At 48.0% G+C, this 72,089-nt stretch overlaps 1 protein-coding gene across 4 annotated transcripts; it reads right to left on the reverse strand.

Annotated features, from left to right (window-relative positions):
* Positions 1 to 20,723: 20,723 nt before the first annotated feature.
* Positions 20,724 to 45,332, reverse strand: TENT5D (terminal nucleotidyltransferase 5D). 4 transcript variants are annotated; one of them, XM_073561168.1, is made up of 3 exons: positions 45,066 to 45,307; positions 31,502 to 31,605; positions 20,724 to 25,953 (listed from the first exon to the last, which is right to left on the reverse strand). In XM_073561168.1, the coding sequence occupies exon 3, from the start codon at positions 25,930 to 25,932 to the stop codon at positions 24,757 to 24,759; it is 1,176 nt and encodes a 391-aa protein (XP_073417269.1). In that variant the 5' UTR covers positions 25,933 to 25,953; positions 31,502 to 31,605; positions 45,066 to 45,307; the 3' UTR covers positions 20,724 to 24,756. The 4 variants fall into 4 exon arrangements, 3 of the variants coding, with proteins under 3 accessions (XP_073417269.1, XP_073417271.1, XP_073417270.1); XM_073561170.1 differs by having other exon boundaries at positions 45,033 to 45,307; XM_073561169.1 differs by lacking the exon at positions 45,066 to 45,307 and adding an exon at positions 31,869 to 31,903.
* Positions 45,333 to 72,089: the final 26,757 nt, after the last annotated feature.

Here is a 72,089-nt window from a genome sequence, read left to right on the forward strand (position 1 = left end):
GCTGCGGGTGGAACTGACACCTCCACACTCTGGACCTTCCCTGTCGAGGCTGCTGTCCCGTTCTTATCGTGTGCACACGCTTCTGCCCAGATTTCCAAAAAAGACATGCGTGGATTGACCCGCAAGCGCTCCCGCAAAGCCTGTTGAAGCAGGCCATCCCTGAGGCCAGATACTAGTTGGTCTCTCAAAATTACATCAGGAGGACCCGCGCCCACGTCATCCCGCTTAGCGATCGCGGCGTGGATCTCCTGCAGCGTGTTCATATATTGGGTCACAGATTCCCCCTCCCTTTGGACGCAGCTAAACAAGCGCATCCGAAATTCACCGACATCTGTGGGGTCCCCATGCATCTCTTCCAAGATCTGTAACACCTTGGTGAAAGTGTTCCGCTCATGTGGGGGCCGGAACATGACAGAGCACCTAGTTTCTCTGTCCAGGGCCAACACAACAATCTCTGCCTGCATAGCGGAAGTCATGGGGTGCATCCTTAGCATATCTTTATTCCACTTGGACCAGTCCCATAATAGTGAACTGCTCCCTGTAAACTTTGGGAAATTGCTGAGCATGGCCCCAGCGGCAGGCAGGCCCTTGGGACACCCACGGCCGCTTGGTTTGCAACCTCTGCGCTTGTGGACTGCATCCTGCCGACTACGCCAAGTGTAAGCAGATAGCGGGATGCAGTGACAAACAAGAGGCAACGGTTAACAAATTTAACAGTTTTATCCAACAGGATACTTGCAGGGATGTGGCGCCCCTGAGGGTTCAGTCACCACAGAGGTACTGCACCTCCTCCTGAGGTGTGGTACCCCACCATCGAGGTAAGGTGGAGACACCTGACCATGCTCCAACACCTGCATCCCACACAACACAGTAGTGTAGCAAAGCACCCTTTGGTGGCTCCCTGCTTGGAACACGAAGCGTGCTGGGAGGCGGGTGGAGTTTAGTTGACACCAAAAGAGCGGGAAGAGTTTAGGATTTAGTCAGTCTGACAGAGTCAGTGGAAGAGGGAAGATCCCCTGAGTGGGATGGATGAAGGAAGTTCTGCAGCCGACCTCAGTGACCTGGGTCCTCTGGCACAGGAAAGGAACATTGATGGAAAGTCTGACTCTCTCCATAAGAAGGAAGGATTAGTAAGGAACATAAGAAGAGGAGGACTAAGGATTAGGGTTAGAGCAGAACCCTTCCCAAGTTCACAGTGCAAGGCCGGGGTCCGGTCCCCGAGGTTGTATGGATACTAATGGTCCTGCGACAGACACCGGAGGAATAGAAGTTGTCACCACTTTATTCCCACACAAGACTTGGGGGCACAACAGCAACGAGAGTGAGCCGGGACTCAGTAGCAAGGAGTCCCCGAAGCAGGCTACAGCTGTCTGCCATACAAGTAGAGTTCTAAGAACATCTGACAGGAGGAACTCCAGTGTAACTCAGTACTGTGAGTACTTCACAATAGGCGCTAAAAGGGAGACGTTCAGAAAAGGCACATATGTTGGCGGAGTGTTGGAACGGAGTACTTCATCTTACCTGGAGGTTGACTGAGCCCCTGACCCGGAGGACACGGCACGGATGCGGGCACCTGTATGCTCAACAGACTGTGAGTAAAGCTTTGGAACTACATGCCCTGGTGCCCTCCGCTTATTCCTGCGCCAACCCACTCAGCACTGCTACATCTCTGTGCTTAACACTGCACCATTACGCTCTCCTCACTAGCGCTTCATCTACACTGCCCTGGGACTACAGCCCTACCTGTGGAGGGCCACAACATCATTGCTGCACCACACCATCTGTCCCAGAGGATCTGTCTGCAGCATCGGCTTAACATCTACATTGCCGAACACCACAGGTGGCGTCACGAATCATTCACTAATAAACTTTAATCATCATCATCCACACGCTCAACATTCCCCTTTTACAATGGACCCCCAGGGCCACGGACCGGGTCACTGCCACTGTGACAACTCCCATTGAAACCAACGGGCCCGATACCGAGTACCCCGCCGCCCTGGGTGAGGGCGATCCATTTTTGGCATCACGAACAGGATGACGAAGCCCGGTGCCACCGGGTTCTGTGTGCCAGAGTTTTATTGGTCTTAAACATTGCTGAGAATGTGCAGAATAACCAAATTAATAGACTGTAAAATGGACTCTCAAAATGGCCGCCGGCGCGGTGAAGAAGGGCGTGACAACATGGGTGGTCCTAAGAAAAGACCGCGAACTGTCCTGGGCCTCCCCTGCCTGAACTTCTACTGCAACTGCAACATGGCCCACCCCCCGAGGGGTTCGGATACTGGCTTGGTATGGAGGAGTAGGAAGAAGATGCCGCCCCCAGAAGGAGGAGCGAGAGCCGGTGGTGGGAATAGAGGCCAGGAAGGAGGAAGAACGCCAGGAGAACGCCATGATGGAGGAAGGACGGAGGCCAGGAGAATGCAATGGAGAGAAACCACTGGCTCCCAAGCAGCCCCTGCGGGGCATACGGCCGCTGCGATACCATCTGCAACACCCACCTCCACCTCCAAGCCGATGCTGCCACTGGATGCGGCCTGCCAAGAGGAGGTATATGAGAGTCCCGGAGCAAGTGGTAGAGCAGGGGCTGGGGCCCCACTCGGACCTGGCGCAGCCACGCAGGTACATCCCGGAGGCTTTGGCAGGCGCCGATTCGGTAACAGCTTTGACCCAGATGCCGGCCGCTCATCAGGCAGCCCCGGAGGTTGTGGCTGCCATCATCCACCCTCCTGTGCCCGCGCAGGAGCCCGAACATCACCGGGAATCACCAGGTAGGATCACTGCCCCTGCTATGATCCTGGTATTGGGGACTGCTCCCATGGACAGAAATAGGCCCGTGGTTGCTCGGATATCGAGTGGCAGCACCCAGATTGCGCCGTGCCAGCAGCCACCGGCAACAAAACTGCTAACTGTGGTGTCACCTGAAACTGGGGAACAACATCCATTGGTACCAGCTGCAACCCCTGCAGAATCACTGGAAGCAGAGATATCACCAGCGGCAGCTGAAGTGCTACCCTCACAGGCAGCAGCTACTCCCGCTGCCATTCCATCTACACAGGCAGATACAAACCTCACTTCTTGGGAGAAGGAATACCTGCAATTTGTGGACAATCAGCAAGAAGAGGATGTCCTGCAGTTCTCCCCTGGAAGCAGACCAAGCGACCTGCTTCCACCACCCCAGGAGGGGACCATCACTAGGAATTGATAACTAACTGTTACCCAGGAGGGTATAGGCACTGTTATGCCTTTTTCATTTTTCGTTATTTTTGTTCATCATGTTGTTTCTCTTTTTGATTCCAGTTTGCCCAGTTTCCTTGGCAGCCTTTTATATTTGAACTGTGGAGATCATGGACAATGAATGATCCAGAACTGTCCTGTATATAGTTGCACCTCTTTAGGTGCCTTCTCTTGGTTTTACATAGGTCTTCTAAGAATAAAGACTACCTCACCTGGAGCATGGCTCCCACCTAAAGGACACTGCAAGAAATCCCAGCTGGGAACGGTGTCCAGCACTTACAAGAATTATTGAAGATTTGATGTGATATAATGTGCCTTGTGAAAGTATTAATAGTTATAGAACAGCTTTTATATAGAATTTAATTGATAGTAATAACTATTAGGAATGTTTTAACCCCTTAATCCCATATGACATACTATCCCATCCATGTGCCCTGGGACTTAATTCCCAGGGACGGGATAGTACATCAAAGCGATCAGCGGCGCCCACGTGGTGAGCGCCGCTGATTGCGGCCGGGTGTCAGCTGATTATCACAGCTGACACCCGGCACAATGTGTCAGGGGTGGTCGCGGACCGCCCCGACACGTTAACCCCTTGTACACCGCGATCAAACACGATCGCGGTGTACCGGGGGTTAAAGGGAAGCATCGGCAGGGAGGGGGCTCCCTCCGTGCTTCCCTGAGCCCCCCACGGCAGCGCAAAGTGCAGCGCTGCTGCGGGGGGCTCTTTCCCTACAGGCCCCCGGATCCAAGATGGCGACGGGGACCTTCGGGGGGGCCTGTAGGGAGCTGGCTTGCTCAGTGCCTGCAAAGCGCAGGCATTAGGAAGTCTGCAGCAGTGCCTGTGACAGATCGCTGATCTGTCACAGTGATCTGTGATGTGACAGATCAGCGATCTGTCACAGGACAGTGATGTCCCAACTGGGACAAGGTAATAAAAGTTAAAAAAAAAAAAAAGTGTAAAAATAATTTAAAAAAAATCGCCAAATAAATTAGTAAAAAAAAAAAAAATATTCCCCAATAAATTCATTTTTTGAAAATAAAAAAAAACAAACAATAAAAGTACACATATTTGGTATCGCCGCGTCCGTAACGACCCGCCCTATAAAACTGTCCCATTAGTTAACCCCTTTAGTGAACTCCTTAAAAAATAAAAAACGAAGCAAAAAATAATGATTTATCATACCACCGAACAAAAAGTGCAATAACGTGCGATCAAAAAGACGCATATAAATATCCATGGTACCGCTGAAAACGTCAGCTTGTCCCGCAAAAAACGAGCCACCATACAGCGTCATCCGCAAAAAAATAAAAAAGTTATAGCTCGCAGAATAAAGCGATGCAAAAATAATTATTTTTTATATAAAATAGTTTTCATTGCATAAAACCGACAAAACATAAAAAAGACCTAAATGAGGTATCGCTGTAACCGTACTGACCCGAAGAATAAAAGCGCTTTATCAATTCTACCGCACGCGGAACGGTGTAAACGCACGCCCCCAAAAGAAATTCATGAAACGCTGGTTTTTGTTCATTCTGCATCCCAAAAATCGGAATAAAAAGCGATCAAAAAATGTCACGTGCCCGAAAATGATACCAATAAAAACGTCAACTCGTCCCGCAAAGAATAAGACCTCACATGACTCGGTGGGTCAAAATACGGAAAAATTATAGCTCTCAATATGTGGTGATGCAAAAACTATTTTTACAATAAAAAGCGTCTTTTAGCGTGTGACAGCTGCCAAACATAAAAACCGCCATAAATAGTAAATCAAACCCCCCATTATCACCCCCTTAGTTAGGGAAAAATAATAAAATAAAAAAAATGTATTTATTTCCATTTTCCCATTAGGGTTAGAGTTAGGGCTAGGGTTAGGGCCAGGGCTAGGGTTAGGGCTAGGGCTGAGGTTAGGGTTAGGGGTGTGTTGGGTTAGAATTGGAGTTATAATTGGGGGGTTTCCACTGTTTGGGCACATCAGGGGCTCTCCAAATGCAACATGGCGTCTGATCTCAATTCCAGCCAATTCTGCGTTGAAAAAGTCAAATGGTGCTCCTTCCCTTCCAAGCTCTGCCATGCGCCCAAACAGTGTTTTACCCCCACATATAGGGTATCAGCATACTCAGGACAAATTGCAAAACAACTTTTGGGGTCCAATTTCTCCTGTGACTATAAGGAAAATAAAAAATTGGGGGCAAAAATATCATTTTTGTGGAAAAAAATGATTTTTTTATTTTCACGCCCAGGCGTTATAAACTTCTGTGAAGCACTTGGGGGTTCAAAGTGCTCACCACACATCTAGATAAGTTTCGTGGGGAATCTAGTTTCCAAAATGGGGTCACTTGTGGGGAGTTTCAATAGTTTAGGTACATCAGGGGCTCTCCAAACGCACATGACACCCGCAGACCAATCCATCAAAGTCTGCATTCCAAAATGTCACTACTTCCCTTCCGAGCCCCGACGTGTGCCCATACAGTAGTTTTCTCCCACATATGAGGTATCAGGGTACTCAGGACAAATTGGACAACTTTTGGGGTCCAATTTCTCCTGTTACCCTTGGGAAAATAAAAAAAATTGGAGACTAATTGATCATGTTTGTGGAAAAAATACGATTTTTTTATTTTCATGCCTGGGCATTATAAACTTCTGTGAAGCCCTTGGGCGTTCAAAGTGCTCACCACACATCTAGATAAGTTCCTTAGGGGGTCTAGTTTCCAAAATGGGGTCACTTGTGGGGGGTTTCTACTGTTTTGGTACATCAGGGGCTTTCCAAACGCGACATGGTGTCCGATCTCAATTCCAGCCAAAAACGTCAAATGGCGCTGCTTCCCTTCCGAGCTCTGCCATGCGCCCAAATAGTCATTTACACCCACATATGGGGTATCAGCGTACTCAGGACAAATTGCACAATAACTTTTAGGGTCCTGTTACCCTTGGAAAAATAAAAATTGGGGGTGAAAAGATCATTTTTGTGGAAAAAATATGATTTTTTTAATTGTACCGCTGTACGTTATAAACTTCTGTGAAGCCCTTGTGGGTTCAAAGTTCTCACCACATATCTAGATAAGTTCCTTGGGGGGTTTAGTTTCCAAAATGGGGTAACTTGTGGGAGGATTCCACTGTTTAGGTAAATCAGGGGCTCTCCAAACGCGACATGGCGTCCGATCTGAATTCCAGACAATTTTGCATTGAAAAAGTCAAACGGCGCTCCTTCCCTTCTGAGCACTGCCATGCGCCGAAACAGTGGTTCCCCCCCACATATCAGGTATCAGCGTACTCAGTACAAATTGCACAATAACTTTTGCAGTCCAATTTCTCCTGTTACCCTTGGTAAAATAAAAAAAATTGAACCTGAAGTATTTTTTTTGTGAAAAAAAGTTAAATGTTCATTTTTTTAAATATTCAAAAAATTCCTGTGACGCAACTAAAGGGTTAATAAACTTCTTGAATGTGGTTTTGAGCACCTTAAGGGGTGCAGTTTTTAGAATGGTATCGCTTTTGGGTATTTTCTATCATATAGACCCCTCAAAGTGGCTTCAAATGTGATGTGGTCCGTAAAAATAAAATGGTGTTGCAAAAATGAGAAATCGCTGGTCAATTTTTAACCCTTATAACTTCCTAATAATAAAAATTTTGGTTCCAAAATTGTGCTGATGTAAAGTAAACATGTGGAAAATGTTATTTATTTAGTTTTTTGTGTGCCGTATCTCTGTGATTTAAGGGCATAAAAATTCAAATTTGGAAAATTGCGAAATTTTCAAAATTTTTGCCAAATTTCCGTTTTTTTCACAAATAAACGCAAGTTATATGAATGAAGTTTTACCACTACCATGAAGTACAATATGTCATGAGAAAACAGTGTCAGAATCAACGGGATCCATGAAAGTGTTTCAGAGTTATAACCTCATAAAGGGACAGTGGTCAGAATTGTAAAAATTGGCCCGGTCATGAACGTGCAAACCACTCTTGGGGCTTAAGGGGTTAATAAAGAGATGAAGGATTTGAATAAAGATAAAGATTTGAAAATGCAGGTAATGAACCAGGGATCGTCGGTTGTCACCTAGGGTCTAGAAGTAATAGTAAAAAGGTGAAAGAAATGTGTTAATGATAATACTTGAACTGGTAGTGAGTTTATTGCCAATAGCACTTTAAATTAGGTACTATATTTCAACATAGATTAAATTGTTTGCAACGTTCAAGAGTCAGTGCCTCCCATATTGGGAAGTTTAGATAAGTATTGTTCATTAAGCATTCAAAATTTTTTGCATGTTCTTGATTTTTGTCTGTCTTTGTTTCACTTGCAGCCCGCGGACGTGCTGTGTTTAACGGGGGGGTATGTGGCACCCTGAGGGTTCAGTCGCTACAGAGGTACTGCACCTCCTCCAGGTAAGGTGGAGACACCTGACCAAGCTCCAACACCTGCATCCCACACAACACAGTAGTGTAGCAAAGCACCCTTTGGTGGCTTCCTGCTTGGAACACGAAGCGTGCTGGGAGGCGGGTGGAGTTTAGTTGACACCAAAAGAGCGGGAAGAGTTTAGGATTTAGTCAGTCTGACAGAGTCAGTGGAAGAGGGAAGATCCCCTGAGTGGGATGGATGAAGGAAGTGCTGCAGCCGACCTCAGTGACCTGGGTCCTCTGGCACAGGAAAGGAACATTGATGGAAAGCCTGACTCTCTCCATAAGAAGGAAGGATTAGTAAGGAACGTAAGGAGAGGAGGACTAAAGATTAGGGTTAGAGCAGAACCCTTCCCAAGTTCACAGCGCAAGGCCGGGGTCCAGTCCCCGAGGTTGTAAGGATACTAATGGACCTGCGACAGACACCGGAGGAATAGAAGTTGTCACCACTTTATTCCCACACAAGACTTGGGGGCACAACAGCAACGAGAGTGAGCCGGGACTTAGTAGCAAGGAGTCCCCGAAGCAGGCTACAGCTGTCTGCCGTACAAGTGGAGTTCGTAGGAACATGTGACAGGAGGAACTCCAGTGTAACTCAGTACTGAGTACTTCACAATAGGCGCTAGAAGGGAGACGTTCAGAAAAGGCACATATGTTGGCGGAGTGTTGGAACGGAGTACTGCATCTTGCCTAGAGGATGACTGAGCCCCTGACCCGGAGGACACGGCACGGATGCGGGTACCTGTATGCACAACAGACTGTGAGTAAAGCTTTGGAACTACATGCCCTGGAGTCCTCCGCTTATTCCTGCGCCAACCCACTCAGCACTGCTACATCTCTGTGCTTAACACTGCACCATTACGCTCTCCTCACTAGCGCTTCATCTACACTGCCCTGGGACTACAGCCCTGCCTGTTGAGGGCCACAACATCATTGCTGCACCACACCATCTGTCCCAGAGGATCTGTCTGCAGCGTAGTCTTAACATCTACATTGCCGAACACCACAGGTGGCGTCACGAATCATTCACTAATAAACTTTAATCATCATCATCCACACGCTCAACATTCCCCTTTTACAATGGACGCCCAGGGCCACGGACCGGGTCACTGCCACTATGACAACTCCCATTGAAACCAACGGGCACGGTACCGAGTACCCCGCCGCCCTGGGTGAGGGCGATCCAGGGAGATAAATGGTTAAAGGGTAGATAACAAAAACAACAAGGGCAGAATAACAGCATTCCAGTTGTCAAACTTATCATGTCCTTTATGTTCCTCCTCCACAGATGATCCCATAGGGGTTGTAGCGTCGGCAATGGCCAGAAGGATGTCCACCGAGGGGGTCCTTTAAACGATGATCCGTGTTCTGTTGGCAGCGGTCGGTCTTCGGTACCTTCCACTGAGCCCCTAGTCAATGAAGTTGTGCAGCCAAAGCAAACCAGGCCGCAGCACTCTCTGAGTTAACCGTGGGCTGGCGTAGAGCAGATGACAGGGAAGGCCGCAAGTGAATGTACGGTACTCAGCCTTCTCTCCTCTGCACGTGTGCAGTACTCACAATCTCTGGGTGCTCAGTACCTCTCTATTATACTCCCGCTGGTGGTGACGGGAGTTGGCAATCACATTGCCGATGAGCAGGAGACGGAGCCCGCTGCTCACTCTGCTTCTCGCTGTCTCTTCGCGCCAAATACCCCACCGTTGAGCACGTTTATGTTTTTATAATGCCCCTCCTACCCGGGTCATGAGATTGGTCCTGTCTCTCATACCTTCTCCCGGGCAACATGGGAGGCAGCCTCAACAGTTTCGGACCCGGCTCAGCATAGGCACCCGCAGCCCGGTCTTCCTCCTTACATACAGACATTACCTTATCCTGTACTGATCCTGAGTTACATCCTGTATTATACTCCAGAGCTGCACTCACTATTCTGCTGCTGCAGTCACTGTGTACATACATGACATTACTGATCCTGTACTGATCCTGAGTTACATCCTGTATTATACCCCAGAGCTGCACTCACTATTCTGCTGCTGCAGTCACTGTATACATACAGCTCTGGCAAAAATTAAGAGACCACTTCTAAATGTTCAATTTGTCTGATTTTTCTCTTTATTGGTATATTTTTGAGTAAAATGCAAATTTTTCTCTTAGTCTACAAACTTCTGACATCATGTCTCCGAATTTCCAAGCAATAAATTTTGTTTTATTTTTTTCTGACAAAGAAAAATGGTCAAGATAAAAAAAACCCCAGTGCTTTCAGACCTCAAATAATGCAAAGAAAACAAGTTAATAATCATTTAGAAACAACAATACTAATGTTTTAACTCAGGAAGAGTTCAGAAATCAATATTTTGTGGAATAACCATGATTTTTAAATCACAGCTTTCATGCGTCTTGGCATGCTTTCCACCAGTCTGTCACACTGCTTCTGGCGCAAAAAATTAAGCAGTTCTTCTTTGTTTGATGGCTTGTGACTATCCATCATCCTCGTGATTACATTCCAGAGGTTTTCAATGGGGTTCAGGTCTGGAGAATAGGCTACCCAGGATATGGTTTTGATGAGGTGGTCTCTTAATTTTTGAAAGATCTGTACATTACATTACTGATCCTGAGTTACATTCTGTATTATACTCCAGAGGTGCACTCACTATTCTGCTGGTGCAGTCACTGTGTACATACATTACATTACGGATCCTGAGTTACTTCCTGTATTATACTAGAGCTGGACTCACTATTCAGCTGCCGCACTCACTGTGTACATACATTACGTTACTGATCCTGAGTTACATCCTGTATTATACTAGAGCCAGGGCCGGCGTTATGGGCAGGCAGACCAGGCAGCTGCCTAGGGCCCCCGCTCCTCCAGGGGCCCCCAGCCAGCGGCACATCACACAGCCACTATGGGGCCCCTGTGAGGCAGGAGGGCCCGCCTGCCCCCAGCGCCGACTCCCGCCGCCGCACTGAAGGAGGCAGTGATGGGGGAGAGAGCGTCAGCTGACGCTCCCTCTCCCATCATTCCCCGCTCTGCCTCTGACACAGTGGGGGCGCAATGACGTCATCGCGCTCTCACTGTGTGCAGGAGGAGACAGGAGCAGCCAGCAGCGCGGGCATGAGGAGAAGGTGAGGAGTGTTGTTTTTTGTTTGTTTTTTTTTTAAATCAGTGCGAGTACTAGACTGTGGGGCCACTTTGGGGGGACTATATACCATGCTTGGCTGTATACCATGCTGGGCTGTATTACACCACTCTGGGGGGACTATATGTATACCATGCTCGGCTGTATCATACCATGCTGGGGGGCTATATACCATGCTCGGCTGTATTATACCATGCTGGGGGGGCTATATACCATGCTGGGCTGTATTATACCATGCTGGGGGGGCTATATACCATGCTGGGCTGTATTATACCAGGCTGGGGGGGGTTATATACAATGCTGGGCTGTATTATACCGTGCTGGGGGCTATATACCATGCTGGGCTGTATTATACCATTCTGGGGGGGGCTATATACCATGCTGGGCTGTATTATACCGTGCTGGGCTGTATTATACCATTCTGGGGGGCTATATACCATGCTGGGCTGTATTATACCATTCTGGGGGGGTTATATACCATGCTGGGCTGTATTATACCATTTTGGGGGGGGGGCTAGATACCATGCTGGGCTGTATTACACCATTCTGGGGGGACTATATACCATGCTCGGCTGTATCATACCATGCTCGGCTGTATTATACCATGCTGGGGGGGGCTATATACCATACTGGGCTGTATTATACCAGGCTGGGGGGCTATATACAATGCTGGGCTATATTATACCATGCTGGGCTGTATTATACCATTCTGGGGGGCTATATACCATGCAGGGCTGTATTATACCATTCTGGGGGGGCTATATACCATGCTGGGCTGTATTATACTATGCTGGGGGGCTATATACCATGCTGGGCGGTATTATACCGTCCTGGGCTGTATTATACCATTTTGGGGGGGCTATATACCATGCTGGGCTGTATTATACCATTCTGTGGGGGGATATATACCATGCTAGGCTGTATTATACCATGCTGGCCTGTATTACACCATTCTGGGGGGTGCTATATACCGTGCTGGGCTGTATCATACCATGCTGGGGGGCTATATGCCATGCTGGGCTGTATTGTACCGTGCTGGGCTATATCATACCGTGCTGGGGGGCTATATGCCATGCCGGGCTGTATTATACCGTGCTGGGCTGTATCATACCGTGCTGAGGGGCTATATACCATGCTGGGCTGTATTATACCATTTTGGGGGGGGCTATATACCATGCTGGGCTGTATAATACCATTCTGGGGGGGCTATATACCATGCTGGGCTGTATTATACCATTTTGGGGGGGCTATATACCATGCAGGGCTGTATTATACCATACTGGGCTGTATTATTCCATTCTGGGGTGCTATATACCATGCTGGGCTGTATTATACCATTTTGGGCGGGGCTATATACCATGCTGGGCTGTATTATACCATTCTGGGGGGGCTATATACCATGCTGGGCTGTATTATACCATTCTGGGGGGGCTATATACCACGCTGGGCTGTATTATACCGTGCTGGGCTGTATTATACCATTCTGGGGGGGGGCTATATACCATGCTGGCCTGTATTACACCATTCTGGGGGGGCTATATACCATGCTGGGCTGCATTATACCATGCTGGGGGGATATATACCATGCTGGGCTGTATTATACCATTCTGGGGTGCTATATACCATGCTGGGCTGTATTATACCATGCTGGCCTGTATTACACCATTCTGGGGGGGGGGGGGCTATATACAGTACCATGCTGGGCTGTATTATACCATACTGGGCTGTATTATTCCATTCTGGGGTGCTATATATCATGCTGGGCTGTATTATACCATGCTGGGGGGATATATACCATGCTGGGCTGTATTATACCATACTGGGCTGTATTATTCCATTCTGGGGTGCTATATACCATGCTGGGCTGTATTATACCATGCTGGGCTGTATTATACCATGCTGGGCGGGCTATATTATACAATGCTGGGCTGTATTATACAGCCCAGCATGGTATACAGCCTGTATACCATGGTGGGCTGTATACCATGGTGGGCTGGGCTGTATACTATGCGGTGTGTTATATACCATGTAGGGTACCACTCTGGGGGGACTATATGTATACCATGCTCGGCTGTATCATACCATGCTGGGGGGCTATATACCATGCTCGGCTGTATTATACCATGCTGGGGGGGCTATATACCATGCTGGGCTGTATTATACCATGCTGGGGGGGCTATATACCATGCTGGGCTGTATTATACCAGGCTGGGGGGGGTTATATACAATGCTGGGCTGTATTATACCGTGCTGGGGGCTATATACCATGCTGGGCTGTATTATACCATTCTGGGGGGGGCTATATACCATGCTGGGCTGTATTATACCGTGCTGGGCTGTATTATACCATTCTGGGGGGCTATATACCATGCTGGGCTGTATTATACCATTCTGGGGGGGTTATATACCATGCTGGGCTGTATTATACCATTTTGGGGGGGGGGCTAGATACCATGCTGGGCTGTATTACACCATTCTGGGGGGACTATATACCATGCTCGGCTGTATCATACCATGCTCGGCTGTATTATACCATGCTGGGGGGGGCTATATACCATACTGGGCTGTATTATACCAGGCTGGGGGGCTATATACAATGCTGGGCTATATTATACCATGCTGGGCTGTATTATACCATTCTGGGGGGCTATATACCATGCAGGGCTGTATTATACCATTCTGGGGGGGCTATATACCATGCTGGGCTGTATTATACTATGCTGGGGGGCTATATACCATGCTGGGCGGTATTATACCGTCCTGGGCTGTATTATACCATTTTGGGGGGGCTATATACCATGCTGGGCTGTATTATACCATTCTGTGGGGGGATATATACCATGCTAGGCTGTATTATACCATGCTGGCCTGTATTACACCATTCTGGGGGGTGCTATATACCGTGCTGGGCTGTATCATACCATGCTGGGGGGCTATATGCCATGCTGGGCTGTATTGTACCGTGCTGGGCTATATCATACCGTGCTGGGGGGCTATATGCCATGCCGGGCTGTATTATACCGTGCTGGGCTGTATCATACCGTGCTGAGGGGCTATATACCATGCTGGGCTGTATTATACCATTTTGGGGGGGCTATATACCATGCTGGGCTGTATAATACCATTCTGGGGGGGCTATATACCATGCTGGGCTGTATTATACCATTTTGGGGGGGCTATATACCATGCAGGGCTGTATTATACCATACTGGGCTGTATTATTCCATTCTGGGGTGCTATATACCATGCTGGGCTGTATTATACCATTTTGGGCGGGGCTATATACCATGCTGGGCTGTATTATACCATTCTGGGGGGGCTATATACCATGCTGGGCTGTATTATACCATTCTGGGGGGGCTATATACCACGCTGGGCTGTATTATACCGTGCTGGGCTGTATTATACCATTCTGGGGGGGCTATATACCATGCTGGCCTGTATTACACCATTCTGGGGGGGCTATATACCATGCTGGGCTGCATTATACCATGCTGGGGGGATATATACCATGCTGGGCTGTATTATACCATTCTGGGGTGCTATATACCATGCTGGGCTGTATTATACCATGCTGGCCTGTATTACACCATTCTGGGGGGGGGGGGCTATATACAGTACCATGCTGGGCTGTATTATACCATACTGGGCTGTATTATTCCATTCTGGGGTGCTATATATCATGCTGGGCTGTATTATACCATGCTGGGGGGATATATACCATGCTGGGCTGTATTATACCATACTGGGCTGTATTATTCCATTCTGGGGTGCTATATACCATGCTGGGCTGTATTATACCATGCTGGGCTGTATTATACCATGCTGGGCGGGCTATATTATACAATGCTGGGCTGTATTATACAGCCCAGCATGGTATACAGCCTGTATACCATGGTGGGCTGTATACCATGGTGGGCTGGGCTGTATACTATGCGGTGTGTTATATACCATGTAGGGTACATTTTACACTATATTCTATAGGGGGAGGCTGTGTTAAATAATATGGGGGGCTACATTATATTCTATGGGGAGGTGGGCTGTATTATATTCTATTTGGGGCTACATTATATTCTATGGGGGACGCTGTATTATAGTTATTATATGAGGAGGGCTACATTGTATTCTATGGAGGGGCTACATTATACTATATAAGGGGCTTCATTATATCCCATGAGGGGGTTGCCATATATTCTATGGAGTGGCTGCATTATACTATATAGGGGGTGGGACTGCATTATATACTATGGGGAGTTACATTATATTCTGTGGAGTGGCTGCATTATATTCTATGGGGGTTACATTATATTGTATGGCGGGGCTGCATTATACTCTGTGGGGTGGCTGCATTATACTATATGTGGGCTGCATTATGCTGTATCGAGGACTATGGGGAATATATTATATGAAGAACTATGGGGTGCATTATGCTATGGGAAGTGATTTGTACTACATGGGTGACTATGGCGGTGCATTATACTATATGGAGTGTATTATACGGAGGACTGAGCAGTGTATTTTAATATATGGAGGGCTATGAGGAGTGTAGTATACTATATGGAGGACTGAGCAGTGTATTTTAATATATGGAGAGCTATAAGGAGTGTATTATACTATATGGAGGACTTTGGGGCAGATTATATTATATGGAGGACTATGGGGTGTAAACTGTAGATGTCCTGCTGATAACATGATACTGTATGGTGATCTGTTAGGGTGGTTTCACATTAGCGTTGCAGGCTGCTAAGCCCCCCGCTCTCTGCCGCACCTCCTTCGGTAGCTCCACCTACGGGCGCATGACGCTTTAGCACTGGGGACGCACACAGCCGCCGCTAAGCCCCGCCACCTGCCGCGCCTCCTCTGGTAGCTCCGCCTATGTGCGCATGACGCTGCATGCGTCCTGCATCCCCTATCTTTAGCAGTGGGGACGCAGGCTGTGCGCAGGTATGTGTTTGGCGGTGCATGCGTCCTTTTGATGGTGCGCCGAGCGCACCAAATTGCAACAGGTTGCGTTTGGCGCTGGTCGGCGCACCGTCAAAAGGACGCATGCGCCGCCAAACGCATATCTGCGCACGGCCTGCGTCCCCAGTGCTAAAGATAGGGGACGCAGGACGCATGCAGCGTCATGCGCCCGTAGGCGGAGCTACCGGAGGAGGCGCGGCAGATGGCGGGGCTTAGCGGCGGCCGTGTACAGGCCGATGCTGCGGCCTGAAACACTAATGTGAAACCACCCTTAGGGTGTGTGCACACGTTGCGGATTAGTCTGCGGCGAATCCATATCTCTTGGCAGAAACTGCAGGGTAAAACACATGCATTTTTTCTGCGGATTCCTAGCATGTGTACAGCGGATTTGATGCAGGTTCTAGTGCGGTTTGGCAGTGTGAATGAGAGAGAGAGAGAGATTGATTTGTATGTCCCGGAACATACACTGCAGCTGCGGTCCCGCAAAAAAGACGTAACATGCTGCGGAAAATAAACCGCAGCAAATCGGCGTGGAATTTTCCGCAGCATGTGTACGGCGGATTTGGTTTTCCATAGGTTTACATTGTACTGTAAACTGCATGGAAACTGCGGCGTAACCGCAGCAAAAACCGTAACGTGTGCACACACCCTTAGTGATCGTTCTATTCCCATCATTCTTTCTCAGATGGTGGAAAGAGGCCGGGAAACAAGCATTGAACAACTTCAATTTTGTCGATCATTTAGCGGCCCGAACTCAGTGCATGTAAATACAATCGAAATGCTTCTCTGTGATGTGCAGTATGTTAGCATTTGGGGCCCCATTTTAAACTTTGCCTAGGGCCCCACTTTGCCTAAAACCGGCCCTGACTAGAGCTGCACTCACTATTCTGCTGGTGCAGTCACTGTGTACAAACATTACAATACTGATCCTGAGTTACATCCTGTATTATACTCCAGAGCTGCACTCACTATTCTGCTGGTGCAGTCACTGTGTACATACATTACATTACTGATCCTGAGTTACATCCTGTATTATATTAGAGCTGCACTCACTATTCTGCTGGTGCGGTCACTGTGTACAAATATTACAATACTGATCCTGAGTTATATCCTGTATTATCCTCCAGAGCTGCACTCACTATTCTGCTGGTGCAGTCACTGTGTACATACATTACATTACTGATCCTGAGTTACATCCTGTATTATACTCCAGGGCTGCACTCACTATTCTGCTGGTGCAGTCACTGTGTACATACATTATGTTACTGATCCTGAGTTACATCCTGTATTATACTCCAGAGCTGCACTCACTATTCTGCTGACACACTGTGTACATACATTACAATATTGATCCTGAATTACATCCTATATTATACTCCAGAGCTGCATTCACTATTCTGATGGTGCAGTCACTGCATACGCTTCTCCTGTATATTACTGAATATAACTGTACAGCAGTTTCTGATAGGACAGAGGTCCTGATTTTATAACCCACCAATCTGACACCTGTGGTAGGACGACTCACTCAGCTTCATAAGGCTGTGTGCACACGCTGCGGATTTTGCTGCGGTTCCGCAGCGGTTTTGGCCGCTGCGGACCCGCAGCAGTTTCTGCTGCGTTGTACAGTACCATGATTCCCTATGGGAATCAAAAACCGCAGTGCAGACGGTGCGGAATTTTCCGCGCGGATTATCTGCGGTTTTCAATCCGCAGAAAGAATTGACATGTCAATTCTTTCTGCGGATTCTCCTGCGGTTTGCCATCTCCTCCATTGAGGAGATGAAAAACCGCAGGGCAAAACCGCAGAGCAATCCGCAGGTAAAACCGCAGGTATTTTGACCTGCGGTTTCACCTGCGGATTTTACAAAATCCGCGCGGATGAATCCACACCTAATCCGCAGCGTGTGCATACAGCCTAAAGAGACACAGGAACCGTTTCTATTGAAATGTCCGCTTGGTTTATTGCAATCCTCATAAACCACGTCACCAGAAAACATAAATCCATCCTTTGTCCGGCAGAAGGTAAAACATAAAGTATCAAGACCATACAATAGTGCTGGTTAGCATCCGGCTTAGATTCCAGTTTCCATGTTCTTTAGCAAAGGACATTAAATCCAGGAGACCAGCAATCTCGATACGCCAAGTTTTCCTCAATCCCTTAATGACAGACGATGCACCTTTTAACGGTGGCAGTTAAGGGTACTTATTCCTCAGCGGCGCTTTTTAACCACGCTGAGAAATAAGGGTATATTGCCCCCCAGCGTCAGAAAATATACGGGCTCTCGGCAACCAGGTGTAGCTGAGACCCTGGAGTACATGATCAGGGCAGGTTTTTAAGGTCCTCTGTTACGTGATCACTTTTATTCACCAAATAACGGCAATCACAATTACAATTAATTTCTCCCTCCTCCGATATTATCTAGCATATCAGAGGAAAGAGAAATGGGGTCCTGCAAGCCCCCAATACCTCCAGAAAATGGCGTTCGCATGCTCAGTGCACCCACCGAGATCTGGCGGCCTGTACCCGGCAACAACAAGAAATTTTTCCTATTGGGTTTATTTTGATCACTATGATAGACCCTACCGATCAAAAAAAAAAAATAAATCAAACCCCACTTTGTCACATAAAAATGATAATTTTTTCCATTCTATGTACTTAGGGTTAGGGCTATGGTTAGGGAAATATAGCTTTAAAGATCTGATATTCATCTACGTTGGTGTAGGTTGAGGTTGTGGTTAGGGTTCTGCTAGGGTTGGTGTTAGGGGTGAGGTTGTGGCTAGTGTTGGGGGGTTTCAAAGATATAAAAAAAAAGTGATGACGATATGACGGCTAGTGTTGAGGGCAAGTGCTTGTTACTCTAGTTTGCATTGGGTGCGCTGGTATGCGCAGAGTATCGCAGCTCCCTGCATTTTTTTGGGGGGTGTCTAACAGCCATGAAACATTCAGGGCAGGGACTCGAGCATGTTACTCGAGCACCCACGATATTTGGTGCATACCTGAGCACCCGATGCAAACTGGAGCAGTGAGCAATTGTGCTCAACAATAATGACGACATATTCAATATGACGACCTAATGTTATCAAATTCTATCTTGTACCTGTGGGTTCAAAATGCTCAATACACCCCTGGATAAAATCCTTGAGGGATGTGGTTTCCAAAATGGTGTCACTTGTTGGGGGTTTCCACTGTTTAGGCACATCAGGGCTCTCCAAAACGCGACATGGTGCACTCCCTCGATTCCAGACAATTTTTTCGTTCAAAAAGTGAAATGGCACTCCTTCTGTTCCAAGCCCTGCCATGTGCCCAAATAGTAGTATTCCTCCACATATGGGCTATCGGCATACTCAGGAGAAATTGCACAACAAATTTTGTGGTTAATATTCTTTTCTTTTTTGTGAAAAAAGTTAAATGTTAATTTTTTTCCTTCCACATTACTTCAGTTCTTGTGAAGCGCCTGAAGGGTTAATAAACTTCTTGAATGTGGTTTTGAGCATCTTGACGGTAAAGTTTTTAGAACTGTGTCACTTTTGGGTATTTTCTGTCATATAGGCCCCCTCAGTCACTTCAAATGTGAGGTGGTCCCTAAAAAATGGCTTTGTAAATTTTGGTGGAAAAATGAGAAATCGCTGGTCAACTTTTAACCCTTCTAACATGTAACATCCTAACAAAATATAATTATGTTTCCAAAATTGTGCTGATGTAAAGTAGACATGTGGGAAATGTTATTTATTAACTATTTTGTGTGACAGATCTCTCTGATTTAAATGCACAAAAATTTAAGTTTTGAAAATTGCAAAATTTTTCTAAATTTTTGCCAAATTTCCACTTTTTTAATTAATAAATGCAGGTCAGATCGAAGAAATTTTACCATTATTATGAAGTACAATATGTTATGAAGAAACATTCTCAGATTCAGTGGGATATGTTGAAGTGTTCCAGAGTTTTTACCACATAAAGTGACAGTGGTCAGAATTGCAAAATTGTCCTGGTCATTAAGGTCAAAATTGGCTTGTCACTAAGGGGTTTATACAAAAGCTCTTCTCCAGGACTTGCACCTCTAGACCCACCCACATGCACATGCTCTAGAAAACTGAGTATTCATCCTCTGGAATCCTCCCACTCTACAGCTGTTCAATCATCGTAGCACTAAACATGCCTGATTAACCCCTCTAACTTAGTGTGCTGGATGATTTTTCCTAGGTTTATATTACTGAAGCCAACAACCTCAGTGCTACATATCTCCCCTCCAGTACTTTGCCAATGACTTTGTCACACACCCCACAAGTTTCTCTTCTTTCTGGGAGTCATGTTAATGTGCCGCTCCTTTATTATCACATTATCGCTAATATTATTTCGATCTTGGCGTCTTACATACGATTCGTCTCGGTGGTGTGACATCCTCGGGGAGTTTGCGGTTATACCAGAGCTCTTCAAATCTTCTCCTTGGAATCTTCAGACATTTCTAGATATTATTGTAGTGGAACATGTAATCAGTGTCATGTCCTAAAACTGGGAGTCATAGAGAGGGGGGGGGTCAGCCGTATATTCTTCCAGCCACCACCTACATGCGGGCTGTTATCAAGGCACAGCCCGTTCTGTGGGCAGGCCAATATATAATTCCCATGATGTGCTGTCTCTCGAGTAATTTTGGGGCAGTCGGTGGTTATGGATAATTATCACGTAGTCTCCAGGGTTTCTGTGTTCAGCTTCTCCGCTCTCTGCTGAGTTCTCATGTACACAGTGCAGATATTCAGACAACACACAAGATCGTGGCCCCAGAGACTGGCACAAGCCCGAACCTGCCCACTGCTGTGCAATTAACGTGCCTATCCAACCTCTGCACACAGCCGCCGCTCTGTCCCTCCACATGGGCTATGACCAGATCCCAATTTCTCAAGGAGCGTGAAACCATGTCATGTCAGCGCAGACAGCTCATAAAATACACTTCATATTATGAAGGATACATGCAGAACAGCAAGAACCACAGGAGGCGACGCTCATCATAAAGCTTTATTGTCAGCTCCTGGTTAAATCAGATTTCATACATCTGATTATTCTCCACAGGTTTCTGTCCAGGATTCACATTCCCTAAACAGGGAGTTAAGGTGCAGATAAGTCGCGCTACAGCAAAGAAACAAATGCAAAACACAACAAGTATTGAGACAATGTGACTGAGTAAAGGAACACTGTAACCAGTCATGGACCCTCCGGAGACAGTGTAACCGAGCGCTGGACCACTGTAACCAGTCGTGGATCCGCCGGAGACAGTGTAACCGAGCACTGGACCACTGTAATCAGTCGTGGACCCTCCGGAGACAGTGTAACCGAGCACTGGACCACTGTAACCAGTCATGGACGCTCCGGAGACAGTGTAACCGAACAGTGGACTACTGTAAACAGTCATGGCTCCATCTGAGACGATGCAACCAAGCAGTGGACCACTGTAGCCAGGAGTCAATGTAACTGAGCTGTAGCCCCACTGGAAACAATATAACCGAATAGTGGACCATATAAGCAGCTGTAGACCCACTGGAAACAATGTAACCGAGCAGTGAACCATAAAACCAGCTGCTGATCCACCAGATATGACGTAATCGAGCAGCTTACCACTGTAAGCAGTCGTGGACCCACCGGTGACAATGTAAATGAGCAGTAGACCACTGTAAACAGCTGCTGACCCACCAGACATGACATAATTGAGCAGTTGACCACTGTAACCAGTCGTAGACCCATCGGAGACAATGTAACTGAGCAGTGGACCACTGTAACTAGCTGTAGATCCACCAGAGATGATTTAGCCAAGAAGTGGACCACTGTAACCAGTCATGGACTCAGCGGAGACAATGTAAATGAGCAGTGGACCACTGTAACCAGCCGAGACAATGTAAATGTTTGGTGAACTACTGTAATGATAGGTTGGAACCATCAGAGACGATGTAACCAAATGGACACCTCATCAAAAATAAAATATGTCTATGTGGTCAACTCATTGGAAACAATGTATCTATGAGCTCACCCCACCAAAGACAATAAGGAGAATCTATCACAGTGCTGCAGCGCTATTTTTAAATAAAAATGTAGCAAATTTTGGTATGTACTGATACTTGGGCAAATCTTTCTTTATGCCTGCACTTCTAAAAAGTGTGTATAAAAAGTAGGTGGGTAACAGGGACAGGATGGGGTCACCACTGGCAGGGCAGATTAATTATCAACTACAATGGAAATTGTTGTAAAATATAAAGAAAATGGACCGTTGATTTCAAATCTTTTTTTTTTTTTTTTTTTAAAGCCTAAGAAATCTAGCTTTGAAGCCACATGCAAATAACCTGCAGGTGCATTGGGGGGTAACAAAAGCCAAAAATAAGGAGATGCTCCCAATGCACTGCCAGGCTAACTTGCACTTGGTTTCAAAGCTTCAGTTTTCAGCACAGGCTCGTAAAATCACCAGGACAGATTCCATAGGAATCCACAGGTGTAAAAACGCAGGTGAAATCCGCACAAAAACTGCAGAAAATCCGCAGTAAATCTGCACTAAATCCGCAGGTAAAACGCAGGTCATTTTACCTGCGGATTTAGCAAAATCCGCAGGGTAATCCGCAACGTGTGCACATACCCTTAGGCAACATTCGAGCTTCAGTTGGATAAAAGAGGCAAATGCTTATCAATTGTGATCAGAATTAGTGAGACCAGTCCAGAGACCGAGTGTCTTCCTTCCCTCCACGAAAAAATGGTGTCACAGACAGCTCTGCAAACAATCTGCCGCCTGTGAATACACCCCACCATATAAAGCTTAGTCACAAATCACATTATGTCCTCTACTCTAATCACATCTAAAGCTGCAGCCACAATTCGACTGGTTGTTAACTTGAGGGCAAATCAGTGCAATATGGCAGGCCAGAAGTCACATGGCTGCGGAGCAAAACCAATTTATGTCCAAGGGCAACCAGCTGATTAGTGAAAGCAGCTTTGGCTGTGACTGGAGTAAAACAAGTGAAAAAAAACCCTCAAAAAAAATAGTAAAGTATTTAGAACATTATTCTTAAGTATTTGCCACGAAAGAATGTCAAATATTGAGTTTCCCTTTAACTACAGAACAGAAACATCGATATGACAGAGCGCATTCACGGTCCATAGAAAAATAGTGTAGATCTATGTACAGGTCACAGGCATCACAGGCGGAGGGGAAAGCTGCCCGTCTCTACAGATACGATACATACAATAGAAATGTTCACATTGCTCCGGTAGATAAAATCTCGAGGGTATGACACCATCGGCCAGACAGAGGGGCAGATCCTGGAAATCAGGAGAGAGGACAGTAGAACGAGCTCCAGGGCGGGGGATCAGGGGCGCAGGCACTTTGGGGACATCGTCACAAACAATCGCCAGAAGAATCAGGTTTAGGAACCCCCCAGAACACTATAAATAAGATCTGTAATATATGATCTCTAGTCCCTGGGGGGTGGGAGGCCCGTGTGACCCCTCCTCCGAGGAGATACAGCATGACTGCCTCCCACCTATGACATTTATTCATAGCATTTTGCTGGTCAGAACAGAATCACAGACACCAGGCTCGTGAGTTTACATTTCTGAAGAAGGTATGGGGAGACCTGTCCTGGGGGTTGAGGGACTCATGCTATAATAAGCATTAATTGGAAGCGCACGGACCTAGACAGATGATTGGTAACTCGGGCCAGCTTCGCTCTGGTGCTCCATATTCTCAGATGGCGACTTTTTCCTCCACCAAATCTCATGTGCTTTACCCATGTACAACTGAAGTTTCTTATAATCCGGTCACATCCCAAGCTGCATTCAAAAGTCTACATTTCCCATGATGCACCACAGCAGAACATGCTCTGTACTGGCACTAAACCAGCAGGCAGCCTTGTGAGGTCATGCAGCCTGAAAGCCAACAGAAGAGCAGCAGCATTGAGAGTGCAGCTCTGGATGTGACTGGAGATGGAATCAGCACAAGAGAAGTAAAGCCAAGGATATACAAAGTGACTCAACATGAAAGCGACTTTAAGGGTGCGTTCAGCCCACATCATGGCACAGGCAGTGCAGTCCCCCTTCCCCAGAAATTACACACAGCGCATGGACCCCGACATGAAATAGAAAATCACTTCTTGCAACTAAAGCCCCATAAACATCAAAGACATAAGAAACCCATTAATGACACGAGGTCCCTTGTAGAGCAGCTTCTTGTGGCACCGCAGCCGCTCCCCACAGCGGAAGCTTCTCCACCATCGCCAGACAGGGAGCCATCACATTAAATACGGGATCAATTGTGATCAACGCTGCACAAGTCACCACCAGGATTAACCCCATAAACTGCAGGACCCATATGACATTACTGATTCCAGAATCTGCAGAACAGCGAGTGCTGCTCTGAAGCCCGAGATAACATTTCCCAGCATTCAGTTTGTTCAGCATCACCTTCACACCTGGTGCCCATTCACATTGAACTAAAATGGATGAGATATGATCATTCGTCAGACAATCGACCATTGGCTCAAGGGCAGGTCATCCAATACCCTACTTCTATCACCTTCTTTAGGGATATTCTGGTTTGTCCATTGCATTGCTGATAATTGTTAGATTAGGGTAGGTCTCACCACTGACACCTCCAGGGCCGGTAATGTGTCTGCATCTTCCAGCTCTTCCTGCGCAAAGTTGGCCAAGGGAGAGTGGGGTTCAAAAGAGCCCCCATTCTGGAAATTGGTGGGTCCCACACTGCTCTGACACTTATCACCTATGTAAAGCATAGGTGAGAATGTATGTAAACCACAATAACCCTTTAGCTGCCATTATAGCACAGGAGTGTCTGTTCACAGATAAGAAGCAGAACAGAGAATGCAGCTCTGCAGTATGGTTAGTGGCTCTGCAGTTTATGTAGGATAATTCTGTGCGGTCTGTACGACGCTGCTCATATTCTTCCAGTCTTTACATAAAGTGATATTTTGCAGAACAGACAGTCATTTCCCGACGTGAGCTGAGGGAAGTGTTTATTTCACAGTTGTGAGCGCGGCTCCCTACACTAGCCCGCTCTGCAGGTGTATGTGAAACTGGTAGGGCTGGTAGAAGATGGCCGACTGTCCTTGAGGGATGTAATAATTGCTGAAGTTTCTGTCGCTCATGTAAGGTGCCGGCTGGTAATAACACGTCACGTTGGCAGTGTTCGGGATGATGTTCTGTTCTCCAAGTACTTTCAGAGCCAAGATGGTGATCATATTAAGAGTCTGCCTGCGCTCGTGCCCCATCAGACACACCGTGCTCTCATTGACCACGGAGCGCAGGGTCATTAAATAGTCGTACTTGGTCTTCTCTTCCCCGATGAAATGGTTGCGCAGGTAAGACTCGATTTTCCTCTGCTGTTCGGTCACATCCGGAAAGTCAATGAAGAACCGGGAACACATGTAACGCTCCAGGGACTTGATTTCTGCCTCACTGGCCGGTTTGTAATCACGGACCAGGAGGTTGCTGTATTTTAGAAGTCCTCCCCCGCGGATCTCCTCTGGATTCCTGGTGGAGATAAGCTTTCCCCTTAAATGTTCCATTGCTTCGTGGAAATCTCCGTACATGCTCTCGGCCACCACGGTAGGGTAGGTATCTGGGGTCAGCTCACTGTCCTCATCTGTGTAGACATCGAGGATGGAGTCCAGGATGATCTGAAAAGAGTCTACACTAAACTCAAACTGTCTACGGAGGGAGTTCACGAACTTCAGCTCCACGTTCTTCCCGCTGTTGTTGGATAGAGAGATTAAGCTCCAGCGGTCGTGGTCTGTGGACACCTTCACCATCTTCTGTACGTACGCCTCGTTCATGGTGACTGCGGTGATCTTCTCCTTGTTGACACATTTTGGAAGAAAGTCTAAGAGGGAATCCAAGACAATGTCCTTGACTGTCTGGAAGGCTTGCTCATCTGGAAGTTCCACACCAAAAATTATATCCAAGTCCTTGCAGCTGGTCCCGTTCTGCTGCATGAGGATGTGACTGGCCGTGGAGCCGTTGAGTCGAATGTCTCGTATAGCGATTTTCTTCATTACCAGCTGCTCCTTCACTACGTGGATAATGTCTTTAGGTTTCATCTCCATGGTGGGGAAGTTCCCCCTGCCATGGATGGGGACGATCTCCGTCAGAACCTGATTGAGGATGGTGACTTGATCTTGGCTCAGATTGCTGAATCTGCAGTCTGACTCTTCAGTCATGGCGGACAGTCAGTGATAAAACTGCATAAAATAAAAGGTTATAAGGGCATTAGTACAGTATATAGAGGACAAAAGAACAAAAACCACCTGCCTAAAAAAAAGAAACTGCACAATTTTGGCCACGATGTGTGAACAGGCTTTTTCTAAATCTCAGAATTAGCCCCTGAATCACATTCAGCAACAGAAATAGTGAGAGATGGAGATGATGATGATGGTGAAGTGAGTAATGAATGCTCAGAAACAATTTGGTCCTGAAACGTTTATCGCAGAGTGAACATTATTCCTTGGAGGCCAATGACAGCAATGTGAGAGTTCTAAACAGCACATCATCTCCCTGGTGTCTGCAGATAATTACAGGTTAATGAGAGGCGATGTATGAGTGCAGCCGCTGCCTGGATCCTGGGGGCTGCGCTGCTTAACCCCCTATAGGGGCCGTCTCTGGAGCTGCTAGTCATCATCCTGCTGTATGACCAGGATATAGGATGGCACGGGTGGGCTGGGTCCAGGGGCAGCGGGGCATATACCCCCAGGTCAGTCACCAGGCATCTGATAAGGGATGTGTGGACCGTCACTATACCTTTAAAGGAGTTGTGCCACAAACAAAAGTATATTTTCAGCAACAGATCTTGGAATAAAAATAAACTCCACAATTGGATGCATTTAAAAAAAAAAATGTTCCTGTCCCAAGATAATCATATAAATGTGCCCCAGTGTAATGGTCGTGTCCAACCATGCAGGAACAGGTCTGATCATACCACATATCCTGGCCATGGAAGGAAGCAAAAGCGTGTACAGACTTTACAGCAGGGGATCACAGACAATTCTTTGAGGTAAAATATTGTTTAAAAACAGGCAGGGAAATGTTTTACTCGCAAAAAGAATCAGTTGAGATCTCCGGCTGTATTGTCTGTATACTCTTTTGCTTCCTGCCCAGGAGATGTGGGACGATCAGACCACGTCCCTGTACGGTCAGACACAGCCATTACACTGCACACAGCCGGGGCACATTTATAAGATTATTTCAGCACAGGAACATTTTATGTAAACATTCAGTTGTGGACTTTATTTTTATTCCAAGATCTGTTGGTTAAAATATACTTTTAAGCATCTATACATGATGGCCCGGGCTGGTGGAATCACAGTTTTATGGCTACGCGCACACTGAATTGCACAGGTGATGTGCCGCAGCGTTGCTTCTGCCCACCGCAGAAGAGCTGCTGTCTGTGAACAGGACGGGAGATGGATTGTAGGTACGAACTCCGGATAGTGCAGGGGCAGGAGGCTGCTCGTCTGCAGGGCCCCGCCACGTGGACATGCTGCAGGGCCCCACCATGAAGACGCGGACGTTCTGCGGAGGCTCCCTGTGAGCTATTGCAGAAGTTGTGATGCAGATCGGAGTCAGTCGTGGTTACAGTCATCGAATGATTATGTTACAGGAAAAATAGATCTTTGCACCATGTTCATTAGAAAATAGAAAAATAATCAAAATTCTGAGTACTCAGAGACTGATGTCTTTTAATGGCTGAGAAGATGGCAACAAATAGCACAGTCACTCTGCTTCATTCAGCAGACTGACACTTTATTAGGAGACTGACACTCCATGAAACTACTTCCTGCTTTGTAGAGAATCCCTGCAGGTGTATCTAATCAAGACCCTGCAGAGCTGGGATGTAACCCAGTCCTTCCCAGCTATGCTACAGTATGTAAACTTTGCTCTGTAAAAGCATCTATGTAGCGAGCCTAGCTTTAGTACCATATAGAATATACACATACACTGTATACAGATATCTGGATATATATGGATATCTCTGCACTGATCTTGGTTCTGTTTCTGTGTACTAAATGCCGTACCTTTGTGTGAAGGTATTTCAGTATAAAGTGTTAGATGTGTTGAGTCCTCATTTCATAAAAATTTCCATTTGGAATGCTGATGTTTCATGTCTAAGACAACTATTTATAACTGGCCCTTACAACACTGAACAGGACTATGATGTCCCAATATCACACCAGCTTTTGGCTTTTTTTAAGGCTATGTTCTCAGGATGAACATTTGCTGAGTTTTTGATGTTGCAGATTTTTTGTAGCATTTCTGCACTTATTTCCTAATTTAGGTTACTTGCATTTCTTCATAGTATTTTTTTCTGCATTTTTGTCTCTTTCTAGCATGTCATGTTTTAAAGGGAATATGTCAAAAGGATCAGCCCTCCAGAACCATCTATTTGGGCATGCATGTCATAGAAAGATGAATAAAATGACACGTTGACATCTGTGATCCAATATCTTATTCCAGGGAAATCAGTGTTTTCCTTTATATGTAAATGAGCCGTTCAGGAGTATGGACAGGACACAGATCTCCCCGAGAAGCTGCCTCTGGACTCTGTTGTAAATGAAAGGGGACTTTATCAGTTTGAGACATGTAATGGCTTACAGTAATAGTCACACTTAGCAGAACCGAACTTTGTCTCAATACACCTAGCTTCCGTATCACGGACAGCCAGTGTGTGTGCGTGTGGAGGGGGGGAGGCAGTACCGCAGAGCTGACAACACTAGGAAGGAACAACATCAGTGTTTCTAATGAAACACAGTTCTGTTGTGCTCCTCCGCACCCACACTGGTTGCCTGTGTTACAGAAGCTGAAGAAGTCTTAGTTGTAATCAGGCACAGCTCTGTAACAGAGCATACAGCACTATGAGAGGCGAGCTGCAGCTGTGTTTGTAATGAGACAAAGGTCACCTCTGCTGAACTGTGCTGGATGCGATGCCAGTGCAGAGCTCTGTGTGATTTTGAGAACAGAAGGTCAGTCATTACATGTCTCACACTGGTAACTTTTCCTTTCATTTACAATAAGCTCTGGAGGCAGATTCTCAGGGAGATCTATGTCGGGCCCATAGATGTTAACAGGTCTTTTACATATTAAGAAAAATGTGAATTTCTCAGGAATAAAAATGTACTTTTTACCCATGGATTTTCCACATTTAATGCAATTCTGTGGGGAAAATCTGCACATAACACTGAGTGTATCCACAAGAGAAACGGATATGGTACGGATTTAAAAAAAAGGCACCATGGCTCGATTTAAGGTGCATAAAAAAAGCTTTGTTACCCCTCTATGAACATGTTAGTTCACAGACTATACACATAATATCACTATTTATTAGCATCAATTAAAAACAAAATCAGCCCCACAAAAAAAATATTAAATCCAGAGTGGTACAGGGCTATTATTACGAGAGGACAGGGCAGTCACCCTATTCTGTCCCCTAGTTTTGTCCCTACCTGTCCGCGGAGGTTTGCACCCTCTTGGACGCAAATGGCGCTTCCGCTCCACGACGGCTCTCCCTATAAGACCCTATTGTGATGACATAAAAAAAAAGGAATAATACAGTTCTAGATATCTCGACCCAATCCTCTGGACAATATTCAACAGAGAACACTTAGCACAAGGAAGGTAAATATATATTCTATATAGAGATAGTGTTAGACATTATCAGTATATACCTCTTAACACAGGAACATATGTATAGATTGTCACGTATATCCATATATAAATTTCATAATCACAAGGTTCTCAACCAAAAATAACAAATAAAGTGCTGAGTAGAACAAAGCTAAACAACAGGCATCAACAGGTGAAATTCCCAGAAGGGTGCAGGACCCACAACCTATGCAAGAATGTAGCAAACAAATGTGCATAAATTGCTCGCAACAAAATTTAGCGCATGCAACACTAAGAGAACTATTCAGCACTTTGTTATTTTTGGTTGAGAACCTTGTGATTATGAAATTTATATATAGATATATGTGACGATCGTTACATATGTTCCTGTGTTAAGAGGTATATACTGATTGCATATGATATATCTGCATCTACAATCTCTATATAGAATACATATTTATCTTTCTTGTGCTGAAGTGTTATCTGTTGAATATTGTCCAGAGGATTGGTTCGAGAAACCTAGTACTGTATTATTCTTTTTTTTTGGTGTGTTCCTGCATATGTCATTGCAATAGGGTCTTATAGGGAGAGCTATCGTGGAGCAGAAGTGCCATTTGCGTCCCACCTCCGCTGACAGGTAGGGACAAGACTAGGGGACAGGATTTAATGTTCGTTTGTGGGGATGATTTCACAGGTCTGCAAAAAAAAAAAAATGTTTCAAGAGCTGTTTTGGTTATTCCACGTACCATAGGAATCCCATAACAGAAAGCTTTTTTCTTACCCTTGGACCAATTTCGGAGGTCCTCAACACACCGTTTGCACACTTTATGAGGCGCCCAAGCTTTATCTTGATCTCCAAGCTTTAGTCTGGAATATGCGAAGTATACTTTTTTCACAAATTGTGTAATATTCAGCTGTTGCTTCAACACTGTATATTCACCACAAATGTAACAGAAACTGTCAGGCGAATTAATACACTTCCGCTGAGCCATAATGCTAATTTTGGGAAACATGGTTGAATATGACGAGCTAACACGAACTGAGATTAAAAAGTGTGAACAGGCGAGAACCAAGATAAAACAATTGAAACAAGCCCGGGCGTGTCAGAGCCCGCTCGTTCAGCTTGCAACATGTTGATGCTGGTTTCATTAGCTCACTCTGCAAGTTCTTTTCTTTGAAAGTTATATTTTTTTGGCATTGTATATCTTCAATGCATTGATGTGAATTAATTAATAGTAATTTTGACTTTCAAAACCCTAAGATAAAAAAAAAAAAAAAAAAAAAAAAAAAAATTGAGAAAAATTTACTAAATTTGAAGAGAATTTTGCATTTTGTGGCAAATCCTGACGTCCAGGATTTTTTTCAATATTTTTTTCGTCTTCAGCACACGAAAATACATGGAAATTAGATGAAAATAATCAAACAGTTTTTTAGTTGCAGACCTGTGTATTGTTTTTTTAGTTTGATACCAATAAATAGTGATTTTATGTGTGTAGTCTGTGAAATGATAGTGAGTGTATGCACTACAATACTCATATTTGGTGACCCCTATATGAACATGATAAAGATGGTCTGCTACTCATGGGCTGCTGCTGCGCGCATGCCCCAGCCTAAGATGTCCAGCCAACCCCTCTATGATAGCGAGACTCCAAAATACAGTACTTATTATGTCCTGTATATTCCTTAAATTATGGGTGCACATACTTTTTTCATGGTAATCAGATAATAGCCAATGTCTAATATAGTATTGAGTAATTGCAAAGCTGCTCCTTCATCTAGGTTACACCTGTCTCAGGTAACTCTCTCAGGCAGACTCCTGTTATTCTGGGATGGGTGCCAGATGACATTACTCGCACTACATCCTATAAAGAGGAACTCCTCATGCAGACATTAAAGGGGTGGTGCAGCACAGATTTCTTTTTTCCAGAAAGCACAAGACCAGCGAAACGCTAAAAGATTATTATTCTTTCATTTTTCACTTTGCTGGGTGTTTTTTTTAAACCACAGATTCGGGGCTGGACAATCCCTTGAACCCACAGCAGACTTATGTCTGAGTCACTGCGGCCCTGCGATACAGTAACATGGAGGCAGAGACTGGTTAAAGGTCGTCTTTTGGATATCTGTGCCACTCACCAGAGACGTCTCTGCCGCTCGCTACTTTATAGAGGGGAGATTAGTCCGATGACTCATGTGATGATCAGGAGATTCTCATCGGGTCACATACAGACAGGAGACACCTGCAGGGAGACAAGAGACGACAATGTAAGAGAAAGAGAAGACTGCGGCACAGCTGAGTTGCGTTACTGTGTGCAACGACTTCCTGATAATACGGCATGGGAGATTATAATTAGCGGATTAGTCCTCTGTAATTGATGATTAATCGTTACAGAAAGAAGTTCTGCAGCTCTCGACAGATTTCGCACCCCATCCATTATTTATTAAGTCTTTTATTCATCATTTGCGACCTTTCAGAAAGTTGGAAAATTTGTTGCAAATTTACCCCAGTTAATGTACGCCAGACATTTTTGATGAATTCTTGCAGTATTTTGATCTAAAAGTGACAAAAAAGGTTAAAGACGGCAAAAAAAAGAGACTTTAACTTTGCGCAAATTTCACTAACCGAATACACCATTTTCATCAATTGGGTGCAATAAACGTCAGCGAATATCACAAGGAAATAAAAAGCAAAGTTACCTAAAAAAAAAAAACACGCGTGATGAATAGGGTGCTTTGTATTTCAATTCTCAGCATTATTATGATCTATGCTTGTGGTCGTTGTATAGAAGCACATCCTGCACCTATTCCTGCTCTCAAAGCTGAGCTTCCGTTACAATTACATCCCGTCTGGGTGACCTCTTTGATATGAGCAGAGTCTCAGTCGATACATTGTAGCAGACAGGTAAAAGATTTCTACTGCTGATTCATTCACAGGCTAGTCTATACTAAAGGGGCAACAACCTGCGGCAAGCGAGCTGTTGGGAAACTCAGGCTGTGAGGAACATGTTGGGAGTTGTAGTTTCATAACAGCTGGAGTGCCGCAGCTTGCTGATCTCGACTTGTCAAATACAATAAGCAATGACAAAAAATAAATAAAAAACAGAAATAGAGAAGTCTGGGCTCCGGCCGCGTGCAGCAGCGATAGGAGCGTCTTCCACAGATCCGGCGATCCTCCAACACTACAGGTCTCAGCATTACCAGCTGCGGCTCATTACCTGCTGATATGACCTGCGCTCTCTGCTCCGTGCCGCTCATCTAATACGAAAGCCGGCATCCCTCACTTGTCATCTCTGATGGATGGAGGCGCTCACACACCACCTGCCGCCGCGCTCGCTGACATTTCACTGTCTGTACTGATTTCCCTGCCCGGCCCTAATAACTTGACGAGCAGCGATCAGACGCCTCCTGCCTCATGTATTATACATCCTGTGTAATGTGCGCTCGTCTATCCCGAGACGGCTACATCCAGGTGCGCACCCAGGAGCCTTCACCCACCAGCACCAGCCTCATCATCTTCACACTGCCGCTAACAAGAAACCCATTAACTTACGCAACACGAAGGAGGCGCTGAATCTGGCAGCACAGCCTCATGAAAAGCGAGATGCCTCCGTGCCCAAAAATTAGCATTCGTTCCACTCAGGAGAAAGTCGGACATCCTACTGGTGTACACTGTGCTTCAATTCATTACCGTTTAAATACCTCTGCTTGCTGTCACCAAATATGCACATTCCAGACCTTACAGATCGCACAGCTGATGGCCAGTGTATCACTGCAGGAAAGATCTAGAAGACTGTGACCCACAAGAAGAGATGCCGATGGTGAACACCAGACATACGGCGACACCACATCAGATGTGTACGCTCCAATCCATATACTAATAGCAGGCAGACAGTGTGAAAATGGTGCACAATGGAAACAAAGTCTAAAGAGTTCCAGAACTTCATGCAAGGATTATAGCAGATTATTTATTAGAAAATATACTACTGGCCAGGATTCATTGTACTTAAAGGGATTGTGTTTAAAAGTGGACAACCCCTTTAAGCGTCATGATCATTGGCTGTGAGGGTGGTAAATATAATATTAGACGTTCTCATCTATCTTTTCACATTCATGCACATTACAGTTGAAATCGAATTTTTGAATGAAGAAGGCGCCAACGTGAGGAAACTGTAACAATGGAATTGTCCATTTGGTGCAACAAATATAGATCCGGGTGAAGGTCCAAGCACGGAGGACAAGGCAGAATATGTGATAGCAGTGGGATGTGAGGGTCCAGAAAGAACCAGACAATGCGAGATTGTGATAGGAGTGGGGTGTGAGGGTCAAGAAAAAGCCAGACTAGACGGATATTGTAACAGCTGAAGGTGTGATTGTCCAGGAGGGGAGGAAGAGGCAAATGTGCAAGGGTCTATGAGAGGAAGACTAGCCCAACATGTGGGGTGTGAGGGTCCAGGAAGGGAGGAAGAGTCAAATGTGACAACACCAATGTGCAAGGGTCTAGAGAGGAAGACTAGCCCAACATGTGGGGTGTGAGGGTCCAGGAAGGGAGGAAGAGTCAAATGTGACAACACCAATGTGCAAGGGTCTAGAGAGGAAGACTAGCCCAACATGTGGGGTGTGAGGGTCCAGGAGGGGAGGAAGAAGCAAATGTGCAAGGGTCTATGAGAGGAACAGTAGCCCACCATGTGGGGTGTGAGGGTCCAGGAGGGAAGGAAGAGGCAAATGTGACACCACCAATGTGAAAGGGTCTATGAGAGGAACACTAGCCCAACATGTGGGGTGTGAGGGTCCAGTAGGGGAGGAAGAGGCAAATGTGACAACACCAATGTGAAAGGGTCTAAGAGAGGAACACTAGCCCAACATGTGGGGTGTGAGGGTCCAGGAAGGGAGGAAGAGGCAAATGTGACAACACCAATGTGCAAGGGTCTAGAGAGGAAGACTAGCCCAACATGTGGGGTGTGAAGGTCCAGGAGGGGAGGAAGAGGCAAATGTGCAAGGGTCTATGAGAGGAACACTAGCCCAACATGTGGGGTGTGAGGGTCTAGGAGGGGAGGAAGAGGCAAATGTGACAACACCAATGTGCAAGAGTCTAGAGAGGAAGACTAGCCCACCATGTGGGGTGTGAGGGTCCAGGAGGGGAGGAAGAGGCAAATGTGACACCACCAATGTGCAAGGGTCTATGAGAGGAACACTAGCCCAACATGTGGGGTGTGAGGGTCCAGTAGGGGAGGAAGAGGCAAATGTAACAACACCAATGTGCAAGGGTCTATGAGAGGAACACTAACCCAACATGTACGGTGTGAGGGTCCAGGAGGGGAGGAAGAGGCAAATGTGACAACACCAATGTGCAAGGGTCTAGAGAGGACCACTAGCCCAACATGTGGAGTGTGATGGTCCAGGAGGGGAGGATGAGGCAGATATTGTGATTGTGACAGTGTTTGTCAGTGAATAGAACAAGAATAAGCAGTCGTAGGAGAAGACCAGCACCGGAATAATGAATAAAGGAGCAGCGCCTCATCCTCTAGGCTCAGGAGCCCTGCACAGACTGCCGGATGTGGCTCTAGTCGCCCCGTTCCTCCCCGTCGATGCTCTGGGTCAGGGGGATACGCAACTTCTATTGAGGTCAGCTCGTGGGGTGGACAGAATCTTTTGGGACCCCAAAGCAGAGACATTTTATAGACTTCAAAAGACCAAAACTCAGAATAGTTCAGCTTCCTACAGGGAGCTGTCAGGTCAGAAGGGCCAACCACAACTCACTGGTGCTCCCTACAAGAGAAGCTGTATCGGTCCCCAATATCTCCCACTGCAGGGAATGTTCAGCCCCCTAGAGATCCCCTCTTTCTCAGCTCCACTTGTCTTCAGGCAGAATGATCCATAAATTTGTGTGACCTTACTGAAGCTCCGCACGTGTTCTGTCCACAGCACCTCCTGCTGCGCGGTCGGGGCTGATCCCAATCCGCTCTGTCTGGATCCAGGCAATCTACATCTTCAGGATCATTCCAGAAAAGTAATGAAAGGGTGCGTCCTCCCGGAGCTGCGGTGGAGGATCAGTGGGCATCCCTGACGGAAGCACTGAGTGGCGGTGTCATTTCACAGTCCGGCAGCTCCAGAGCTGATAGCAGCATTGGATTGTGTCATTAATATCCCCCACGCTTACTCACATGGACCGGAGCCAGCTGCTGCTGGAGAGCATCACTGTGTAGATCCAACAAGCGGATCATTCACAAATCCAACAGCAACATTGACAACACCGTCACACAGTCATCAGCCCGAGCACAGGAGAGTGCCGGCAATCACTGATCCAGCACTGCACCGGCCAACATAATAATATCACATAGCGCAGCACCACAACTACCAGCATAACACACGGAACAGCACCACAACCCCCTGTATAATATAACACACAGTGTGGCACCACAATAATATTATCAGACTATAATACAGGATGCACAGCGCCCTCAATATAACATAATGCACAAAGTCCCAGGATAACATATCACACATTATAGTCTACTGCAATAGATATAAACACGGCCATCTGAACGATTATCTGCCATCATCAGTCACTATGTCACGGAACGTTCTGCCGCTCTCACGACTTTTTTATGTTTTGCATCCTCATATATTTAAGATGTCTGCTTGCAGTCAGTGAATGAACACATTATTTCCATCTGAACTCATCCTTAGATGCAGCGGTTGCACAGATGATGACGACATAAGTATCACTGCTGGTGACACAGTCGCACTGACTGTTAGCGGCTTTGGTCAGAGATTGGATGTCACATCCGAGCGGTCTCATGAATCACTCCTCTATGAAAAAAAGGGAGACCCGAGGGCACTACTAATAATTAGATATGGGATCACTGTCCACATGCTAGAAACATACAGTTGTGGCCAAAAGTATTGACACCCCTGCAATTCTGTCAGATAACACTCTTCCTGAAAATGATTGCAAACACAAATTCTTTGGTATTATTATCTTCATTTAATTTGTCTTAAATGAAAAAACACAAAAAGAATTGTCCTAAAGCCAAATTGGATAGAATTCCACACCAAACATAAAAAAAGAGGGTGGACAAAAGTATTGGCACTGTTCGAAAAATCATGTGATGCTTCTCTAATTTGGGTAATTAAGAGCACCTGTAACTTACCTGTGGCACCTAACAGGTGTTGGCAATAACTAAATCACACTTGCAGCCAGTTGACATGGATTAAAGTTGACTCAACCTCTGTCCTGTGTCCTTGTGTGTACCACATTGAGCATGGAGAAAAGAAAGAAGACCAAAGAACTGTCTGAGGACTTGGGAAACCAAATTGTGAGGAAGCATGAGCAATCTCAAGGCTACAAGTCCATCTCCAAAGACCTGAATGTTCCTGTGTCTACCGTGCGTAGTGTCATCAAGAAGTTTAAAGCCCATGGCACTGTGGCTAACCTCCCTAGATGTGGACGGAAAAGAAAAATTGATGAGATTTCAACGCAAGATTGTGCGGATGTTGGATAAAGAACCTCGACTAACATCCAAACAAGTTCAAGCTGCCCTGCAGTCCGAGGGTACAACAGTGTCAACCCGTACTATCCGTCGGCATCTGAATGAAAAGGGACTGTATGGTAGGAGACCCAGGAAGACCCCACTTCTTACCCCGAGACATAAAAAAGCCAGGCTGGAGTTTGCCAAATCTTACCTGAAAAAGCCTAAAACGTTTTGGAAGAATGTTCTCTGGTCAGATGAGACAAAAGAGAGCTTTTTGGGCAAAGGCATCAACATAGAGTTTACAGGAGAAAAAAGAGGCATTCAAAGAAAAAAAACACGGTCCCTACAGTCAAACATGGCGGAGGTTCCCTGATGTTTTGGGGTTGCTTTGCTGCCTCTGGCACTGGACTGCTTGACCATGTGCATGGCATATGAAGTCTGAAGACTACCACCAAATTTTGCAGCATAAGGTAGGGCCCAGTGTGAGAAAGCTGGGTCTCCCTCAGAGGTCATGGGTCTTCCAGCAGGACAATGACCCAAAACACACTTCAAAAAGCACTAGAAAATGGTTTGAGAGAAAGCACTGGAGACTTCTAAGGTGGCCAGCAATGAGTCCATAGAATCCCATAGAACACCTGTGAAGAGATCTAAAAATGGCAGTTTGGAGAAGGCACCCTTCAAATATCAGGGACCTGGAGCAGTTTGCCAAAGAAAAATGATCTAAAATTCCAGCAGAGCATTGTAAGAAACTCATTGATGGTTACCGGAAGCGGTTGGTCGCAGTTATTTTGGCTAAAGGTTGTGCAACCAAGTATTAGGCTGAGGGTGCCAATACTTTTGTCTGGCCCATTTTTGGAGTTTTGTGTGAAATGATCAATGTTTTGCTTTTTGCTTCATTCTCTATTGTGTTTTTACATTTAAGACAAATTAAATGAAGATAATACCAAAGAATTTGTGTTTGCAATCATTTTCAGGAAGAAACTGAGTATTATCTGACAGAATTGCAGGGGTGTCAATACTTTTGGCCACAACTGTATCACCTGTATACAGCACCCAGCTGTACATTATATCACCTGTATACAGCTCCCAGCTCTCCATTATATCACCTGTATACAGCGCCCAGCTCTCCATTATACCACCTGTATACAGCGCCCAGCTCTCCATTATACCACCTGTATACAGCGCCCAGCTGTACATTATATCACCTGTATACAGCGCCCAGCTGTACATTATATCACCTGTATACAGCGCCCAGCTGTCCATTATATCACCTGTATACAGCACCCAGCTGTCCATTATATCACCTGTATACAGCACCCAGCTGTCCATTATATCACCTGTATACAGCACCCAGCTGTCAATTATATCACCTGTAGAGTTGGGCGAATTTGTTCAGATTCGGTTCTGAATACGATTGACAGCTAATATTGGTTTTTTTTGCAATATTCGTCGAACACAGCTGAACTTCATTAGCGTAGAAATTACCGAATATGTTCAGAACAGATCATCAAACTGCTCCTCAACTGCCGCTGTCCACGCGCTCCTCACCTGTCTCTCTCATCTCTGACCCATGCTCCTAACCTGTCGCTGCACCGCGCTCCTCACCTGTCGCTGCCCACGCGCTCCTCAACTGCCGCTGCCCCCTCGCTCAACTGCCGCTGTCCCAGCGCTCCTCAACTGCCGCTGTCCCCACACTCCTCAACTGCCGTTGCCTCCGCGCTCCTCACCTGTCTCTCTCATCTCTGACCCATGCTCCTAATCTGTAGCTGCCCCGCACTCCTCACCTGTCGCTGCCCCGCGCTCACCTGTCGCTGCCCACGATCTCCTCAGCTGTCGCTGCCCTCGATCTCCTCAGCTGTCGCTGCCCTCGAGCTCCTCACCTGTCGTTGCCCTCGAGCTCCTCACCTGTCGCTGCCCTCGAGCTCCTCACCTGTCGCTGCCCTCGAGCTCCTCACCTGTCTCTCTCATCTCTGACCCCATGCTCCTCACCTGTCTCTCTCATCTCTGCCCCATGCTCCTCATCTGTCGCTGCCCCCACGCTCCTCACCTGTCTCTCTCATCTCTGCCCCACGCTCCTCACCGGTCTCTCTCATCTCTGCCCCACGCTCCTCACCTGTCTTTCTCAACTCTGCCCCATGCTCCTCACCTGTCCCTGCCCCCCGCGCTCCTCACGTGTATCTCTCGTCTCTGCCCTGAGCTCCGCAACTGTCACTGCCCCACGCTCCTCACCTGTCTCTCTCATCTCTGCCCCGCGCTCCACACCTGTCTCTCTCATCTCTGCCCCGCGCTCCTCACCTGTCTCTCTCATCTCTGCCCCGCGCTCCTCACCTGTCTCTCTCATCTCTGCCCTGCGCTCCTCACCTGTCTCTCTCATCTCTGCCCCGCGCTCCACACCTGTCTCTCTCATCGCTGCCCCGCGCTCCACACCTGTCTCTCTCATCTCTGCCCCGCGTTCCTCACCTGTCTCTCTCTCATCTCTGCCCCACGCTCCTCACCTGTCTCTCTCATCTCTGCCCCACGCTCCTCACCTGTCTCTCTCATCTCTGCCCTGTTCTCCTCACCTCTCTATCATCTCTGCAGCACGCTCTTCACCTGTCTCTCTCATCTCTGCCCCGCGCTCCTCACCTGTTTCTCTCATGTCTGCCCCGCGCTCTTCACCTGTCTCTCTCATCTCTGCCCCGCGCTCCTCACCTGTCTCTCTCATCTCTGCCCCACGCTCCTCAACTGTCACTGCCACCGTGCTCCTCACCTTTCGCTGCATCCATGCTCCTCACCTGTCACTCTCATCTCTGCCACGCGCTCCTCACTTGTCACTCATCTCTGCCCCATGCTCCTCACCTGTCTCTCTCTCTCATCTCTGCCCCGTGCTCCTCACTTGTCTCTCGCATCTCTGCCCCACGCTCCTCACTTGTCTCTCGCATCTCTGCCCCACGCTCTTCACCTGTCGCTGCCCCCGCGCTCCTCACCTGTCTCTCTCATCTCTGGCCCGCGCTCCTCACCTGTCTCTCTCATCTCTGCCCCGCATTCCTCACCTGTCTCTCTCATCTCTGCCCCGCGCTCCTCACCTGTCTCTCATCTCTGCCCCGCGCTCCTCACCTGTCTCTCATCTCTGCCCCGCGCTCCTCACCTGTCTCTCTCATCTCTGGCCCGCGCTCCTCACCTGTCTCTCTCATCTCTGGCCCGCGCTCCTCACCTGTCTCTCTCATCTCTGGCCCGCGCTCCTCACCTGTCTCTCTCATCTCTGGCCCGCATTCCTCACCTGTCTCTCTCATCTCTGCCCCGCGCTCCTCACCTGTCTCTCATCGCTGCCCCATGCTCCTCACCTGTCTCTCTCATCTCTGCCCCACGCTCCTCATCTGTCTCTCATCTCTGCCCCGCGCTCCTCACCTGTCTTTCTCAACTCTGCCCCATGCTCCTCACCTGTCCCTGCCACTGAGCTCCTCACCTGTCGCTGCCCACACGCTCCAAACCTGTCACTGCCCCACGGACTCCTCACTTGTAGATGCCCCCGCGCTCCTCACCTGTATCTTTCGTCTCTGCCCTGAGCTCTTCAACTGTCACTGCCCCACGCTCCTCACCTGTCTCTCTCATCTCTGCCCCGCGCTCCACACCTGTCTCTCTCATCTCTGCCCCGCGCTCCTCACCTGTCTCTCTCATCTCTGCCCCGCGCTCCACACCTGTCTCTCTCATCTCTGCCCCGCGCTCCTCACCTGTCTCTCTCATCTCTGCCCCGCACTCCACACCTGTCTCTCTCATCGCTGCCCCGCGCTCCACACCTCTCTCATCTCTGCCCCGCGTTCCTCACCTGTCTCTCTCATCTCTGCCCCGCGCTCCTCACCCGTCTCTCATATCTCTGCCCCGCGCTCCTCACCCGTCTCTCATCTCTGCCCCGCGCTCCTCACCCGTCTCTCTCATCTCTGCCCTGTTCTCCTCACCTCTCTATCATCTCTGCAGCATGCTCTTCACCTGTCTCTCTCATCTCTGCCCCGCGCTCCTCACCTGTTTCTCTCTTGTCTGCCCCGCGCTCTTCACCTGTCTCTCTCATCTCTGCCCCGCGCTCCTCACCTGTCTCTCTCATCTCTGCCCCACGCTCCTCAACTGTCACTGCCACCGTGCTCCTCACCTTTCGCTGCATCCATGCTCCTCACCTGTCACTCTCATCTCTGCCACGCGCTCCTCACTTGTCACTCATCTCTGCCCCATGCTCCTCACCTGTCCTCTCTCTCATCTCTGCCCCGTGCTCCTCACTTGTCTCTGCCCCACGCTCCTCACTTGTCTCTCTCATCTCTGCCCCACGCTCTTCACCTGTCGCTGCCCCCACGCTCCTCACCTGTCTCTCTCATCTCTGGCCCGCGCTCCTCACCTGTCTCTCTCATCTCTGCCCCGCATTCCTCACCTGTCTCTCTCATCTCTGCCCCGCGCTCCTCACCTGTCTCTCATCGCTGCCCCATGCTCCTCACCTGTCTCTCTCATCTCTGCCCCACGCTCCTCACCTGTCTCTCATCTCTGCCCCGCGCTCCTCACCTGTCTCTCTCATCTCTGCCACACGCTCCTCACCTGTCTCTCTCATCTCTGCCCCGCGCTCCTCACCTGTCTCTCATCGCTGCCCCATGCTCCTCACCTGTCTCTCTCATCTCTGCCCCACGCTCCTCATCTGTCTCTCATCTCTGCCCCGCGCTCCTCACCTGTCTCTCTCATCTCTGCCCCGCGCTCCTCACCTGTCCTCTAATCTCTGCCCCGTGCTCCTCACCTGTCGCTGCCGCTGAGCTCCTCACCTGTCGCCACCCCCGGACTCCTCAGTTGTCGATGCCCCCGCGCTCCTCACCTGTATCTCTCGTCTCTGTCCTGAGCTCCTCAACTGTCTTTCTCATCTCTGCCCCACGCTCATTTGTCACTGCCACCGTGCTCCTCACCTTTCGCTGCACCCATGCTCCTCACCTGTCACTCTCATCTCTGCCACGCGCTCCTCACTTGTCACTCTCATCTCTCCCCCATGCTCCTCACCTGTCTCTCTCTCATCTCTGCCCCACGCTCCTCACCTGTCTCTCTCATCTCTGCCCCACGCTCCTCACCTGTCTCTCTCATCTCTGCCCCACGCTCCTCAACTGTCTCTCTCATCTCTGGCCCGCGCTCCTCACCTGTCTCTCTCATCTCTGCCCCGCGCTCCTCACCTGTCCTCTAATCTCTGCCCCGTGCTCCTCACCTGTCGCTGCCGCTGAGCTCCTCACCTGTCGCCACCCCCGGACTCCTCAGTTGTCGATGCCCCCGCGCTCCTCACCTGTATCTCTCGTCTCTGTCCTGAGCTCCTCAACTGTCTTTCTCATCTCTGCCCCACGCTCATTTGTCACTGCCACCGTGCTCCTCACCTTTCGCTGCACCCATGCTCCTCACCTGTCACTCTCATCTCTGCCACGCGCTCCTCACTTGTCACTCTCATCTCTCCCCCATGCTCCTCACCTGTCTCTCTCTCATCTCTGCCCCACGCTCCTCACCTGTCTCTCTCTCATCTCTGCCCCACGCTCCTCACCTGTCTCTCTCATCTCTGCCCCACGCTCCTCACCTGTCTCTCTCATCTCTGCCCCACGCTCCTCACCTGTCTCTCTCATCTCTGCCCCGCGCTCCTCAACTGTCTCTCTCATCTCTGGCCCGCGCTCCTCACCTGTCTCTCTCATCTCTGCCCCGCGCTCCTCACCTGTCCTCTAATCTCTGCCCCGTGCTCCTCACCTGTCGCTGCCGCTGAGCTCCTCACCTGTCGCCACCCCCGGACTCAGTTGTCGATGCCCCCGCGCTCCTCACCTGTATCTCTCGTCTCTGCCCTGAGCTCTTCAACTGTCACTGCCCCACGCTCCTCACCTGTCTCTCTCATCTCTGCAGCATGCTCCTCACCTGTCTCTCTCATCTCTGCCCCGCGCTCCACACCTGTCTCTCTCATCTCTGCCCCGCGCTCCTCACCTGTCTCTCTCATCTCTGCCCCGCGCTCCACACCTGTCTCTCTCATCTCTGCCCCGCGCTCCTCACCTGTCTCTCTCATCTCTGCCCCGCGCTCCACACCTGTCTCTCTCATCGCTGCCCCGCGCTGCTGCACACCTCTCTCATCTCTGCCCCGCGTTCCTCACCTGTCTCTCTCATCTCTGCCCCGCGCTCCTCACCCGTCTCTCATATCTCTGCCCCGCGCTCCTCACCCGTCTCTCATCTCTGCCCCGCGCTCCTCACCCGTCTCTCTCATCTCTGCCCTGTTCTCCTCACCTCTCTATCATCTCTGCAGCATGCTCTTCACCTGTCTCTCTCATCTCTGCCCCGCGCTCCTCACCTGTTTCTCTCTTGTCTGCCCCGCGCTCTTCACCTGTCTCTCTCATCTCTGCCCCGCGCTCCTCACCTGTCTCACTCATCTCTGCCCCACGCTCCTCAACTGTCACTGCCACCGTGCTCCTCACCTTTCGCTGCATCCATGCTCCTCACCTGTCACTCTCATCTCTGCCACGCGCTCCTCACTTGTCACTCATCTCTGCCCCATGCTCCTCACCTGTCTCTCTCTCTCATCTCTGCCCCGTGCTCCTCACTTGTCTCTCTCATCTCTGCCCCACGCTCTTCACCTGTCGCTGCCCCCGCGCTCCTCACCTGTCTCTCTCATCTCTGGCCCGCGCTCCTCACCTGTCTCTCTCATCTCTGCCCCGCATTCCTCACCTGTCTCTCATCGCTGCCCCGCGCTCCTCACCTGTCTCTCATCGCTGCCCCATGCTCCTCACCTGTCTCTCATCTCTGCCCCGCGCTCCTCACCTGTCTCTCTCATCTCTGCCACAAGCTCCTCACCTGTCTCTCTCATCTCTGCCACACGCTCCTCACCTGTCTCTCTCATCTCTGCCCCACGCTCCTCACCTGTCTCTCTCATCTCTGCCCCACGCTCCTCACCTGTCTCTCTCATCTCTGGCCCGCATTCCTCACCTGTCTCTCTCATCTCTGCCCCGCATTCCTCACCTGTCTCTCATCGCTGCCCCGCGCTCCTCACCTGTCTCTCATCGCTGCCCCATGCTCCTCACCTGTCTCTCATCTCTGCCCCGCGCTCCTCACCTGTCTCTCTCATCTCTGCCACAAGCTCCTCACCTGTCTCTCTCATCTCTGCCACACGCTCCTCACCTGTCTCTCTCATCTCTGCCCCACGCTCCTCACCTGTCTCTCATCTCTGCCCCGCGCTCCTCACCTGTCTCTCTCATCTCTGCCCCACGCTCCTCACCTGTCTCTCATCTCTGCCCCGCGCTCCTCACCTGTCTCTCATCTCTGCCCCGCGCTCCTCACCTGTCTCTCTCATCTCTGCCACACGCTCCTCACCTGTCTCTCATCTCTGCCCCGCATTCCTCACCTGTCTCTCTCATCTCTGCCCCGCGCTCCTCACCTGTCTCTCTCATCGCTGCCCCATGCTCCTCACCTGTCTCTCTCATCTCTGCCCCACGCTCCTCATCTGTCTCTCATCTCTGCCCCGCGCTCCTCACCTGTCTCTCTCATCTCTGCCCCGCGCTCCTCACCTGTCCTCTAATCTCTGCACCGTGCTCCTCACCTGTCGCTGCCGCTGAGCTCCTCACCTGTCTCTCTCATCTCTGCCCCGCGCTCCTCACCTGTCCTCTAATCTCTGCCCCGTGCTCCTCACCTGTCGCTGCCACCGTGCTCCTCACCTTTCACTGCACCCATGCTCCTCACCTGTCACTCTCATCTCTGCCACGCGCTCCTCACTTGTCACTCTCATCTCTCCCCCATGCTCCTCACCTGTCTCTCTCTCATCTCTCCCCCATGCTCCTCACCTGTCTCTCTCTCATCTCTGCCCCACGCTCCTCACCTGTCTCTCTCATCTCTGCCCGGCACTCTTCACCTGTCTCTCTCATCTCTGCCCCGCGCTCCTCACCTGTCTCTCTCATCTCTGCCCCACGCTCCTCACCTGTCTCTCTCATCTCTCCCCCATGCTCCTCACCTGTCTCTCTCTCATCTCTCCCCCATGCTCCTCACCTGTCTCTCTCTCATCTCTGCCCCACGCTCCTCACCTGTCTCTCTCATCTCTGCCCGGCACTCTTCACCTGTCTCTCTCATCTCTGCCCCGCGCTCCTCACCTGTCTCTCTCATCTCTGCCCCACGCTCCTCACCTGTCTCTCTCATCTCTGCCCGGCACTCTTCACCTGTCTCTCTCATCTCTGCCCCGCGCTCCTCACCTGTCTCTCTCATCTCTGCCCCGCGCTCCTCACCTGTCTCTTCCCCCGCACACCTCTCCGCAGGACGCCCCGGCTGTCGGGAGAGATGTGCGGGCCTCCGGGGTTGGTGTTTTGGCCAGTGGTGGAGGTGAAGCGGGAGCGGATCCCGGGAGCGCTGTATCCAAGGAGTGAGGAGCCGGAATAGCGGTTAGCGGAGCCTCCACCTCATCTGCTTCATTATCTGTCCGGCGTAATCCTGTCTCCATGACTACGTGACGTCGGTAGCATGAGCACGCCTTGCAGACAGAGACCGCCCGCCTTGTGACGTCACAAGAGAAGCCTCCTATAACACGCCGCGAGCCGTGCATCTATCTGACTCGGGACCCGAATAAGTCACCTGTCAGAAGTCGGTGGCTCACCAGCGCCTGCGTCAGCCCGAAGACACAGGACAGTATGACCTGGTGAATAACGGAAAGACCGCACGGGTCATGTGACACCTCACACATGCCACTGAGGCGCTGAGCTTGGCCATTCCTCTTCATATTGAGGCGCTGAGCTCGGGGTTACTCTTTATACTGAGGTACTGAGCTCTGCGGTTACACTTCAGTACTGAGGCGCTGAGCTCGGGGTTACTCTATACTGAGGTACTGAGCTCTGCGGTTACACTTCAGTACTGAGGCGCTGAGCTCGGGGTTACTCTATACTGAGGTACTGAGCTCAGCGTTTACACTTCAGTACTGAGGCGCTGAGCTCGGGGTTATTCTTTATACTGAGGTACTGAGCTCTGCGGTTTCACTTCAGTACTGAGGCGCTGAGCTCGGGGTTACTCTTTATACTGAGGTACTGAGCTCTGCGTTTACACTTCAGTACTGAGGCGCTGAGCTCGGGGTTACTCTTTATACTGAGGTACTGAGCTCTGCGGTTTCACTTCAGTACTGAGGCGCTGAGCTCGGGGTTACTCTTTATACTGAGGTACTGAGCTCTGCGGTTTCACTTCAGTACTGAGGCGCTGAGCTCGGGGTTACTCTATACTGAGGTACTGAGCTCTGCGTTTACACTTCAGTACTGAGGCGCTGAGCTCGGGGTTACTCTTTATACTGAGGTACTGAGCTCTGCGGTTACACTTCAGTACTGAGGCGCTGAGCTCGGGGTTACTCTTTATACTGAGGTACTGAGCTCTGCGGTTTCACTTCAGTACTGAGGCGCTGAGCTCGGGGTTACTCTATACTGAGGTACTGAGCTCTGCGGTTACACTTCAGTACTGAGGCGCTGAGCTCGGGGTTACTCTATACTGAGGTACTGAGCTCTGCGGTTACACTTCAGTACTGAGGCGCTGAGCTCGGGGTTACTCTATACTGAGGTACTGAGCTCTGCGTTTACACTTCAGTACTGAGGCGCTGAGCTCGGGGTTACTCTATACTGAGGTACTGAGCTCTGCGGTTACACTTCAGTACTGAGGCGCTGAGCTCGGGGTTACTCTATACTGAGGTACTGAGCTCTGCGGTTACACTTCAGTACTGAGGCGCTGAGCTCGGGGTTACTCTATACTGAGGTACTGAGCTCTGCGTTTACACTTCAGTACTGAGGCGCTGAGCTCGGGGTTACTCTTTATACTGAGGTACTGAGCTCTGCGGTTACACTTCAGTACTGAGGCGCTGAGCTCGGGGTTACTCTTTATACTGAGGTACTGAGCTCTGCAGTTACACTTCAGTACTGAGGCGCTGAGCTCGGGGTTACTCTTTATACTGAGGTACTGAGCTCTGCGTTTACACTTCAGTACTGAGGCGCTGAGCTCGGGGTTACTCTTTATACTGAGGTACTGAGCTCTGCGTTTACACTTCAGTACTGAGGCGCTGAGCTCGGGGTTACTCTTTATACTGAGGTACTGAGCTCTGCGGTTACACTTCAGTACTGAGGCGCTGAGCTCGGGGTTACTCTTTATACTGAGGTACTGAGCTCTGCGGTTACACTTCAGTACTGAGGCGCTGAGCTCGGGGTTACTCTTTATACTGAGGTACTGAGCTCTGCGTTTACACTTCAGTACTGAGGCGCTGAGCTCGGGGTTACTCTTTATACTGAGGTACTGAGCTCTGCGGTTACACTTGAGTACTGAGGAACTGAGCTCGGGGTTACTCTTTATACTGAGGTACTGAGCTCTGCGGTTACACTTCAGTACTGAGGCGCTGAGCTCGGGGTTACTCTTTATACTGAGGTACTGAGCTCTGCGGTTACACTTTAGTACTGAGGCGCTGAGCTCGGGGTTACTCTTTATACTGAGGTACTGAGCTCTGTGTTTACACTTCAGTACTGAGGCGCTGAGCTCGGGGTTACTCTTTATACTGAGGTACTGAGCTCTGCGTTTACACTTCAGTACTGAGGCGCTGAGCTCGGGGTTACTCTTCATACTGAGGTACTGAGCTCTGTGGTTACACTTCAGTACTGAGGCGCTGAGCTCGGGGTTACTCTTTATACTGAGGTACTGAGCTCTGCGGTTACACTTTAGTACTGAGGCGCTGAGCTCGGGGTTACTCTTTATACTGAGGTACTGAGCTCTGCGTTTACACTTCAGTACTGAGGCGCTGAGCTCGGGGTTACTCTTTATACTGAGGTACTGAGCTCTGCGGTTACACTTCAGTACTGAGGCGCTGAGCTCGGGGTTACTCTTCATACTGAGGTACTGAGCTCTGTCGTTACACTTCAGTACTGAGGCGCTGAGCTCGGGGTTACTCTTTATACTGAGGTACTGAGCTCTGCGGGTACACTTCAGTACTGAGGCGCTGAGCTCGGGGTTACTCTTTATACTGAGGTACTGAGCTCTGCGGGTACACTTCAGTACTGAGGCGCTGAGCTCGGGGTTACTCTTTATACTGAGGTACTGAGCTCTGCGGGTACACTTCAGTACTGAGGCGCTGAGCTCGGGGTTACTCTTTACTGAGGTACTGAGCTCTGCGGTTACACTTGAGTACTGAGGAACTGAGCTCGGGGTTACTCTTTATACTGAGGTACTGAGCTCTGCGGTTACACTTCAGTACTGAGGCGCTGAGCTCGGGGTTACTCTTCATACTGAGGTACTGAGCTCTGTGGTTACACTTCAGTACTGAGGCGCTGAGCTCGGGGTTACTCTTTATACTGAGGTACTGAGCTCTGCGGGTACACTTCAGTACTGAGGCGCTGAGCTCGGGGTTACTCTATACTGAGGTACTGAGCTCTGCGGTTACACTTCAGTACTGAGGCGCTGAGCTCGGGGTTACTCTATACTGAGGTACTGAGCTCTGCGGTTACACTTCAGTACTGAGGCGCTGAGCTCGGGGTTACTCTATACTGAGGTACTGAGCTCTGCGTTTACACTTCAGTACTGAGGCGCTGAGCTCGGGGTTACTCTTTATACTGAGGTACTGAGCTCTGCGGTTACACTTCAGTACTGAGGCGCTGAGCTCGGGGTTACTCTATACTGAGGTACTGAGCTCTGCGGTTACACTTCAGTACTGAGGCGCTGAGCTCGGGGTTACTCTATACTGAGGTACTGAGCTCAGCGTTTACACTTCAGTACTGAGGCGCTGAGCTCGGGGTTATTCTTTATACTGAGGTACTGAGCTCTGCGGTTTCACTTCAGTACTGAGGCGCTGAGCTCGGGGTTACTCTTTATACTGAGGTACTGAGCTCTGCGTTTACACTTCAGTACTGAGGCGCTGAGCTCGGGGTTACTCTTTATACTGAGGTACTGAGCTCTGCGGTTTCACTTCAGTACTGAGGCGCTGAGCTCGGGGTTACTCTTTATACTGAGGTACTGAGCTCTGCGGTTTCACTTCAGTACTGAGGCGCTGAGCTCGGGGTTACTCTATACTGAGGTACTGAGCTCTGCGTTTACACTTCAGTACTGAGGCGCTGAGCTCGGGGTTACTCTTTATACTGAGGTACTGAGCTCTGCGGTTACACTTCAGTACTGAGGCGCTGAGCTCGGGGTTACTCTTTATACTGAGGTACTGAGCTCTGCGGTTTCACTTCAGTACTGAGGCGCTGAGCTCGGGGTTACTCTATACTGAGGTACTGAGCTCTGCGGTTACACTTCAGTACTGAGGCGCTGAGCTCGGGGTTACTCTATACTGAGGTACTGAGCTCTGCGGTTACACTTCAGTACTGAGGCGCTGAGCTCGGGGTTACTCTATACTGAGGTACTGAGCTCTGCGTTTACACTTCAGTACTGAGGCGCTGAGCTCGGGGTTACTCTATACTGAGGTACTGAGCTCTGCGGTTACACTTCAGTACTGAGGCGCTGAGCTCGGGGTTACTCTATACTGAGGTACTGAGCTCTGCGGTTACACTTCAGTACTGAGGCGCTGAGCTCGGGGTTACTCTATACTGAGGTACTGAGCTCTGCGTTTACACTTCAGTACTGAGGCGCTGAGCTCGGGGTTACTCTTTATACTGAGGTACTGAGCTCTGCGGTTACACTTCAGTACTGAGGCGCTGAGCTCGGGGTTACTCTTTATACTGAGGTACTGAGCTCTGCAGTTACACTTCAGTACTGAGGCGCTGAGCTCGGGGTTACTCTTTATACTGAGGTACTGAGCTCTGCGTTTACACTTCAGTACTGAGGCGCTGAGCTCGGGGTTACTCTTTATACTGAGGTACTGAGCTCTGCGTTTACACTTCAGTACTGAGGCGCTGAGCTCGGGGTTACTCTTTATACTGAGGTACTGAGCTCTGCGGTTACACTTCAGTACTGAGGCGCTGAGCTCGGGGTTACTCTTTATACTGAGGTACTGAGCTCTGCGGTTACACTTCAGTACTGAGGCGCTGAGCTCGGGGTTACTCTTTATACTGAGGTACTGAGCTCTGCGTTTACACTTCAGTACTGAGGCGCTGAGCTCGGGGTTACTCTTTATACTGAGGTACTGAGCTCTGCGGTTACACTTGAGTACTGAGGAACTGAGCTCGGGGTTACTCTTTATACTGAGGTACTGAGCTCTGCGGTTACACTTCAGTACTGAGGCGCTGAGCTCGGGGTTACTCTTTATACTGAGGTACTGAGCTCTGCGGTTACACTTTAGTACTGAGGCGCTGAGCTCGGGGTTACTCTTTATACTGAGGTACTGAGCTCTGTGTTTACACTTCAGTACTGAGGCGCTGAGCTCGGGGTTACTCTTTATACTGAGGTACTGAGCTCTGCGTTTACACTTCAGTACTGAGGCGCTGAGCTCGGGGTTACTCTTCATACTGAGGTACTGAGCTCTGTGGTTACACTTCAGTACTGAGGCGCTGAGCTCGGGGTTACTCTTTATACTGAGGTACTGAGCTCTGCGGTTACACTTTAGTACTGAGGCGCTGAGCTCGGGGTTACTCTTTATACTGAGGTACTGAGCTCTGCGTTTACACTTCAGTACTGAGGCGCTGAGCTCGGGGTTACTCTTTATACTGAGGTACTGAGCTCTGCGGTTACACTTCAGTACTGAGGCGCTGAGCTCGGGGTTACTCTTCATACTGAGGTACTGAGCTCTGTCGTTACACTTCAGTACTGAGGCGCTGAGCTCGGGGTTACTCTTTATACTGAGGTACTGAGCTCTGCGGGTACACTTCAGTACTGAGGCGCTGAGCTCGGGGTTACTCTTTATACTGAGGTACTGAGCTCTGCGGGTACACTTCAGTACTGAGGCGCTGAGCTCGGGGTTACTCTTTATACTGAGGTACTGAGCTCTGCGGGTACACTTCAGTACTGAGGCGCTGAGCTCGGGGTTACTCTTTACTGAGGTACTGAGCTCTGCGGTTACACTTGAGTACTGAGGAACTGAGCTCGGGGTTACTCTTTATACTGAGGTACTGAGCTCTGCGGTTACACTTCAGTACTGAGGCGCTGAGCTCGGGGTTACTCTTCATACTGAGGTACTGAGCTCTGTGGTTACACTTCAGTACTGAGGCGCTGAGCTCGGGGTTACTCTTTATACTGAGGTACTGAGCTCTGCGGGTACACTTCAGTACTGAGGCGCTGAGCTCGGGGTTACTCTTTATACTGAGGTACTGAGCTCTGCGGGTACACTTCAGTACTGAGGCGCTGAGCTCGGGGTTACTCTTTATACTGAGGTACTGAGCTCTGCGGGTACACTTCAGTACTGAGGCGCTGAGCTCGGGGTTACTCTTTATACTGAGGTACTGAGCTCTGCGGTTACACTTCAGTACTGAGGCGCTGAGCTCGGGGTTACTCTTTACTGAGGTACTGAGCTCTGCGGTTACACTTGAGTACTGAGGAACTGAGCTCGGGGTTACTCTTTATACTGAGGTACTGAGCTCTGCGGTTACACTTCAGTACTGAGGCGCTGAGCTCGGGGTTACTCTTCATACTGAGGTACTGAGCTCTGCGGTTACACTTCAGTACTGAGGCGCTGAGCTTGGGGTTACTCTTCATACTGAGGTACTGAGCTCAGCGGTTACACTTCAGTACTGAGGCGCTGAGCTCGGGGTTACTCTTCATACTGAGGTTCTGAGCTCTGCGGTTACACTTCAGTACTGAGGCGCTGAGCTCGGGGTTACTCTTCATACTGAGGTTCTGAGCTCTGCGGTTACACTTCAGTACTGAGGCGCTGAGCTCGGGGTTACTCTTTATAGTGAGGTACTGAGCTCTGCGGTTACACTTCAGTACTGAGGTGCTGAGCTTAGCGGTTAAGCCCATGTCACACTTATAACTGCAATGTGAAATACTTACTTGAGTCTCTCACCTCAATACCCGGCACTGCCGCCGGCACTCAGGACCAGAGTGTGCGGCTACATGTATTTCTATGCAGCTGAGCGAACCGGTCCTGAGCGCCGGTTATTGATGCAAGAGACTCACATTGCAGTTGCAAGTGTGACCCCGGCCTTACACTTCAATACTGAGGCGCTGAGCTTGGTGGTTTACTCTTCAATACTGAGGTGCTGAGCTTGGTGGTTACTCTTCAATATTGAGGCGCTGAGCTTGGTGGTTACTCTTTAATACTGAGGCGCTAAGCTGGGCAGTTAATCTTCAGTACTGAGGCCCTGAACCCGGTGGTTACACTTTAGTACTAAGGCGCTGAGCTTGGTGGTTACACTTCGGTACTGAAACGCTGATCTTGGCGGTTACTCTTCATACTGAAATTCACCGCACACTCTGTCCATATAGTGATGCAAAGGAGTAATTTTATTGCACTCAGTGACAACAACAAAAAGGAGTAGAAATATTTGAGCGACTATATATGTTTCGGCCTATCCAAGGCCTTATTCAATTTGTCACTGTGTAGTCCAGGGGCGGGTTACAGACGCACGTCAGCATACTCTTCTTACAGCACACTCAGCAGACAAAGCCCGGGAGCGCTGTCATACACACCTAAAGCCTTACTACCTGCTGCCCCATTACCCTAACCTCAAGGGCTACACAGCGACAAATTGAATAAGGCCTTGGATAGGCTGAAACTTATATAGTCGCTCAAATATTTCTACTCCCTTTTTTAGTTGTTGTCACTGAGTGCAATAAAATTACCCCTTTGCATCACTATATGGACAGAGTGTGAGGTGAATTTCATTTTTTATGACTTAGGGTCTGTAGGCCCATTGCAGCAGCACCTCACTTCTGGACAAGAGTGCAGGCCAAACACTATTCTACTCTTCATACTGAGACACTGAGCTCGGCGGTTAATCTTCAGTACTGAAGCGCTGAGCCTGAGGCGCTGAGCTCAGCGATTACAATTTATAGTAAAGCGCTGAGCTCAGCGGTTACATTTCATACTTAGGCGCTGAGCTTGGCGATTACTCTTCAGTACTGAGGCGCTGAGCTCGGTGGTTATATTTTAGCACTGAGGCGCTGGGCTCTGCGGTACCCCTACATTAGCAGCTTACAAATTTCACCCACACAACATGGGCTAGACTACCCTTACATTTGCAGCTTACAAACCACAGAGCATGGGGCAGAGATACCCATACATTAGCGGCTTACAAATTTCACCCACTGAGCAAGGGGCAGAGTACCCCTACATTAGCGGTTTACAAATTTCACCCACTGAGCACGGGGCAGAGTACCCCTACATTAGCAGCTTACAAATTTCACCCACTGAGAACGGGGCAGAGTACCCCTACATTAGTGGCTTACAAATTTCACCCAATGAGCATGGGACAGAGTACCCCTACATTAGTGGCTTACAAATTTCACCCACTGAGCACGGGGCAGAGTACCCCTACATTAGCAGCTTACAAATTTCACCCACTGAGAACGGGGCAGAGTACCCCTACATTAGTGGCTTACAAATTTCACCCACTGAGCAAGGGGCAGAGTACCCCTACATTAGCGGCTTACAAATTTCACCCACTGAGCACGGGGCAGAGTACCCCTACATTAGCAGCTTACAAATTTCACCCACTGAGAACGGGGCAGAGTACCCCTACATTAGTGGCTTACAAATTTCACCCAATGAGCATGGGACAGAGTACCCCTACATTAGTGGCTTACAAATTTCACCGACTGAGCACGGGGCAGAGTACCCCTACATTAGTGGCTTACAAATTTCACCGACAGTACGGAGCAGAGTACCCCTACATTAGTGGCTTACAAATTTCACCCAATGAGCACGGGGCAGAGTACTCCTACATTAGTGGCTTACAATTTTCACCGACTGAGCACAGGGCAGAGTACTCCTACATTAGTGGCTTACAATTTTCACCGACTGAGCACAGGGCAGAGTACCCCTACATTAGCGGCTTACAAATTTCACCCACTGAGCACGGGGCAGAGTACCCCTACATTAGTGGCTTACAAATTTCACCCACTGAGCACGGGGCAGAGTACCCCTACATTAGTGGCTTACAAATTTCACCCAATGAGCACGAGGCAGAGTACCCCTACATTAGCAGCTTACAATTTTCACCCACTGAGCAAGGTGTAGAATACCCGTACATTAGCGGCTTACAAATTTAACCGACTGAGCATGGGGCAGAGTACCCCAACATTAGTGGCTTACAAATTTCACCCAATGAGCACGGGACAGAGTAGGCCTACATTAGCGGCTTACAAATTTCACCGACTGAGCACGGGGCAGAGTACCCCTACATTAGTGGCTTACATATTTCACCCACTGACCATGGGGCAGAGTACCCCTACATTAGTGGCTTACAAATTTCACCCACTGAGCACGGGGCAGAGTACCCCTACATTAGCAGCTTACAATTTTCACCCACTGAGCAAGGTGTAGAATACCCATACGTTAGCGACTTACAAATTTCACCCACAAATACAGCTTCACCCACAAACACAGCGTCTCCACATCTACTGTGCACACCATAACTGGGATGTACAATTACGGTAGTTTGCAATAATGACTCTTTGATGAAAACAAGTTATCAGTGATTCACAGTTCAGGTCGGTGATAACTTACCAATCGGTGGAATCCGATTGGTAAGAGTACCAACGATTGTAATCTGCAATGATTGGAAGAATTGGAAACTTTTATCCCTGACAGGGCACTTTTATCCCATTTTAAAATGGAGCAGCAGGTGGGATGTCTGACTGCATCTCCATTTATCCTCTTTGGGGGCTTCCAGAAAAAGCCAAGTGCAGCCCCTTAGGGGAATGAATAGCTCAGTAGTCGAGTTGCACATGATAAAAGATGCACATTCTGCAGATCGGTTCAGGTCCCAGCAGTCGGACCCCTACCAATCTATAACTTCTCACTTATCCTTTTAGCCATGTTCACACATTCAGTATTTGGTCAGTATTTTACATTAGTATTTGTAAGCCAAATCGAGGAGTGGAGCAATCAGAGGAAAAGTATTATAGAGACACGTCACCACTTCTGGATTTTTCATCCACTCCTGATTTTGACTTACAAATACTGAGGCAAAATACTGACCAAATAATGAATGTGTGAACATGGCCTTAGGATAGGTGATTACTTGTTTTTACCGTAGAACCCCTGTAAGAGCATATTTGCTACTGTGTAAGGGTATGTTTGCACGTTCATGAAACAGCAGCGTTTTGGACGTAGCACATGCCCGCTCCGTTCAAAGCGCTGCCGGCTTTGTACGCGTGCTGATTTCGCTTGTGTTCATTGAACACATGCGGAATCACCGTATCCTATACATAGACTGTGTTATTTATCTTGCGGAGACTGAGAGTCTCCGCAAGATAAATAGACATGCTGTGGTCTGTAAAGACGCGCCGCATGTCAGGTTACGCTGGTCTGCCACCTGCATCTTTGAAAGCATAGTGGAGATAGGATTTCATAAAATCCCCTCCACTATGCTGTAACATCTGGACACTGCGGCTGTACGCAGCATCCAACCCGCAACAAATACTGACCGTGGAAACATACCTTAATAGTCACAGGACAGGGAGAGGTTAAATATCCAAGTATTTCATCTCTGTTGGAAATCAAGAATCTTCTCCTTATTGATATCAGAGAGAACAAGGAGCCTCTATACACAACACAATCCACTATTACCGAGACCAATAATACCACATACAAGGAACAAGTACCGTCACACAATGACCAGACCACATACTACCTCCACATAGTGACCAAATAATGCCACATACAGGGAACAAATACCAGCACACCATGACAAGAGCACATAGTGACTGAATAATATAACATACAGGGGATTAATACAGTCACACCATGACAAGACCACATATTACCACCTCATAGTGACCGAATACTTCAATACTGATCATTAAGAAAAACTACAATACTAACACTAATATTACTATTTGTGACATTATAAACAGAAGCTCTGTATATAGTTTCAGTCTACTGGTAATGCATTGATCACCATCGACATTATACACATGAGATCTCTGTATAGTGTACAGGTAATACAGTGCCTTGCGAAAGTCTTCGGCTCCCTGGAACTTTTCAACCTTTTCCCAGATATCATGCTTCAAACATAAAGATACCAAATGTAAATTTTTGGTGAAGAATCAACACCAAGTGGAACATAATTGTAAAGTTGAACGAAATTTATTGGTTATTTTAAATTTTTGTGAAAATTCAAAAACTGAAAAGTGGGGAGTGCAATATTATTCGGCCCCTTTACTTTCAGTGCAGCAAACTCACTCCAGAAGTTCATTGTGGATCTCTGAATGATCCAGTTTTGTCCTAAATGACTAATGATGATAAATATAATCCACCTGTGTGTAATTAAGTCTACGTATAAATGCACCTGCTCTGTGATAGTCTCAGGGTTCTGTTTGAAGCACAGAGAGCATCATGAAGACAAGGAACACAACAGGCAGGTCCGTGATACTGTTGTGGAGAAGTTTAAAGCTGGATTTGGATACAAAATTATCTCCAAAACTTTAAACATCCCAAGGAGCACTGTGCAAGTGATCATATTGAAATGGAAGGAGTATCATACCACTGCAAATCTACCAAGACCCGGCCGTCCCTCTAAACTTTCATCTCAAACAAGGAGAAGACTGATCAGAGATGCAGCCAAGAGGCCCATGATCACTCTGAATGAACTGCAGAGATCTACAGCTGAGGTGGGACACTCTGTCCATAGGACAACAATCAGTCGTACACTGCACAAATCTGGCCTTTATGGAAGAATAGCAAGAAGAAAGCCATTTCTCAAAGATATCCATAAAAAGTATTTTTTAAAGTTTGCAACAAGCCACCTGGGAGACACACCAAACATGTGGAAGAAGGTGCTTTGGTTAGGTGAAACCAAAATTGAACTTTTTGGCAACAATGCCAAACGTTATGTTTGGCGTAAAGGCAACACAGCTCATCACCCTGAACACACCATCCCCACTGTCAAACATGGTGGTGGCAGCATCATGGTTTGGGCCTGCTTTTCTTCAGCAGGGACAGGGAAGCTGGTTAAAATTGATGGGAAGATGGATTGAGCCAATACAGGACCATTCTTGAAGAAAACCTGTTGGAGTCTGCAAAAGACCTGAGACTGGGACGGAGATTTGTCTTCCAACAAGACAATGATCCCAAACATAAAGCAAAATCTACAATAGAATGGTTCACAAATAAACATATCCAGGTGTTAGAATGGCCAAGTCAAAGTCCAGACCTGAATCTAATCGAGAATCTGTAGAAAGAGCTGAAAACTGCTGTTCACAAATGATCTCCATCAAACCTCACTGAGCTCGAGCTGTTTGCCAAGGAAGAATGGGCAAGAATTTCAGTCTCTCAATGTACAAAACTGATAGAGACATACCCCAAGCGACTAGCAGCTGTAATCGCGGCAAAAGGTGGCGCAACAAAGTATTAAGTTAAAGGGGCCGAATAATAATGCACGCCCCACTTTTCAGATTTTGAATTTTCACAAAAATTTCAAGTAACCAATAAATTTCGTTCAACTTCACAATTGTGTCCCACTTGTTGTTAATTCTTCACCCAAAATTTATATTTGGTATCTTTATGTTTGAAGCATATGTGGGAAAAGGTTGAAAAGTTCCAGGGAGCCGAATACTTTCGCGAGGCACTGTACAGAGATCACCGGTTACATTATACACAGGAGCTCTATATATAGTGTCAGTGTACAGGTAATGCAGTGATCACCATTGGCATTACACACAGGAGATCTGTATATAGTGTATAATGTACAGGTAATGCAGTGATCACCAGTGACATTATACACAGGAGCTTTGTATATAGTGCCAGTGTACAGGTAATATAGTGATCACCAGTAACAATACAGTTGTGCTCAAAAGTTTATATACCCCTGCAGAATGTTTGCTTTCTTGCCCTTTTTTCAGAGAATATAAATGATAACACCAAAACTTTTTCTCCACTCATGGTTAGTGGTTGGGTGAAGCCATTTATTGTCAAACTACTGTGTTTTCTCTTTTTAAATCGTAATGAGAACCCAAAACATCCAAATGACCCTGATCAAAAGTTCACGTACCCTGGTGATTTTGGCCTGCTAACGTGGGGCGGCATGGTGGCTCAATGGTTAGCATTGCAGCCTTGCAGCGCTGGGGTCCTGGGTCAAATCCCACCAAGGACAACATCTGCAAAGAGTTTGTGTGTTCTCCCCGTCTTTTTGTGGGTTTCCTCTGGGTTCTCCGGTTTCCTCCCATATTCCAAAGACATGCTGATAGGGAATTTAGATTGTGAGCCCCATCGAGAACAGTGCGAATAATGTCTGTAAAGCACTGTGGAATTAATGGCGCTATATAAATGAGTAAAATAAATTAAAAAAATAGCATGCACAGAAGTTGCACAAATGGTTTTGAATGGCTATTAAAGGTAAGATCCTCACCTGTGACCGCTTTGCTTGTGATCAGTGTGTGTGCATAAAAGCTGAGTGAGTTTTGGGATCTAGACAGACATCTTTCATCCAGCCACTGTCGTTCCTGGATTGTGAGTCATGGGGAAACGGATCTACGGGAAAAGGTAGTTGAACTGTATAAAAGAGGAGAGGGGTACAAAAAGATATCCAATGAATTGATAATGCCAGTCAGCAGCGTTCAAACTGTGATTAACAAATGGAAAATAGTGTAAGGTAAAAACGAAGCCATGGTCAGGTAGACCAACAAAAATTTCCTACATAACTGCCAGGAAAATTGTTCGGGAGGCAAAGAAAAACCCACAGATAACATCAGCTGACTCTGAACTCTCTGAACACTGGCGGTGTGGCTGTTTCAAGATGCACAATAAGGAGGCACTTGAAGAAAAATGGGCTGCATGGTCGAATTACTGCACAAATGCCACAAGGTATCTCGCCTAAAATATGCAAAACAGCACAGAGACAAGCCTCAAAACTTCTGTAACAAGGTAATCTGGAGTGATGAGACCAAAATTGAACTTTTTGGCCACAACAATAAACATTACATTTGGAGAGAGGTCAACAAGGCCTATGATGAAAGGAACACCTACTGTAAAGCACGAATTGGCGATGTTTTGGGCAAGTGTGAGCTACAAAGGCACAGAAAAGTTGGTCAAAGTTGAAGAAAAGATGAAAGATGAATGCAGCACATTATCAGCAAATACTGGCGGCAAATTTGCATTCATCAGCCCGGTGTAAGCATCGTTCCTATTCTGCTGTGTTCCGGACTTTGCCCTTACTGTTGCCCTTAAGCCTGGCTTCATTCGGCCATACTGGTTCCTGTGACATCACCGCCTGTTGGTCCCGCCCGCCGGGTTTAAATAGCTTTCCTGGACGTGACTACCTTGCTTGTATATCCCGTCCTGTACCTTTTTTTTTTTTTTGTAGAGTTGGAAGGGACCTCCTGGGCCATCTGGTCCAACCCCCTGCTCAAAGCAGGATTCGCTAAATCATCCCAGTCAGATGTCTGTCCAGCCTCTGTTTGAAGACTTCCATTGAAGGAGAACTCACCACTTCTCGTGGCAGCCTGTTCCACTCATTGATCACTCTAACTGTCAAAAAGTTTTTTCTAATATCTAATCTGTGTCTCCTCCCATTCAGTTTCATCCCATTGCTTCTAGTCTTTCCTTGTGCAAATGAGAATAAAGTTGATCCTTCTACAATGTGACAGCCCTTTAGATATTTGTAGACAGCTATTAAGTCTCCTCTCAGTCTTCTCTTTTGCAAACTAAACATTCCCAAATCCTGCAACCTTTCCTCATAAGACAGGGTTTGCAGACCGGTCACCATTCTGGTCGCTCTTTTCTGAACTTGCTCCAGTTTGTTGATGTCTTTTTTAAAATGTGGTGCCCAAAACTGGACACAATATTCCAGATGAGGTCTGACCAAAGAGGAGTAGAGGGAAATAATGACTTCACGTGATCTAGACTGTATGCTTCTGTTAATACATCCTAGAATTGCATTTGCCTTTTTTGCTGCTGCATCACACTGTTGACTCATATTCAGTCTGTGATCTATTAGTATACCCAAATCTTTTTCACATGTGCTGTCACTTAGCCCTATTCCTCCCATTCTATATATGCTTTTTCCATTTTTATTGCCCAGATGTAGTACTTTGCATTTCTCCCTGTTAAAACCTGATCTGCTAGCTGGGAGTTGCACGCTGTGCTACCTCCTTCCTTCCTTCTGAATCCACCTGGATTACCTGCTGCCTAACCGCCACCGCCTGGACCTTCTGACGGTGTCTGCCTGAAGGCTCCTTCCAGCCCTGCCTCCACCGCTCACCGCTCCTACAGCACTCACGGTATGCGCTGAAGATCTTGACTGCTGTGTGCGTTTCACCTGAGAGACTTATCCCTGCTACCTTACTCACTCAGTATCAATTACCTAGTGACTTTCTCTGCCACTGCACTGTGCCCGAAGATCCCCCTCCCGCAAGGGAGAGGGCTAAGTGACTGTCCTTGCCTGCATTCTTAAGACATAGTGCTGGTGTACAACTTGCTATCTACTGGACTGAGTTCTGCTGCTGTTACCACTGCTGTCATTGTCTGGCTCCGCCAGCACCTGTGCTGTTCTGTGCTGCTTGTTTAATACAAACTACTTTCACGTATACCTGTGTCTGTGACTCTATCATCTAGCCACTGTCTTCATAGAAACCTACTATACATCATTACAAGATATACAAGCCCCCAATATGGAGACCGCAGGTGTAGAGTCCCTGGAGAAACGTGTAAGCAAGCAGCTTGCTTTGATACGGCAGGATGTGGCAGGCATTAGGACCCAGCTGGACACGCTGGAGCAACGTATCGAACACAACGCCGGGGCAGCAGAGGCACAGTTGCAACGACTGGCAAATCGGATTACGGCGCTGGAACAAGCAGCTCCTCTTCAGGGTGATCGTGTTCTGGCGTTGGAGCAAGCGATTCCTATGCAGCTCGATTGGATTGCTGCTCTGGAACAGGCCCCAGCCGCGCAGGTAGCAGGTGCTGCCCGGGATACTACACCGACCTTCCCGAAGCTTCCACCCTTCCGGTTCGCTGGTGAGAGGGATAAATTCCGAGGATTTTTGAACCAGTGCCGGATCTTCTTTGCTGCTCATGCCCCACAGTTCACTACTGAACGCTCCAAAGTTCTGACTATAGTCATGCTGCTGTCTGGTAAGGCGCTCGCGTGGGCCAACCCTTTGATTGAGACCGACGACCCCCTGCTTAACTCTATGAACAATTTCATTGCCGCAATGACGCAGATGTTTGATGACCCGAACCGGGCTAATACTGCTGAGACGACGCTGCTGACCCTTCGGCAGGGGAAGCGTTCGGTGCTGGAGTATGCATTGGACTTCCGTAGATGGGCTTTAGACACCACCTGGAACGGGGCAGCCAAGCAGGCCATCTTCCGCAGGGGATTGTCTACGGCAGTTAAGGATGAACTGGCACGCGGGGACTCGCCCGTGCTTCTTGGGGACTTCATCAATCACTGCATCCGCATTGACAATCGACTCTCCGAGCGCAGACAGGAGCGCTGGTCTGATCTACGGTTTAATAACACTGTTCCGTTCTCTTCTCCCTCCAGAGATGTCACCAGCAGGAGGAAGCCCGAGCCCGAACCGATGCAGGTGGATGCCGTACGTAGAAATCCTCCTGATGCCCGCAAGGAGCATCGCTTTAAGGAAAACCTGTGCTTCTACTGCGGGGGGACCGGTCACTTCATCTCCGAGTGTCCAGTCAGGAGACGTAAGACGGCTGCAGCTATCATTGATTGTAACTCCGAGGCGGGGGAGTCCTGCGTCCTAGATCTGAACAATTCGGGGGGCAGAGACAATCAGAGAGACCTGGACTTTGCCGATATGAATTTGCTGGCATCTCTTCCATTGAACGCAGTGGTGATCTCGATGACATCCGTCGTTTCCTCCTACTCCGCTACTAAGAAGAATTCCCACTATTACCTATCCTTGAGGGTCTGCTTCCAGGGTCGGTGTGTCGAGAGCGCCGCCATGTTGGACTCCGGGGCCAGTGGGAACTTCATGGATATCGCGTTTGCAAGGAAGCATGGAATCAGGGCAGTGAAGAGGGAGTCGTCAGTCTTGATGGAGACAGTAGACGGGTCGCCACTTACATCTGGACCGGTAACCATGGAGACTGAGTCGGTGAAGGTATGCATTGGAGAGGAACATGTGGAACATTTGTCCTTTTTACTAATATCTTCTCCTCACTTCCCTATTATCCTGGGGTTACCTTGGCTCCAGGTTCAGAATCCTCGCATCAACTGGGAGACCAGGGAAGTGCAGTTCCCTCCAAGTTCTAACAGCAACCCCGCTATTCCTAAGGTCGCTGCTATCCCCAAGGTTGTAGCTACGACTGAGGGACAATTACCACCGGAGTATCAGGATCTGGCAGAGGTATGTGACAAGAAGAGGGCAGATATGTTACCTCCCCACCGGCCTTATGATTGCCCGATAGAACTGGTATCTGGGGCGGAGATCCCATTCGGGCGTATTTACCCTTTGTCTGGTCCTGAATTAAAGGCCTTGAAGGACTTCATCGACGAGAATCTCGCCAAGGGCTTCATCCGACCGTCTACTTCTCCTGCAGGTGCACCAATCTTCTTCGTGAAGAAAAAGGACGGGGGTCTGCGTCCTTGCATGGACTACCGTGATTTAAACAAGGTAACGGTCATGAATCGGCACCCGCTACCCTTAATCTCTGAACTACTGGAGAGGGTGAAGCAGGCTAAGATATTCACCAAACTGGATCTTCGGGGAGCCTACAATCTCGTGAGAATTCGGTCTGGAGATGAGTGGAAGACGGCCTTCCGCTGTCGTTATGGACACTTCGAGTCACGGGTCATGCCGTTCGGACTACGAAATGCTCCTGCAACCTTTCAGCATTTTGTTAATGACATTTTCCGAGATGTGCTTGATGTATTTATGGTTGTGTATCTCGATGACATTTTAATCTTTTCCAGTGATCTCGAGGAACATCAAGTCCACGTGAGGACAGTGCTGCAACGCCTGCTGCATAACCATCTTTACATCAAATTGGAGAAATGCGAGTTCCACAGGGCAACAGTGCAGTTCCTCGGTTATGTCATCTCTCCACAGGGTCTCCAGATGGACGATCAAAAGACCAGAGCGATCCAGGAGTGGCCAGCGCCAGGATCGGTGAAAGAAGTTCAGAGGTTTGTGGGATTCGCCAACTTCTATAGGCGCTTCATCCGTAACTTCTCTGAGATTGTGGCACCCATCACCCAACTGACTAAGAAGGGGGTACCGTTCCGGTGGACTCCGCAAGCCCAGGAGGCGTTCACACGGCTGAAGGACAAATTTGTGTCGGCTCCCATCTTAAGACATCCAGACCCAGACCTGAGCTTTACTCTTGAGGTGGACGCATCGGATGTCGCCATCGGCGCAGTGTTGTCACAGAGAGGAGGTGAGAAGGCGGTTCTTCATCCTTGTGCCTTTCTTTCTCAGAAGCTATCCCCGGCGCAGAAGAACTATGACATAGGGAACAAGGAGTTACTGGCAATTGTGACGGCATTCAAGGAGTGGAGACACTTGCTGCTGGGGTCCTCAACTCCGATTACAGTTCTTACCGACCACCGAAACTTGGAATTCATGCAGTCCGTAAGATGTTTGAACCCACGTCAGGCACGTTGGAGCTTGTTTCTAAACCAATTCAACTTCATCATCTCCTACAGGTCGGGGGCACGGAATGGTAAGGCAGATGCGCTATCTAGGATTGCTGCTCCTGAGGAAGTGATTGAGTCGTCTCCTAGTACTGTTGTGTCTCCCGCTCATTTCATCTCTGCAATCCATCATCAGGATCTTCTGTCTGAGATCAAAGCAGCATACGCAGCAGATCCGTTGCTAAGGCAACCTACCCCCGAAGTAAGCCTAAATTTCAGTGGAGGAGTGTGGTTACAGGAGAATCGGCTGTATGTACCAGAGGTGACAAGACTTGAAGTCCTCCGACTGATCCATGATTCTAAGATTGGGGGACATCGTGGAATAACGAAGACCCAAGAGTTCCTGGCTCGGTACTTCTGGTGGCCTTCGTACCGGAAGGACGTGGAGGGATACGTGTCATCCTGCGAGGTATGTGCTCGGTTCAAGACGCCTCGTGCGTCGCCTTCCGGGTTGTTACAACCCTTGCCTATACCATCTCGTCCCTGGAGATCCATCTCAATGGACTTTATTGTTGAACTACCGGTCTCCAAGGGTAAGAACACCATTCTAGTGGTCGTGGACCGCCTCACTAAGGCAGCACACTTTATCCCTTGCGCTGGATTACCCACAGCAAAACAGACTGCAGACTTGTTGATTCAAGAGGTGGTCCGTCTGCACGGGGTCCCGGATGAGGTGATCTCGGATCGTGGGGTGCAGTTCACGTCTAGGTTCTGGAGGTGTTTCTGCGCGGCTCTGGATATTAGAGTAAGTCTGTCTTCGGCTTACCATCCACAGACCAATGGACAGACGGAACGTACGAATCAGACCCTGGAGCAGTACCTCCGTTGCTACTTAAGTCATCTGCAAGACGATTGGGTAGATCTGCTTCCCCTGGCAGAGTTCACATATAACAACTCGCAGCACTCCTCGACTAAGCAGTCACCGTTCTTTGCTAATCAGGGTTACCACCCAAGCATCTTGCCGCAGTTCCCCAAGGAGGCTGCAGTGCCTGCTGTGTCTGACCATCTTTCCTTCTTACAGCAGAATTTGGAAGCTCTAAAGACCACCTTGACGACAGCGCAGGAGAGGTATAAGAGAGCAGCAGATCGTACCAGGAGGCCGGCTCCGGTGTATAGGGTGGGAGATACGGTCTGGTTGTCTACCAAGAATCTGAGGGTGAGGGCACCGACTGTCAAGCTTGGACAGAAGTTTGTAGGGCCATACAAGATCGTGGCTCTAGTGAATTCGGTAGCGGTGCGTCTGAAATTGCCCCCTGCCTGGAAGGTTCACCCGGTGTTCCATGTTTCCCTACTAAAGCCAGTTGTACCAAATTCCTTCCCAGGGCGTACTTCCTCTCCTCCAGCTCCAGTGCTCGTTGATGGACATGAACAATATGTCGTGGAGAAGATTCTGGATTCACGGATCTTCAGAAGGAAGCTGCAATACCTGGTCAAGTGGCAAGGATACTCTGTCGAGGAGAATTCCTGGGAACCGGTGGAGAATATCTGTGCTCCGCGGCTGCTGGAGCAGTTTCATCTAAGGTACCCGGACAAGCCTGGTCGAAGATTGTCCGGAGGACATTCTTTAAGGGGGGAATAATGTAAGCATCGTTCCTATTCTGCTGTGTTCCGGACTTTGCCCTTACTGTTGCCCTTAAGCCTGGCTTCATTCGGCCATACTGGTTCCTGTGACATCACCGCCTGTTGGTCCCGCCCGCCGGGTTTAAATAGCTTTCCTGGACGTGACTACCTTGCTTGTATATGTCGTCCTGTACCTGATCTGCTAGCTGGGAGTTGCACGCTGTGCTACCTCCTTCCTTCCTTCTGAATCCACCTGGATTACCTGCTGCCTAACCGCCACCGCCTGGACCTTCTGACGGTGTCTGCCTGAAGGCTCCTTCCAGCCCTGCCTCCACCGCTCACCGCTCCTACAGCACTCACGGTATGCGCTGAAGATCTTGACTGCTGTGTGCGTTTCACCTGAGAGACTTATCCCTGCTACCTTACTCACTCAGTATCAATTACCTAGTGACTTTCTCTGCCACTGCACTGTGCCCGAAGATCCCCCTCCCGCAAGGGAGAGGGCTAAGTGACTGTCCTTGCCTGCATTCTTAAGACCGTGTCTGCTTACATCTACATAGTGCTGGTGTACAACTTGCTATCTACTGGACTGAGTTCTGCTGCTGTTACCACTGCTGTCATTGTCTGGCTCCGCCAGCACCTGTGCTGTTCTGTGCTGCTTGTTTAATACAAACTACTTTCACGTATACCTGTGTCTGTGACTCTATCATCTAGCCACTGTCTTCATAGAAACCTACTATACATCATTACACCCGGAAGCTGCACATGGGACGTACTTGGGCGTTCCAACATGACAATGATCCAAAATACAAGGCTAAGTCGACCTGTCATTGGCTACAGCAGAACAAAGTGAAGGTTCTGGAGTGGCCATCTCAGTCTCCTGACCTCAATATCATTGAGCCACTCTGGGGAGATCTCAAGCGTGCAGTTCATGCTAGACAGCCCAGGAATTTACAGGAACTGAAGGCTTTTTGAAAAGAAGAGTAGGCAGCTTTACCATCTGAGAAAATAAAGAACCTCATCCACAACTACCACAAAAGACTTAAGGCTGTCGTTGTTATTGGAGCAATAGACGGTATTAAGAAATGGGTTATGTGAACTTTTGATTAGGGTCATTTGGAGGTTTTGCGTTGTCATTATGATTTAAAAAGCGAAAACACAATAGTTTGACAATAAATGACTTCACCCAACCACTAACCATGAGTGGAGAAAAAGTTTTGGTTTATCATTCATATTCTCTGAATAAAGGCCAAGAAAGCAAAAATTCTGCCAGGGTATGTAAACTTTTGAGCAAAACTGTATATACATGAGCTCTGTATATAGTGTCAGTGTAAGATAATACAGTGATCACCAGTGACATTATACACAGGAGCTCTGTAAATATTGTCAGTGTAAGGTAATACACCAGTGACATTATACACAGGAGCTCTGTATATAGTGTCAGTGTTCAGGTAATACACTGACTCACTAGTGACATTATACACAATACAGTGATCACCAGTGAAATTATACACAGGAGCTCTGTATATAGTGTCAGCGTACAGGTAACACAGTGATGACTAGTGACATTATACACAAGCTCTGTATATAGTGTCGTTGTACAGGTAATACAGGTATCACCAGTGATATTATACACAAGAGCTTTGTATATAGTGTCAGTGTAAGGTAATACAGGGATCTCCAGTGACATTATACACCAGAGCTCTGCAAGTAGTGTCAGTGTAAGGTAATACACCAGTGACATTATAAAAGGAGCTCTGTATTTAGTGTCAGTGTACAGGTAATACAGTGGTCACCAGTGACATTGTATATAGTGTTAGTGTATGGTAATACAGTGATCACCAGTGACATTATACACAGGAGCTCTGTATATAGTGTACAGGTAATACACTGACTCTCTAGTGACGTCTATAGTTGAAGTCCTTTATCTTCGCTTTTCTTCTTTATTCAGTGCAGACGCCATCACTTCTTCCAGCCAGTACTCGGCTGTGCAGAAAATAAAACAGTTATTTATAGCTGATCACTTACAGAACACATTCCCTACTTTTTATGAACTACGCTATGTCAGATGAAGGAAAAAAGTGACATAGTGCCACCTTCAATTTGCCCCCCCCATGGAAGACAGTATCGTGAAATGTACAGTAAGTTAAATAAGAGCAGTAATAATGTCCCCTGATTGGCCCCTACAGAGTAATTATGTCCCAATTTGCCAATGTAAATCAATAATTTATGCTCCTCATCCTGACCTCCGTACAGTAATTATGTCACCCCTTTAATAAAGTCCCAGATCCTGGGCCCCTTTATTTAAAGGGAACCTGTCACCCCCCCAGGGCGTTTTTCAGTTAAAGAGCCACCTTCAGCAGCACTAAGGCTGCATTCTGTGAAGGTGGCTCTTCTTTTTCTGACCCCTAGTAACACTAAAATATCGACTTTTATAAATAGCTCCTCATACCTGTAATGTGTCCCATAGGTATGGTGTGTCCCCCTATATCGGCTGCCTACCATCCGTTCATCATGCCTGTCCGGTATCTCGGCGCCGTCCATCATGATGCCCCTGTGCGTCGCTGCATCCTCCTGATTTGAATGCCGGCGCCTGCTCTGTGACAAGAGTTCTCGGGCATGCGCAGTGTGCGCTGCTCGAGAACCGACATCAGGCTATTGCGTTGGGATGTCATGTTTACCTGTCTGTCAATCAGAGCCTTCCACATAGAGCTCATTGAGTCACTTGACACTTCAAGCTTCATCAATGCTTTGAGACGTTTCATTGCCATCCGTGGTCCTATCAAACATATACGTTCAGACAGAGGTACCAACTTCATTGGTGCAGCAAAGGAATTGGGTATACTGTACCTTCAAATCTAGACCATAAGACTCTTGAGAGGTTCCTCAGTGACCAAAGTGGCACATGGTCATTCAACCCACCTCACTCCTCACACATGGGTGGATCTTGGGAACGAATGATTGGTCTTGTACGGAGAATTCTTGACTCTACTCTTCTTCAGGAAGGAGCAGCGAAACTTTCCCACGAAAGCCTGACCACCTTCATGGCAGAAGCTGCAGCTATAATCAATGCAAGACCCTTTGTTCCAGTCTCTAACGACCTCGAGGAACCCCTGTTATTGACTCCAGCTACTCTCCTCACCCAGAAAACAGGACTATCCATTGCCACTCCAGGAGGATTCGACACTAAGGATCTCTACAAGCGCCAATGGAGACATGTTATGATTGAGTCACAGTAGGAGGCAAAAACAGAAATGCTAGCTAAGTCCAGAAAACCAGAGAAGTTGGCAGCTATCGGATTGCAGACCCCTGATCCTATCCACAACAACTAACAGTAGCCGTGGGGGGTTCCTACGATGCCCTAAACCCCTCGATCACAGCCGGAGAATTAAATAGGCCTAAAGAAAAAAAGGGGAAATCTAAACTGCCCCAGAGCAGACCCCAAAGCAATAGGCAGCCCCCAACATATAATGACGGTGAAGCAAGATGAAAACACTAACAAAGACAGAAAGATAGACTGAGCAAAGACGGGGCCCAAGCTAACTAGATAGGAAAGGACAGGAAGGCTGCTGTCTGCAATCCGTGAAAAACCCTATATAAATAAGAGCCAACAGACTGACAGTAAAAAAGGCCCTGAAGATGCTAGGCTTCAAAAAAGTTATGTCAGTACTCAGGAATATTCTGAAGACAGAGCAACAGGCAAAAGGAGATTCAGCTCACCCCAGCAGGGAATGGCAGAATCCAGAAAAGCAAGGAAAACAAAAACAAAAAACAAATGCTAAAAAGCAAAGCAGAAAACTTAGCTTTAGAGGAGCAGGAATCAGACTGGTGTTCTAGAAGTCCACAGAGAAATCACCCGCAGGGCAGAAGGGCGTCGGCAGCCTTATATCCAGTCCGTGACTCCACTCAGCCAGTCATCCTCATTAGGCTCAGGTGCCTGATAATCAGGCTCATTACCTTCCTTTACCAGAATAGGGAGTTCACCAGACCTCAGTGACGAAGGGGAAAATGAACTCGCAACAGAGACAGGTACAAAGTCTTGCCAATACATTCTGGGACAAGTGGTGCAAACTATACTTGTCTACCCTGCAGCCACGGACAAAGTGGCAATCTACCAGGCCTAATGTAAGGATTGGTGACCTCGTCCTTGTGAAAGACTGTCAGGCCCATCGGAACCAGTGGCCACTTGGACTAGTGACTGCAACATTCCCGAGTAAAGATGGCAACGTCCGCAAAGTCAAACTTAGGATGGCCAAAGGGAATGAACTTAAGACATTCTCCAGACCAGTAACTGAGTTGGTCTTATTGCTGTCTTCGGAGAATAAGAATGGTGACATCCGTTTGATGCCAGACGGGGAGTGTTCTGTCTCCTAAATTTAATATTTGAATGTCTGTCTGGAAATATACTGTTATTTGCTGTAATGTATAGAATGTGCAGGTTTCTATATATTTTACTGTTTTCTGTATCTTTGTCTCCATCTTCTGACCAAAGTCATAACTGCAGTGTTATTGTGTGTCAGTTTCACTTTTTAATCTTCTGTCCCTCCAATTCACGATGTATCCTGGGAAAGCTTGCAAAACACCCTGGTAAGTTTGCAAAGCATTATGGTCTAGTTCAGCCCCATTTTTCTCTCCAGTCCTCCATTTTCTATCAAGCCTGCATTCTGAGAACATCTCATTTCTCTTCCCCCTTGCGTCAGCATCGCTGGTAGGTAATCACGCTTCCTATAGCTAATTTCTATCTCTATTACCCTGCTTAGCTAGCACTCCCTGGTTAGCTATAATGCATGTTATGTATATTATGTATTCCTATGAACCCAGTACTGATTGTATCTATATGTTTTACTTGTAGTTTCACCGCGTCAATATACCACCACGTTCAATAAAAACAGATTCAACTACAGTCTCCTTATTGGACCCCCGGTATAATGGTTTAGCTGCCTGTATAAGCTACATGAATTTCGTTCATTTAGTGAGGACAGAATAATCACAGTCAGAAGATGCTAAAGACTCTGCAGCTGCTAGGTATGGGGAGAGGTAAGTATTTGAGGGGCGGGCTGGCATCATGCTCCCCCGACTCAAGTGCCTCATAGCATGTGTGTGTCCCCCCGTTCGACCAGGGCTCCAGCACTTGCTTGGGTTCGCCAGGTGGTGATGCCGGCCCTAGTCGTAGCGGCGGGTCAGGTCTGCGTTTCACCGGTATCCCATCAGGCCAGTCCGACCCTGAGGCAGAATACCCCTCAATTATTTGCTTAGTAATTTCACCCACAGAGCATGGGGCAGAGTATCCCTACATTATATGTTTAGTAATTTGAGCCACGGAGCATGGGGCATAGTATCCCTACATTAGCAGCTTACAAATTTCACCCATAAATCCAAACTTTTCTCTTCAGTAGCGTACAGTACAGCAGTCACAGAGAAAAAGCTCATAGTTTGATTCTGTTACAGATAGTGGTCCGCTGCTAGGTTTGTTACCGTCAGTCCCAGCCACTTTGCCTTGGGACGTCTCTCTAATGATGTTGCCTTAGGGGCCCAAAGTGTTTCCTTTGAAAAAATTATTGTTCAAAGTAGGCAACCACGCATGAATACTTCAGCTAGGCATAATGGAATTGTACCCCATTTCTAGTTTTTGTTTGTTCAAACTGGGGCCGTGATTCAGAGGGGACCAGATGGAACACAAAGTGAGGGAACTGGAGGCACTCTCAGCGATCCAATCTCAAACCACCCACAGGCAGGGTTGCAGAGTACACACATGTAGTGGAGAATCGGGTTTCTATTCTAGAGAGGCAACCTGATAAATGTATACCACATCTAAGGAAGGCAGCAGTGAAGCAAACTAATCACTTCTCAACTGAGTCAGATGATATTACGAGACAGAATAGCAATCCCTGATAATTTAGAAGCTCTATAATTGGAATGAGTAGTTAAATCTTTTGAGCTTTTAGCCCGGCCACAAAGGAAGTGTAAAATTATTTTTTAGGCACACTACTCGTACAGACAGAGTACACAGAGACTTTTGGGCACAGTACCACCACAGAAGCTAATAACAAATTTCACCATAGAGCATGTTTCCATATTTATCCCACAAAAGCTGATAAATTTCACTCACAGAGCATGGGGCTTCAAAATGTCTGGTCCAGTAGTGTACGTTCCAAATGCCGCCAATGAAAATCTTGTAGTATGATTTTGAACTGAGCTGACAGTCCACACCATGTCTTGCAACCGGCAGTCCAGTTTAAAATTTCACCTGCAGAAGCTGGTAACAAATTTCACACACAGACAATGGAACACAGTACCCCCACAGGTAGGCAAACACAGCAGCTTAAAAGCACATTACTCCTACAGATATGGGTTAAATAATACACACAGTGACTTTTGGCAAAGTACACCCACAGATATGGGTTAACGAATACACACATCAACTTTTGCCACAGTACTATCACAGACATGATAGCCTAAGAGTAGAAAAACATGTTTACACATCACTCCTACCGACTCAGTTGAAGATTTTAAAAACTTTTGGTTACGTATGGTACTATCACAGACATGGGTGCAGAGTATTTTGTAAAGCTGTGCACATGCGAAACCTATTACTGTCCCTCACTACAGCTGCATCCTGTACCTACAAAAAGCAGAGTAGTGATAAAAAAGTAAGAATCTTGAACCAGGAGGAACAGGTCCAAGTAAAGAAGGAGGTGGATGTGGCGGTATAGGTGTAAGAGGAGGTAGCCAACACCGTTTTTTGGGGTTTTCTACTTAGGAAAGAGGCCCCCTAATGAAATGAAAGGCAAATATAGTAGAAGATTGGCTTGGTGCGCCTGTTATAGTTGTCTAGTTATCCAAAGGTATGGACAAGTCCTGTGGGATCCACGCCTGGTTCATTTTAAGGAAAGTTAGCTTCTTCACATTGGATGTGGACTGGCGAATGTGCCTGTCTGTGATGACACCCCTGCTGTGCTAAACACAAGTTCCAACAGTACACTTGCCGCAGGGCAGACCAGCACCTCCCAGGCATAAAGGGCAAGCTCAGGCCATATGTCCAATTTGGAG

Source organism: Dendrobates tinctorius, unplaced genomic scaffold (genome assembly GCF_039654945.1).
Source record: "Dendrobates tinctorius isolate UK_male_01 unplaced genomic scaffold, ASM3965494v1 ptg000315l, whole genome shotgun sequence".
Classification (NCBI taxonomy): domain Eukaryota; kingdom Metazoa; phylum Chordata; class Amphibia; order Anura; family Dendrobatidae; genus Dendrobates; species Dendrobates tinctorius.

Coding starts and splice junctions, on each gene's coding strand:
- TENT5D (XM_073561168.1), bottom strand. CDS start 25,932: ATGACTGAAGAGTCAGACTGCAGATTCAGCAATCTGAGCCAAGATCAA.